Source organism: Camellia sinensis, chromosome 11 (assembly GCF_055761805.1).
Source record: "Camellia sinensis isolate YWXY chromosome 11, ASM5576180v1, whole genome shotgun sequence".
Lineage (NCBI taxonomy): Eukaryota > Viridiplantae > Streptophyta > Magnoliopsida > Ericales > Theaceae > Camellia > Camellia sinensis.
In genome coordinates this window covers 37,827,697-37,899,785 of record NC_138971.1, presented here as the reverse complement: position 1 = coordinate 37,899,785, position 72,089 = coordinate 37,827,697, and the positions used below count along the sequence as shown (strand labels likewise).

The following is a 72,089-nucleotide window of genomic DNA, read 5'->3' as shown; positions in this document are numbered from 1 at the left end:
TTGGGCTTGTGTGTGGCTAGGGTAGTTGTTCTTTTGCCCTTGGGGCGGTTGGCTTCGGGATGGGGGGTGCAGTCCTCCTTTGGTCTTTTTTATTTTTGATAAGTGCTGAATATTTCAGGTCTGTTCATCGTATTGTTGCCAGTTTCCGGTGTAAATATACTGAATGTTCCATGGTCTGTTCTGACTGGCGAATTTTGGTTGTATGAATGCCAGATGCTTTAGTGTCATTTCACTTTCCTCTATTTTGGGATGTTTGCTCTGATTGGCCACAGTATTTGGCATGAGACCCTTCAAGAGAGGTCCTTATCGAGGATGGCATTTAGGGGCAGTGCATTACCTTGTGGTGTTGAGCATAAATACAAGCTGGCTATTGTGGATTACTTTGATGGTGGTTTTTATTTTTTTGAACTTGTTTTGCCTGTGGGTGTGTTATTTTCGCCTAGCCTCTCATGTTGTGAGAGATTTATCTTATTATGCTAGTTGTACTGTTTTGTCCAAGCCTTTGACTTTGAGTGTCGCTTCTCTAAAACCATATTGACTCTCGGAGTTGTGTCTTGAGCATCATTGTAATAGGTGAGTGCACAGAGCAAAAAAAGGGCTGAGAAATGAAATGCACTACATAGTACAATTGGAAATACATTTTGCTAATACTACTCGTACTCTCGTCTTGGATAATGGAGGACAGAATAAAAATTGCTGGTGGCAAAGTGTGTTCTTCGTCTCTATTTTTACCATGTATTTTACTGGATTGAATTTGTCTGGAATTTACTAGTTATGAGAAGGTTTTTGGGTATTTGATAACTTGTTCGCTATCAAATTATTTTTGGTTCATTTCACTTTTATCTGCTAAATTATTGTCATTTTTTTTCCCATTTCATTCTTATACCATTAATTTCTTCAATTTAATCTCTGAGGTTTTTTATTTCAATTCATATGGTCCAATTGAGGACTGTCTATCCAAATCACTAACACTTATCTTCTCAAAAAAATGTAATTTTACAATTTGGACAATCTAAAACATATAACTAAACACTCATCTTCTTATTCATACTAATATTAGACACTTATTTTCTACAACTAAATAAACACTACTATTCTTCTCTTCCTTTCATTTTAAAATAGTTAATTTTATAATTTAAGTTGTTCAAATTTTGAAATAACTTTTCACCCATTAAATTAGATTTTAACCGTAACGAAACAAGTGTCTGCAATTAGGTTTACATTAGCTTATATTAGGAAATTTAAAAACTAAATAAATGAAAGTAATAATTTAAAAACGAAATATAAGTATTTTCTTTTGCATTTGTCATTACTTTTTTCAATAATTTTAGAGATCTACATTTTATACCCACAAATGCATCCACAATAATGTGGCAAAGGTAGTGGGTAGCATATAGTTAAGTGTATAACCAATAAAAAACTGACAGTTATCAAATCATATTATTGTGGATTGAATTGTGAAAGATTTTTGAGTCTTAAATATTTTTGTACTTTTTTTATTTTTTTTATTTTTTATGTTGCATTAGATGAAATAGAAAGGACAAAACACCAATAAATCCCAAATTTTAATTTGTTAAACCATTTGGTCCTACCTTTTATTTTGTTGATTAATAAGTCTTATTTGAATGTGAATTACGTATATACCCATTTATTTAACATGTAATTTTTTTTTTTTATGGAGGACAAATGTAAGTTTTTACTAATGTTGTAATTACAAAAATACCCAAAAAGCTTATTATAGGCCTTTTTTAGATTTCTCTCCTTTCCGAACATCATAAAACATCAACAACATCATCAAACATCAACAAACATCATCAACATTGTGAACATCATCAACATCAACTACATCTCAACATCACCAAACATCAGCAACATCTTCAACATCATCAACATCATCAAACATCACAACATCATCAACATTGTGAATATCATCAGCATCTTCAACATCATCAAACATCAACTACATCTTCAATGTCATCAAACATTAACAACATCATCAACATCATCAACCATAAACAACATCAACTACATCAACATCATCAAACATCTCCAATCCTCTGCATCAAAAACAATCTTAGATCTGTCCAGGAATCCAATCAATGGGCAACGTGTACCGCTTGGACTGCAAGCAAGCGACGGTGGTGGTGTTCGATCATTCTGTCAGAGACACAACATCAGCTACATCAGCATCATCAACATCATCAACGTCTCCAATCCTCTGCATCAAATCCCATCTTAGATCTGTCCAGGAATCTAATCAATGGGCAACGTGTACTACTCGGACTGCAAGCGAGTGACAGTGCTGGTGTTCGATCATTCTGCCAGAGACACAGTGTGCTCGGAGTGCGGTCTAATGTTGGAATCACACTCAATTGATGAGACCTCCGAGTGGAGGACCTTGGCCAATGACGGTGGTGGTGTTTGATCATTCTGCCGGAGACACAGTGTGCTCGGAGTGCGAATTTTCACCGACGGAGGCCTCTTCACCGTCTTTTCGAAGTCTAACAGTGTCACCTCCAATAGTTCTGGATGTGTTTCAGTGTTGAGGAAGAGGAGAGAGAGAGAGAGAGAGAGAGAGAGATTAGGGTTGTGATGACTGCCATTGTTGGCGAGATTGGGAGACCTGCAAAATGAAATCAATAAGGATAAAAATGTAAACTCCGTATATAATATACCAAAAACATATATCATATCAAAAATAAAAAGGACTAAATGGTTTAAGAAAAAACACTCAGGACTAACTAGAGCAACATTTACGAAAATGGGATTTATGAGTAATTTATCCAAATAGAAAATGTCGAAAGTTCAGAAGAAAGCACTGAATATGAGACAGAAGATCAAAATGGACGCACGAAAACAGAGCCAGAAGAAAGCACTGAAAAAGGGCAAAAGAAAAATGAAGAAGCAATTTTGTGCTAAATTGCATTTCTTTTTGTTCAACATATTGTGACAACCCTCACCTCTGATTAGTGTTAAACTGTGATTGAGCATGATAAGTAATTGATTAGAATGAAATCCTAATCTGTTTGCATGAGTGTGTTGTTTTAATTGCATTTCTATCTGTTTGTCATTAAATGATATGTTCATGTTTTAATTTCGAATTGCAAATTGAAGGTCTTATCGGCGACCGAATCAGTAATTGATTAATGTTACATACTAATTAGGATTTATAGGATTTTATGGTAGGTTTAATTAAAATTTGATTTGGAATAATTAAATTAGATTAAACAATGCTAGATTATTTGAGTATAGGTTATTACATCTTTGCCATTGGGTGGAGCACCTTTAGAGTTATTGTTTGGAGCTTAGTTTTATATCATTTCTTCATCCATCTTCTTGGCAAAACCGTGAGAGAGAGTGAGTTGGGAGAAGTTGAGTTCAACAAGAAAATTGGCTTGGAGAATTAGAAGAAATTAAGGAAATTTTGAAGAATTGTTGAATTGCTCAAGAACTTTGCTTAAGTAAAGCTTAATTAAGGAGTTTAGGTAAGAGCTCAACCCCTTGGTCTTGTCATTGAGCCATCTAGAACTTGTCTATACATGAAATAGATGAATTCATGGGTTAATTGAGCTAGAATTCAAGGAACTTTAATTAATTCATACATGCATGTCCATATCATAGAATTTTGAGGTTGTTTTCATGAAATCCTCACATGCATGTTCATATTTTAGTTGTGGTTCAAGAATTCACCATGTTTTAAAGTTCAAGCTTGCATTTGATTATGTTTTAGAGCATTAGAGTTCATAGGAACTCATGCATGTGATGTTCTTGCATTATTCTTCAAGTTTCATTCAAAATTGTGTTCAATTGTCACACCTTTGGGCTTGATTTCATAAAATGATCTTTGAAACATGTTGTATTATGGGTTTCTAAGTGTTTTCCAGAAAATTGGCCCAAAAGGATGAGTTTTGATATGTTTGATTCTTGGTTTGAGCTTTGGGAGCAAATCTTGAAATCCCAGATTTTGGCTTCTACACTCGAGCGAAGGATTCCATACTCGAGCGACCACCTTGTGTTCGGGCTCCACTCAAGCGACGGAATGCTGGCTCGAGCGTAGATTGCAAGCTCTCAGGTTCTTTGCGTGTGCAAATGTACGTTCGAGCGAGCATCAAGCGGGGATTTTCAACATCTACTACTTTTCATGTTTTTACAAACCGCTCGAGCGAGGGAGTCTACGCTCGAGTGACCCCTCTGTTTTGGTAAGCTCACTCGAGCGTAGAAAGCCACGCTCGAGCGAGACCTCTATTTTCAGTAAATTTTGAAAAGTGTTTTAAAGTGCAATTTTTGCATCCTCATTCCATCCTAGGCATTTCTAGGCCATGTTTAAGGCATCTTAATGAGGATAATGTTATAGAACCACACCGAGTCAAGTTAAGGGGCTAAGTTATTAATCCCAAGTGTGTAACTTAGTGTGTGTTCATTCTGCAACTGTGTAGGGTTGGCATCCGAGGACGCTGACTAGCCTGTCTTTAGCCCAGTACTCTGTGAGTAACAATGTTGTAAAGCTATGTTAAAGTATAATTATTTTCTGAATGATTAACTGTACTGCTTTCTAAAATAATATTGTTTAGTGAATGACTGTTTGTCCTATTTGTAAACTGTATTCGTGGCATCCCTAGCAACTTACTGTTACTGCTACTGTTACAGAGATCTCTGTCAATTCCAATGTTTGGAACTACTACTGTTTACTGTTATGATGGCCATCAACTGACTGTTCGGTCTATTAAGACCTACTGTACTGTTTTGCTATTGGACGTACCACGTATGATTGTTATGATTTCTAAATAACTGATATGGCATGAAATATGAGATATTGATCGAATAAATGATCTGCTGATGCAATTGACTGTTTTAAATACTGAAAGGGCATTCATTATTAGCCCCTTTACGCATTTGTTATTCACTGGGCTTTAGCTCACTGTTTATATTTATATGTAGGTGTCCAAGCACCGGACCGAAGCTAGGAGCTTCAAGTTAAGCTCTCGTTTTGTCGAGCCAACCATTGTGCCTCACTTCGAGGTTCCAAGTTCGTTCAAGCTAAGGCTGTTTTGGGGTGTTTCATATTCATCCTTTTGTCTCTATTTTGTATTGACTGAATAAGACTTGACTGTACAGTTATGGTGAAGGGATTTGGTCCTTAACCTGGTTGTTTGTGTGCATGATGTATGTATATATGTTTTGATTATGAATGTAGCTTGTTCATAAAAGCCTTTTTGCATTTAGATTGTCACAGCTCATTGGACATCTTTTTATTACTGTTTGGCTTCCGCCAGCCCCTTACTCTGTACTACTGTCATTACTGTTAAGCAGGCCTTTGGTAATCACGGATTACTGGCCGGTTGCGATGCTAAACCCATAGGGGCTGGTTTGGGTCGTGACAGAGTGGTATCAGAGCATGAGTTATACTGTACACACGTGTCCAAATGAGCTATAAGATGTCCTAGAAAAGTAATTAGGGCATTGCACGAGCATAAGAAAGTGTGTGTGGCTATGATATGAATATATGTGCTAATGTGCTAATATGTTTAAGTCAGCAACTTCCTATGTTTATTATTACCATATTGCCTATAGTGAAATAGAGAATGCAAGAAATGCCGATGAATCTGAATTATCTGAGGCAAGAATGGCAAGGTTAGAAAGAACGGTTGAACTGTTGAGTGAGGCCTTAAGGCAACAACAGAACCAACAGCCCCCACCTCCTCCAGTACAACCGGAACCGAATGTTTATGATGATGTTATTGCTTTAACACAGAAGTTCAACAAAATGAAGCCACCATCATTCCAAGGAGGCCTTGAACCATTAAAGGCCGAAGCATAGGTTTTAGAAACCGAAAAGTTATTTGAAGTATTTCCGTGTTCTGAAGCACACAAAGTGTTACTGGCTACCTTCACTTTACAAGAGAAGGCTAGACGGTGGTGGATACTCGTCCGTGACACCAACAATGCTACGACTTGGGCTCAGTTTAAAGAATTCTTTTTTGAAAAATATTTTCCCCAGTGTGTCCGAGACCACAAGGTAACTGAGTTTGAACAGTTGAAACAAGGTACCATGTCAGTAGCAGAATATGAATCTAAGTTCACCGAACTCGCCCGATATGCACCACACATGGTTGATACTAATTATAAAAAGGCCAAGAAGTTTAAGGGCGGGCTTAATGTCGAGATACTCGATCGGGTTAATGTTTTGAAACTACTCAAATATGTGGATGTCCTTGACCGAGCAATTATGGCCGAGGCAAATATCACTGCGTTGCAAAAGACAAAGTCACCAATGACCGAATGGTGGGGTAAGAGGCGAGGCTTCAATTTCAAAAAGGGCCGAAATAACTCGCTGAATAAGAAGCAGAATACTGGGTCAACAAACAGTTCTAGTTAGGGAAACAGTTCCATACCACCCTACTCTGAATACGGCAAAAGGCATAAGGGAGTTTGCTACAGAATTTCTGGTGCATGTTACAGGTGTGGCAAGGTGGGCCACATGGTTAAAGATTGTCTTTCCACATCTCAAGGCAATAGTAAGGCTGCAGCTAGTGCCGCAGCATCAACTGTTACACCAAAATCCAACCCCAAAGCCACCGGAAAGGAGCCTTTAAGGCAAGGCCGGGTGTTTGCACTTGTACCGGGAGACGTGCAGAACACCGAGACAGTTGTGTCAGGTATACTCTCAATCTGTACCCAAAATGCTTATAGTCTGATTGATTCGGGATCTACACATTCATTTGTCTCGTATGCTTTTTCACGAAAATTAAATAGACCACTGGAATCCATGAACTATTTGTTAGTTATATCTTCACCTGCTGGGGGATCCATGACTTGGGCTTATGTGTATCCTGCATGTGAGATTGTTATTGGGGATGTACTTTTGTATATTGATTTACTGCCTTTGAATATTGATCATTTCGATGTAATTTTAGGAATGGACTGGTTAACAAAATATCGTGCTACCATAGACTGTGTAACGAAACAAGTTGTTTTTCGTCCACCTGGATTGCCTGAATTTGTATTTAACGGAGTTGGTGTAGTACCTCCCCCATATCTGATTTCGTCTATGAAAGCTTTCAAATTAATTAAAAAGGAGTGTAAAGGATATTTATGTTGCATATTGACTGTACCTGCTGATATTGAAACTAATGTGGACAATATTCCTATAGTTAAAGAATTCCCAGATATCTTTCCAGATGACTTGCCAGGGGATTTGATTGATAGGGAGATTGAGTTCACTGTTGAAGTGTTACCGAGTACATAGCCAGTTTCCAAAGCTCCGTACAGAATGGCACATACTGAGTTGAAAGAACTGAAAATTCAGCTACAAGAATTGTTAGATAAGAAGTTCATCAGGCCCAGTACTTCACTGTGAGGCGCACCAGTTTTATTTGTGAAAAAAAAAGACGGCTCACTAAGACTCTGCATTGACTACCGTGAATTGAACAAGGTAACAGTGAAAAACAAGTACCCACTGCCTCGTATTGATGATTTATTTGACCAATTACAGGGTGCTCAGGTTTTCTCCAGAATTGACCTTAGATTCGGATACCACCAGTTGAAAGTCAAAACAGTGGACATTGAAAAGACTGCCTTCCGAACGAGGTACGGACATTACGAATTTCTTGTTATGTCTTTCAGAGTCACTAATGCGCCTGTTGCATTTATAGACCTTATGAACAGAGTTTTCAAACCATTCCTCGATGAATTTGTGGTTGTTTTTATAGATAACATTTTGATTTATTCCAAGAGTAACGAAAAACATGAACGTCATTTGAGAATTGCTTTACAAACCCTAAAAGAACATAAATTGTATGCAAAACTAACAAAGTGTGAATTTTGGCTTGATAATGTGATATTTTTGGGGCATGTGATTAGTAAGGATGACATTTCAGTTGACCCACAGAAGATTGAAGCAGTGGTGAATTGGCCCAGACCGACTAATGTTACTGAAGTTTGGAGTTTCTTGGGCTTAGCTGGGTATTACAGAAGGTTTGTGAAAGACTTCTCCAAAATTGCCCCTACCATTGACCCAATTGACTCAAAAGGGAATATCATTTGACTGGACCGATCAGAGAGAATCAGCTTTTCAAGAATTAAAGACTCGACTTGTAACTGCACCGATTCTTACCCTACCCTCAGGTACGGATGGATTTACTATTTTTAGTGATACTTCTTATAAAGGTTTGGGATGTATATTAATGCAGAATGGTAAAGTTATTGCGTATGCTTCCCGATAACTGAGACCACATGAAAAGAACTACCCTACTCACGATTTAGAACTTGCAGCAGTGGTATTTGCATTGAAAATTTGGCGCCACTACCTATATGGGGCAACATGTGAAGTGTACACAGATCACAAGAGTTTGAAATATTTCTTTACACAGAAAGAGTTGAACATGAGACAACGGAGATGGTTAGAACTGATAAAAGACTATGACTTGCAAATTTTGTACCATCCGGGAAAAGTTAACACTGTTGCTGATGCACTCAGTTGGAAATCAACTAGGAATTTGGCCTGTTTACTCATCGGACAGAAAGAACTACTATGTGATCTTGAGAAATTTGAAGTTAAGATTGTTTTGCGAGAACAAGGTGGGACAATGGCTGCTATTTCTGCCCAACTGGCACTTATTGAGGAAATTAAAGAGAAACAACACCTAGATGACTTGTTAAAAAAGATCAGTGATGAACGGGAATCCAAACCAAGGCTGGACTTTAAATTTGAAAGTAATGTATTGAAATTTCAGGGAAGGTTGTGTGTACCAAATGATTCTGAACTAAAAAGGCGAATTTTGCAGGAAGGCCACAATTCAAAACTTTCCATCCATCCATCCAGGAAACTTAAAAATGTACCAAGACTTGAAACTTAACTTCTGGTGGCCAGGAATAAAGAAAAAGATTGCTGACTTCGTGTCGAAATGTCTACATTGCCAACAAGTTAAAGCTGAACACCAATGACCCGCAGGCTTACTTCAGCCCTTACCGATACTGGAGTGGAAATGGGAACATATTATTATGGATTTCATTGTCGGATTACCTCGCTCCCGCAAAGGTATGGACTCAATTTGGGTTATTGTTGATCGATTAACTAAATCTGATCACTTCTTACCTGTCAAAATAATTTATAATGCGGACAAATTGGCCACAATTTATATTGACGAGATTTTCAGATTGCATAGAGTGCCTGTGTCTATTGTTTCTGATAGAGATTCGAAGTTTACATCGATATTCTGGAAAAGTCTGCAAACAGCATTGGGTACCGAATTGAGACTGAGTAGTGCGTACCATCCTCAAACAGATGGCCAATCAGAAAGAATCATCCAGACTCTGGAAGACTTACTGCGTATATGTGTTCTTGATTTCCAAGGAAATTGGAAAAGTCATTTACCTTTAGCTGAATTCGCCTACAATAACAGTTTTCACTCGAGCATTGGTATGGCGCCTTTTGAGGCTTTATATGGCAGAAAATGCCGATCTTCTATTTGCTGGGCAGAAGTTGGAGATGGGCCTTTGCTTGGGCTCGAAATTGTACATGAGACTATCGAAAAGGTGAAACTGATTCAACAAAGATTGAAAACCGCACAAAGCCGACAGAAAAGTTATGCAGATGTCCGAAGGCGAGACAGGGAATATGAAGTGGGTGATCATGTTTTTGTTAAGGTGACACTAATGAAAGGACAGACTCGTTTTGGGGCTAAGGGTAAACTAGCATCGAGGTATGTTGGGCCGTATAAAATCATTGAAAAGATTAATCCAGTGGCGTATCAAATAGCACTTCCTCTGGAAATGGAGCATATGCATAATGTCTTCCATATTTCAATGTTCAGGGATTATCTTCAGGATCCCTTCTATGTTATTGAGCCTACCCTTGTGGTACTGAGCGATGACTACACTTATAAAGAACGGCCTATTCAGATTGTAAAACGACGAATCAAGAAGTTGAGAAATAAAGAAATTCCGTTAGTAAAAGTGGATTGGCAAAACCATTGTGGCATTTATACCACTTGGGAAAAGGAAGACGATATGATGAAAAGAAATCCTGAGTTGTTCCTCCTGGACCCGGTGTTCTTCCAAAATGAAGGTAATCTGAGTTTGGAGGACTAAACTCTTTTAAGGAGGGAAGACTGTGGCAACCCTCACCTCTGATTAGTGTTAAACTGTGATTGAGCATGATAAGTAATTGATTAGAATGAAATCCTAATCTGTTTGCATGAGTGTGTTGCTTTAATTGCATTTCTATCTGTTTGTCATTAAATGATCTGTTCATGTTTTAATTTCGAATTACAAATTGAAGGCCTTTTCGACGACCGAATCAATAATTGATTAATGTTATATGCTAATTAGGATTTATAGGATTTTATGGTAGGTTTAATTAAAATTTGATTTGGAATGATTAAATTAGATTAAATAATGCTAGATTATTTGAGTATAGGTTATTACATCTTTGCTATTAGGTGGGGCACCTTTAGAGTTATTGTTTGGAGCTTAGTTTTACATCATTTCTTCATCCATCTTCTTGGCAAAACCGTGAGAGAGAGTGAGTTGGGAGAAGTTGAGTTCAACAAGAAAATTGGCTTGGAGAATTAGAAGAAATTAAGGAAATTTTGAAGAATTGTTGAATTGCTCAAGAACTTTGCTTAAGTAAAGCTTAATTAAGGAGTTTAGGTAAGAGCTCAACCCCTTGGTCTTGTCATTGAGCCATCTAGAACTTGTCTACACATGAAATAGGTGAATTCATGGGTTAATTGAGCTAGAATTCAAGGAACTTTAATTAATTCATACATGCATGTCCATATCATAGAATTTTGAGGTTGTTTTCATGAAATCCTCACATGCATGTTCATATTTTAGTTGTGGTTCAAGAATTCACCATGTTTTAAAGTTCAAGCTTGCATTTGATTATGTTTTAGAGCATTAGAGTTCATAGGAACTCATGCATGCGATGTTCTTGCATTATTCTTCAAGTTTCATTCAAAATTGTGTTCAATTGTCACACCTTTGGGCTTGATTTCATAAAATGATCTTTGAAACATGTTGTATTATAGGTTTCTAAGTGTTTTCCAGAAAATTGGCCCAAAAGGATGAGTTTTGATATGTTTGATTCTTGGTTTGAGCTTTGGGAGCAAATCTTGAAATCCCAGATTTTGGCTTCTACACTCGAGCGAAGGATTCCATACTCGAGCGACCACCTTGTGTTCAGGCTCCACTCGAGCGACGAAATGCTGGCTCGAGTGTAGATTGCAAGCTCTCAGGTTCTTTACGTGTGCAGACGCACGCTCGAGCGACAAGACCTACGCTCGAGCGAGGAACTGTGTCTCACGCTCAAGTGAGCATCGAGCGGGGATTTTCAACATCCAGTACTTTTCATGTTTTTACAGACTGCTTGAGCGAGGGAGTCTACGCTCGTGTGACCCCTCTGTTTTGGTAAGCTCGCTCGAGCGTAGAAAGCCATGCTCGAGCGAGATCCCTGTTTTTAGCAAATTTTGAAAAGTGTTTTAAAGTGCAATTTTTGCATCCTCATTCCATCCTAGGCATTCCTAGGCCATGTTTAAGGCATCTTAACGAGGATAATGTTATAGAACCACACCGAGTCAAGTTAATGGGCTAAGTTATTATTCCCAAGTGTGTAACTTAGTGTGTGTTTGTTCTGCAACTGTGTAGGGTTGGCACCTGAGGACGCTGACTAGCCTGTCTTTAGCCCAGTACTCTGTGAGTAACAATGTTGTAAAGCTATGTTAAATTATAATTATTTTCTGAATGATTAACTGTACTGTTTTCTGAACTAATATTGTTTACTGAATGAATGTTTGTCCTATTTGTAAACTGTATTCGTGGCATCCATAGTAACTTACTGTTACTGTACTGTTACTGCTACTATTACAGAGATCTCTGTTAGGTCCAATGTTTGGAACTACTACTATTTACTGTTATGATGGCCATCAACTGACTGTTCGGTCTATTAATACCTACTGTACTATTTTGCTATTGGACGTACCACGTATGATTGTTATGATTTCTAAATGACTGATATAGCATGAAATATGAGATATTGATCGAATAAATGATCTACTGATGTAATTGACTGTTTTAAATACTGAAAGGACATTTATTCTTAACTTCTTTATGCATTTGTTATTCACTGGAGTTTAGCTCACTGTTTATATTTATATGTAGGTGTCCAGACACCAGGCCGAAGCTAGGAGCATCAAGTTAAGCTCTCGTTTTGTCGAGCTGTCACGACCCAAACTCGTTCCTATGGGTTTAGCACCATAACCGGCCAGTAATCCGAGATTACCGAAGGCCTGCTTAACAATAATATAGTAATACAGAGTATATGGGCTGACGGAAGCCCAAAACAATAATTAAAAGATGTCCAATGAGTTGTGACAGTCTGTATGCAAAAAGACTTTTCATATATATACACATTCATAACAGAACAGTCTATACATACATGTCCAATATATACAATCATTCAAGACAGGGACTTAATCCCTATTAGAACAGTACAGTACAACACAATTCAGTCTATGCAGTAATTACAAAACAGATACAAAAGGGGAAAACTAAAACGCCCCAAAAGCCCTAGCTTGAGAGGCTCGGAACCTCGCAGTGAGGCACAGTGGTTGGCTTTGACAAAAAGGAGTCTAACCCACGCTCCTAGCTCTGGTCTGATGCCTGAACACCTACATATATATATGAGCAGTGAGCTAAAGCCCAATGAATAACATAATGCGTAAAGAGGTTAAGAATGAATCTCCTTTCAGTATTGAAAACAGTCAATTGATTCAGTGTATTAGTCATTCAGTCAAAACAGTCATATGTGGTACATTCATTAACAGAACAGTATAGTAAATAGTAGGTCTTGAAAGACCGAACAGTCAATGATGGCCATCATAACAGTAAACAGAAGTTCCAAAATAGGAACTGACAGAGATCTCTGTAACAGTAGCAGTAACAGTAACAGTAGTTGCTAAGGATGCCACAATATAATTCAGAATAGATGACAAACATTCATTCAGTTAACAGTAAACAGTTCAGAAAACAGTTCAGTTGATCATTCAGAAAATATTCATTTTCGAACATATCTTTACAACATTGTTACTCATAGAGTTCTGGGCTACAGATAAGCTAGTATGCGTTCTCGGATGCCAACTCTACACAGTTACAGAGTGAACACACATTAAGCTATATAGTTGGAAAAATAGTAACTTAATCCCTATCTTGACTCGGTGTGGTTCTACATCAATATCTTCATTAAGATGCCTTAAACTAGGCCTAGGAATGCCTAGGATGGAATGAGGATGCGAAGATGCACTTTAAAAACATTTTCAGGATTTTCAGAAAAACAGAGGTCCCGCTCGAGTGTGGGTTTACCTGCTCAAGCGTACAGGCAAACAAAATACTCTGCTCGAGCGCGAGTTACCCCGCTCGAGCGTACTGTAAAACATGCCAAAAGTACTGGATGTGTGAAAATCACGCTCGATTAGGCGCTCGATACCCGCTCGGGCATGTGACACAAGTCCTCGCTCGAGTGTCCAATACCCCGCTCGAGCGGACTGTAAAACAGTGTAAAGTGCTAGATGTACGAATATCACGCTCGAGCGCCAGTCACTCCGCTTGAGCGTAAGTCCAAAATCTAGAATTTCCAAATTTGAACCTCAAGCTCAAAAACAAGTTTCAATGTACCAAATTCAATCATTTTGGGCTAATTTTCTGAAAAACACTTCAAAACTCATAACATAACATGTTTCAAAGATCAATTTGAGAAATCAAAACCCAAAGGTAGTTCGATTAAATCCAATTTCAAACCAATTTTCATGAACATAACTCAAACATGACATGTATGAGTTTAAACCAATTCAAAACTTCAATTACTTGCTTAAATGAGCTAATTCTTCCAAAAACATGGTAAAATCATGAACTATAACAATAATATGAACATGCATGTACCAAATTGCATGTAATCAACCTCAAAATGCCACAATGTAGACATGCATGCATGATATATGCTACAATTCAACAATTTAAGCTAATTTTGACTCCAATTTTCAATATAACAAGAATCAAGCAAGAATTAACTTAAAGACAAGTTTAAGAAGGTGGATTCTCTACCTTAGACCTTGAATATCAAGTGTAGGAAGCTCAACTATGAAATCAACCTTCAATTTCCTTAATTCACCAAGCAATTCACAAGATGGAACTCAATTTCTCTCACTATCTTCTCTCTTGGTTGGTTTGAGGCTAAGGAAATGGCTGAGGAAATGTCTAATGCTAACATGAATGAATCAACAAAAGGGTCCTAGATTAATCCACTAGGATGGTAATTTGGTGATTAAGGCAAACTTTTATAATTTAACTTATTTTAATCTATTTAATCATACCAAATCACATTTCAAATAAATATGTCGTAAAGTCACAAAAATTATGATTAACACATATCACTAATCAATTTCAGATTCGGCCGCCGATAAGGCCTTTAATTTGCAGTTTTAAACATAAAACATGAACAGATAGTTTAACAGTCGAACAGATAAAGATGCACTTAAACAGATACAGACAATCAATCAGTTCTAGATTTCAGTCAGTCAGTTAGTCAATTAACATGTTTAGTCTCAGTTTAGCAGTAATCAGTGGTTAATCAGTAAACAGTGGTGAGGGTTGTCACACGAGCTAACCATTGTGCCTCACTTCGAGGTTCCAAGTTCGTTCAAGCTAAGACTATTTTGAGGTGTTTCAGATTTACCCTTTTGTCTCTGTTTTGTATTGACTGAATAAGACTTGACTGTACAGTTATGGTGAAGGGATTTGGTCCCTAACCTGGTTGTTTGTGTGCATGATGTATGTATATATGTTTTGATTATGAATGTGACTTGTTTATAAAAGTCTTTTTGCATTCAGATTGTCACAGCTCATTGGACATCTTTTTATTACTGTTTGGCTTCCACTAGCCCCACTACTGTCGTTACTGTTAAGCAGGCCTTTGGTAATCACGGATTACTGGCCGGTTGCGATGCTAAACCCATAGGAGCGGGTTTGGGTCGTGACACTTATATTGATGTAGAATGTATTAAATTTAAGTGTCTTTTGGCAAATATTGAAATTAAAAATTTGTTATGTTTTTTTGATGAGGGAGAATATCTCTATATCTCATCTCTACATACCTATTCATATCTCTCTTGTGGGCCTCAACTTGAGCACACCCATATGATTTGCATTGTCTATTTCATAGATCTCGCAGTAAAAGTTATTTACGCAAAAAATTGGTTTCATTAGATAAGTTTAAATATGGAAACAAAACGCATCTTTTAGTTATAAAATGGATGATTTAAATTTACAATCTATGGATTGTTTATTTTATAAAACAAAATGTGATTTGTTCTTGTGTTTATAGTTGTCCAATAAAATTGATTTTCAACATGGATAACAATTATTGCGAGATTTATGATACATGTGCTTGGATTGAGGTCCACAAAAAGAACATGGAGAGATGAGGTATGGAGGAGAACTTATCCTTGTGGATAAAGTTGTGGTGTTATGTTTTCCTCATTACTTTTAAAAAAAAATACTACATTTACAAAAACTTTATATGAAATAATATGACAATGTTATTTTTTTAATTATGAATCATAGTGATGGGGTTTTTTACATTCAATGAATAAATGGATATAAATGAATCACACAATTTGTATGAAATTTTTACATAAATTCTATTTGTATAACATTATTTTTATTTCCAATTATCTCACTTTATTGTTGGCTGACTGTCAGAATTCGAAAAAGTAATTCTTCGAGTTATTATTTTAGTCATCATTGGATAACGTTGTCAATTTCTTATTTTTGTAGTTTACATATAACAAGAAATATGTTTTATTGTTTTTATCATAAATTAAAAAAAAAAAAAAAAGAGAAAGTTTTAGTGCCGTTTGGTAAGTTTTTTTACTTTTTTTTACTAGAAAATGGTAAATATGCTTATGCTTATTTTTGATAAGAAATGAAAGCAAAACACATTTGATACAACACACATAATTTCAATTTTGAAAGCAAGTGCAAAGTGATGGTCAAAAGTGATTGCCGACAATTCAAAATGGTAGTTGTTGTCCACTAAAAGTGTTTTTTTGACAAGAGGTGATTGCAAGACACCAAAGGTGGTTTTTGACCATGGGAGGTTGTTCAAGATGGTCACCGGAGGTGGATGCTAATTACCAAAAGTAGTTTCTAGAAAGAGGTAGTTGCCTGCCATTGAAGGTAGTTTCCGACAGGAAGTGGTTGCACTAATGAGAGATCATTGGCAATGGCTAGATGTGGTTATTGGTTGCAGGAGTTAGTAGCCAATGGTCGACAGTGATGGCCAAAGGTAATTGTGTAGTCGAAGTGGTTTTCCAACAAGAAGTATAGGCTGAAGATGGGAAGTGGTTGGTGGTAGTCGGAGGTAGTTTCTAGTCTCAAGAGGTGATGCCGAAGATGGTTGCTAAATGAGGTCAGTGGCGACGGTAATAGTGATGAGTGGTGGGTGGTGTCTAGGATAAGAGAAAAAGGAAAGGATGAACATTTTACTCCCTAATCTAATAATTCAAATGATAAAGACTTCCTCTAATCACCACCCTCAGAACCCCCACAGACACGTGGCGGGTTGTAACAACCCTCATACTGTTTACTGATTAATGACTGAATGATTACCGTTAATCATTGATTACTGCGAAATGGAACTGATAACTGACTGAAATTGAAACTGAATTGACTGAGTATATGTTAGTTAATTGCATTCTATCTGTTTAATTGTCTGATTATCTGTTCATGTTTATATGTTTAAACTGCTAATTGAAGGCCTTACCGACGGCCGAATCCGAAACCGATTAGTGTTCTATGATCCTTAGAATTAAGGTGATTTTATAGTATAATTATCTGAAAATTGATTGGGTATGATTAAATTAGATTAAAATAAGCCAATTAAAGAGTTTGCCATATTTACCATTTTGCCACTATCTCATATACACACACTTGAGCCTTTTACACTCCACGTATGTGATCAAACCAAACATTTCTTCTCCTCTTCTTGCCTCAACCGACCCAAGCTAGAGAGTGGGAGAGAGTTGAGTTGTTCTTGAGAGATTTGCTTGATCTTGCTTGTAATTGAAGTGTATTTGCATATTTGAGCTCCCTTCTTGAACTACAAGACTAAAGGTAGCTCCATTGTCTTCTTGTCCATGTTTTGAGTTGATTGTTGCATGGTCCATGTTAGATTGTAGAGCTAAGTCATGATTTGGGTCATTAATGGTGAATTGAAGCTTAAGTGTTGCATGCATGTACATATATTGAAGTTTTGAGGTTGTGGTTCATCATACCTCACATGCATGTCCATATTTTGGTCATACTCCATGAGTTCATCTTGTTTTTGAAGGCTTGAGCTCTCTTGAAACAGCATTAAAGCTTTGAAAATGATTTAAGATCATGCATGTCATGTTTGAAGATTGTTCCTGGAAAATGATTTGAAATTGGTTTGAAATTGGGTTTGAATTAAACACCCTTGGGCTTTGATTTCTCGAATTGAGCTTTGAATCATGTTACTCCATGTGTTTATAAGAGTTTTCCAGAAAATGAGCCCAAGAGGATCGGTTTTGATGCATTTAAACTTGAGTTTGAGCTTGGAGGTGCAATCTGGGTTTTCCAGATTTCGCACTTCCGCTCGAGCGGGGAAATTTACGCTCGAGCGTGGAATCCGAGCAACCAGCATCTCTCTGCACTGTTTTGCATTCCGCTCGAGCGGAGTATTGGGCGCTCGAGCGGAGTCATGTCTCAAGCTCGAGCGGGCGTCGAGCGGAGATTTCACCCATCCAGTACTTTTACAGTACGCTCGAGCGGGAAAGTTTGCGCTCGAGCGTGTACCTTTGTTTGCCTGTACGCTCGAGCGGGGAAACCTGAGCTCGAGCGGGACTCTGTTTTTCTGAAAATCCTGAACATGCTTTTAAATGTACATCTGTGCATCCTCATCCCATTCTAGGCATTCTTAGGCCTAGTTTAAGGCATCTTGTTGAGGATATAGATGTAGAACACACCGAGGAATTAGGGATTAAGTTATAATATTTCCCAACTGTATAGCTTAGTGTGTGTTCAACCTGTGAACTGTGTAGGGTTGGCAACTGGGGAGACACGCTCTAGCATACTGTAGCCCAAAACTCTGTGAGTAACAATTGTGTAAAGATATGTTCAACTGATATCTTTTGAATACTGAACTGAACTGTCTACTGAACTGGTATTATCTACTGAATGAATATATGTCCTTTATTTCTGAACTGTACTGTGGCATCCTTAGTACTTACTGTTTACTGTTACTGTTACTGCGACAGAATTCTCTGTCGGTTCCCTCGTGGAACCACTACTGTTTACTGACTGATGGCCATCATTACTGTTTGGTCTTTTAAGACCTACTGCTACTGTTATGCTAATGGATGTACCACATATGACTGTTTACTGTACTGAACAACTGAAATACTGATTGAATTGAACTGTTTTCATTACTGTAAGGACATTCATTCTAAACCCCTTTACGCATTATGTTATTCACTGGGCTTTAGCTCACTGCTCATATATATATGTAGGTGTACAGGCACCAGATCGGAGCTAGGAGCGTCAGGGTAACTCCAGTTTTGTCAAGCCAGCCTTTGTGCCTCCCTGCGAGGTTCCGAGTTGCCATGCTATGGCTTGGGGGTGTTTTGTTTGTTTTCCCCCGTCTGTCTCCATACTGTTTGGACTACTGTACTGTATAGACTGACTGTTTATCGTACTGCTATCAAGGGATTAGGTCCCCGTACTGTGTGACTGTAAATTTTGTATAGACCGTACTGTTTTGTACAGACGGAATGTTTCTGTACTGTCATGTAGGGTTGAGTCCCTAGTTTGAATGGATGTCAATATTGTACATACTGTTCTGTACTGTTTATGTATGAATGCATGAAAAATCTTTTTGGCATACTGACTGTCACAGCTCATTGGACATTGTTTAATTACTGTATTGGCTTCCGCCAGGCCCTGTACTCTGTTTTACTGTATTACTGTTAAGCAGGCCTTCGGTAATCTCGGATTACTGGCCGGTTACGGTACTAAACCCATAGGGCCGGGTTTGGGTCGTGACAGAGTGGTATCAGAGCGATACTTATCACGAGTTATACCGCACACACGTGTCCAAATGAGCTATAGGGTGTCCTAGAAAAGTTATTAGGGCATCTCATGAACTTGAAAAGTGTGTGGTTATGTTATGACTGAAGATCTGCTAATGTGTTAAACTGGTAAACAAATGACTGCTTATGTTTAAAACTGTTATAACTGCTTATAGTGAAATGGACAATGCAAATGAACCTGAGTCCTCATCTACTGAGGCAAGAATGGAAAGAATGGAAAGAATGATCGAACTGATAACTGCTAGACTTGAACAACAACAGAACCAACCGCCCCCACCTCCTCCTCCTCCGGTTCAGCCGGAACCTAATGTGAATGTGAATGATGGGGATATAATTGCTCTCACCCATAAATTCAGCAAGATGAAACCGCCATCCTTTCAGGGAGGCCTCGAATCGTTAAAGGCTGAAGCTTGGGTGCTTGAAACAGAAAAACTATTTGAAGTGTTTCCGTGCTCAGAAGCAAATAAAGTATTGTTAGCTACCTTCACCCTACAAGAAGAGGCTAGAAGGTGGTGGATGTTGATCCGCGACGCAAATACTGTTATGACATGGGCTCAGTTCAAGGAGTCCTTTTTTGAAAAGTATTTCCCTCAGTGTGTTAGGGATAGGAAAGTGACTGAATTTGAACAGTTGAAGCAGGGCACAATGTCCGTTGCAGAATATGAAACCAAATTTACTGAACTTGCCCGTTATGCACCGCATATGGTGGATACTGAGTATAAGAAGGCCAGAAAATTTGAAGGTGGCCTTTATGTGGCAATACTTGACCGGATAAATGTTTTGAAGTTACCGACTTTTGTGGGTGTTCTCGACCGGGCATTGATGGCCGAGTCGAACATTGCAGCGGTGAAACAATCTGAAACACCAACAACTGAATGGCATGGAAAAAGGCAGGGTTTCAAATTCAAGAAAGGCAAGCACAACCCAGCCAACAAGAAACAGAATACGGGGACAACAACTAGCCCCAGTCAAGGGAGTGGATTCATACCACCCTGTCCTGAGTGTGGCAAGAAGCACAAGGGGGTCTGCTACAGAATATCTGGAGCCTGTTACAGGTGTGGCAAGGTGGGCCACATGGTTAAAGACTGCCCCTCTACTCCTCAAGGCAATAGCAAAGCTGCAGCCAGCGGCGCAGCATCAAATGCTCCACCAAAGCCTAACCCTAAAGCTGCCGGGAAAGAGCCTGTGAGGCAAGGCCGAGTGTTCGCACTAGTACCGGGAGATGTGCAGAATACCGAGACCGTTGTGTCAGGTATTCTCTCTATCTGTACTCAAAATGCATATGTACTGATTGATTCGGGGTCTACACATTCTTATGTATCGCATGCTTTCTCACGGAAATTGAATAGACCCTTAGAACCTATGAACTATCTGCTAGCCGTATCATCACCCGTAGGAGGGTCCATGACATGTGCTTATATGTACCCTGCATGTGAAATCATTGTTGGGGATATGCATCTGTTTATTGATTTACTGCCATTGAACATTGATCATTTTGACGTAATATTGGGGATGGATTGGTTACAAAAATATCATGCCACTATTGACTGTGTGACCAAGCAAGTTGTTTTCCGTCCACCTGGTTTGCCTGAATTTGTGTTTAATGGGAGTGGAGTAGTACCTCCTCCGTATTTGATTTCATCTGTGAAGGCTGTTAAACTGATTAGAAAGGGCTGTAAAGGATATCTGTGTTCTGTACTGACTGTGCCTACTGATGATAGTATTAAAACTGATGTGAATTGTATTCCTATAGTCAGAGAATTTCCAGATGTTTTTCCAGAGAATTTGCCAGGGGATTTGATTGACAGGGAGATTGAATTCACCGTGGATGTGATTCCCGGAACACAGCCAGTTTCGAAAGCTCCTTACCGAATGGCTCCAACTGAACTGAAGGAGTTGAAAGTGTAACTGCAAGAACTGTTAGATAAAAAGTTCATCAGACCCAGTACCTCACCATGGGGTGCACCAGTTTTGTTTGTAAAGAAGAAAGATGGCTCACTGAGACTGTGCATTGACTACCGTGAACTGAATAAGGTAACTGTAAAGAACAAATACCCATTACCGCGTATTGATGACCTGTTTGATCAGTTACAGGGTGCTAAAGTATTTTCCAAGATTGATCTCAGATCCGGATACCATCAGTTGAAGGTTAAACCGGAAGACATTGATAAAACTGCTTTTAGAACAAGGTATGGATACTACGAATTTTTGGTTATGCCTTTTGGAGTCACGAATGCCCCTGCTGCCTTTATGGACCTTATGAACAGAATTTTTAAACCATACCTTGATGACTTTATCGTTGTATTTATCGATGACATATTGATTTACTCCAAAAGTGTAGAACAACATGAACATCATCTGAGACTTGCCCTGCAAACCTTAAGAGAACAGAAACTGTATGCTAAACTGTCTAAATGTGAATTTTGGCTTGACCATGTTATGTTTTTGGGGCATGTTGTTAGCAAAGATGGAATTTCTGTTGATCCGCAGAAAATTGAAGCTGTAGTGAACTGGCCTAGACCAACAAATGTGACTGAAGTCCGAAGCTTTTTGGGATTGGTTGGATATTACAAAAGATTTGTCAAAGATTTCTCCAAAATTGCCCTACCACTGACACAGTTAACACAAAAGGGGACATCATTTGACTGGACTGACCAAAGGGAATCTGCATTCCAGGAGTTGAAAACTCGATTAGTGACTGCACCAGTTCTTACCTTACCTTCAGGTACGGATGGTTATACTGTATTTAGTGATGCTTCTCATAAGGGTCTGGGGTGTGTTTTAATGCAGAATGGGAGAGTTATTGCGTATGCTTCCCGACAACTGAGACCACATGAAAAGAACTACCCGACCCATGACCTGGAACTTGCTGCAGTGGTGTTTGCACTGAAAATCTGGCGTCACTATCTGTACGGGGTGACATGTGAAGTATACACCGACCACAAGAGTTTAAAGTATTTCTTCACACAGAAAGAACTGAATATGAGACAGCGAAGATGGCTAGAACTGATTAAAGACTATGACCTACAAATTTTGTATCATCCGGGAAAAGCCAATACCGTTGCCGATGCAATTAGCCGGAAATCGATTGGAAACTTAGCCTGTTTGCTTACCGGACAGAAAGAGTTGCTTTGTGACCTTGAAAAATCTGAAATTGAAATTGTTTTACGAGAACAAGGTGGAACCTTAGCTGCTATTTCTGCTCAACCGGCACTGATTGAAGAGATTAAAGAGAAACAGCAACTGGATGACTTCTTGAAGAAGATCATCGAAAGAAGAGAATCTAAACCGAGACCGGGATTCAAATTTGAGAACAATGTACTGAAATTTCATGAAAGACTGTGTGTACCAGATGATACTGAATTGAAAAGAAGAGTTCTGCAAGAAGGCCACAATTCGAAATTGTCTATCCACCCGGGGAATACGAAAATGTACCAAGATCTGAAACAGAATTTCTGGTGGCCGGGAATGAAGAAAGAAATTGCTGATTTTGTATCCAAATGTCTTCATTGCCAACAGGTCAAAGCTGAACATCAACGACCTGCCGGACTATTGCAACCCCTACCCATACCAGAGTGGAAATGGGAGCATATCACGATGGATTTTATCGTTGGATTACCTCGCTCCAGAAAAGGTATGGATTCCATTTGGGTTATTGTTGATAGACTAACCAAATCTGCTCACTTCTTACCTGTCAAGACGATTTATAATGCGGACAAATTGGCTGTCATCTATATTGATGAAATTGTTAGGCTGCATGGAGTGCCTGTGTCTATTGTTTCTGACAGGGATTCGAAGTTTACATCGAGGTTTTGGCAAAGCCTACAGACGGCACTGGGTACTGAACTGAGACTGAGTAGTGCCTATCATCCTCAGACAGATGGACAGTCAGAAAGGACCATCCAAACTCTGGAGGATTTACTGAGAATGTGTGTCCTTGATTTTCAGGGAGACTGGGAAAGCCATCTGCCATTAGTTGAATTCGCCTACAACAATAGCTACCATTCGAGTATTGGTATGGCGCCTTTCGAGGCATTGTATGGCAGGAAATGTAGATCTCCGATTTGCTGGGCAGAAGTTGGAGATGGGCCGTTGCTTGGGCCCGAGATTGTGTATGAAACAACTGAAAAAGTGAAACTGATACAGCAAAGACTGAAAACTGCACAGAGTAGACAGAAAAGTTATGCAGATGTCAGAAGACGGGACAGAGAGTATGAAGTGGGTGATCACGTTTTTGTGAAAGTGACACCAATGAAAGGCCAGACTCGTTTTGGAGTCAAAGGCAAGTTAGCACCGAGATACATCGGACCATATGAGATCATTGAGAAAATCAATCCGGTGGCGTATCAAGTTGCGCTCCCTCCTGAAATGGAGCATATGCATAACGTCTTCCACATCTCTATGTTGAGAGACTACCTTCGGGATCCTTTCCATGTAATAGAGCCTACTCGTGTAGTGTTGAGCGATGACTACACTTACGAGGAACGGCCTATACAGATTGTTAACAGACGGATCAAGAAACTGAGGAACAAAGAGATCCCGCTAGTGAAAGTTGACTGGCAGAACCATGGTGGTGTGTATGCCACTTGGGAAAGGGAAGATGACATGGCCAAACGATATCCTGAACTGTTTCCACTGAATCCTGCTTTCTTCCAGAATGAAGGTAACTCGAGTTTAGAGGACTAAACTCTTTATAAGGAGGGGAGACTGTAACAACCCTCATACTGTTTACTGATTAATGACTGAATGATTACCATTAATCATTGATTACTGCGAAATGGAACTGATAACTGACTGAAATTGAAACTGAATTGACTGAGTATATGTTAGTTAATTGCATTCTATCTGTTTAATTGTCTGATTATCTGTTCATGTTTATATGTTTAAACTGCTAATTGAAGGCCTTACCGACGGCCGAATCCGAAACCGATTAGTGTTCTATGATCCTTAGAATTAAGGTGATTTTATAGTATAATTATCTGAAAATTGATTGGGTATGATTAAATTAGATTAAAATAAGCCAATTAAAGAGTTTGCCATATTTACCATTTTGCCACTATCTCATATACACACACTTGAGCCTTTTACACTCCACGTATGTGACCAAACCAAACATTTCTTCTCCTCTTCTTGCCTCAACCGACCCAAGCTAGAGAGTGGGAGAGAGTTGAGTTGTTCTTGAGAGATTTGCTTGATCTTGCTTGGAATTGAAGTGTATTTGCATATTTGAGCTCCCTTCTTGAACTACAAGACTAAAGGTAGCTCCATTGTCTTCTTGTCCATGTTTTGAGTTGATTGTTGCATGGTCCATGTTAGATTGTAGAGCTAAGTCATGATTTGGGTCATTAATGGTGAATTGAAGCTTAAGTGTTGCATGCATGTACATATATTGAAGTTTTGAGGTTGTGGTTCATCATACCTCACATGCATGTCCATCTTTTGGTCATACTCCATGAGTTCATCTTGTTTTTGAAGGCTTGAGCTCTCTTGAAACAGCATTAAAGCTTTGAAAATGATTTAAGATCATGCATGTCATGTTTGAAGATTGTTCCTGGAAAATGATTTGAAATTGGTTTGAAATTGGGTTTGAATTAAACACCCTTGGGCTTTGATTTCTCGAATTGAGCTTTGAATCATGTTACTCTATGTGTTTATAAGAGTTTTCCAGAAAATGAGCCCAAGAGGATCGGTTTTGATGCATTTAAACTTGAGTTTGAGCTTGGAGGTGCAATCTGGGTTTTCCAGATTTCGCACTTCCGCTCGAGCGGGGAAATTTACGCTCGAGCGTGGAATCCGAGCAACCAGCATCTCTCTGCACTGTTTTGCATTCCGCTCGAGCGGAGTATTGGGCGCTCGAGCGGAGTCATGTCTCAAGCTCGAGCGGGCGTCGAGCGGAGATTTCACCCATCCAGTACTTTTACAGTACGCTCGAGCGGGAAAGTTTGCGCTCGAGCGTGTACCTTTGTTTGCCTGTACGCTCGAGCGGGGAAACCTGAGCTCGAGCGGGACTCTGTTTTTCTGAAAATCCTGAACATGCTTTTAAATGTACATCTGTGCATCCTCATCCCATTCTAGGCATTCTTAGGCCTAGTTTAAGGCATCTTGTTGAGGATATAGATGTAGAACACATCGAGGAATTAGGGATTAAGTTATAATATTTCCCAACTGTATAGCTTAGTGTGTGTTCAACCTGTGAACTGTGTAGGGTTGGCAACTGGGGAGACACGCTCTAGCATACTGTAGCCCAAAACTCTGTGAGTAACAATTGTGTAAAGATATGTTCAACTGATATCTTTTGAATACTGAACTGAACTGTCTACTGAACTGGTATTATCTACTGAATGAATATATGTCCTTTATTTCTGAACTGTACTGTGGCATCCTTAGTACTTACTGTTTACTGTTACTGTTACTGCGACAGAATTCTCTGTCGGTTCCCTCGTGGAACCACTACTGTTTACTGACTGATGGCCATCATTACTGTTTGGTCTTTTAAGACCTACTGCTACTGTTATGCTAATGGATGTACCACATATGACTGTTTACTGTACTGAACAACTGAAATACTGATTGAATTGAACTGTTTTCATTACTGTAAGGACATTCATTCTAAACCCCTTTACGCATTATGTTATTCACTGGGCTTTAGCTCACTGCTCATATATATATGTAGGTGTACAGGCACCAGATCGGAGCTAGGAGCGTCAGGGTAACTCCAGTTTTGTCAAGCCAGCCTTTGTGCCTCCCTGCGAGGTTCCGAGTTGCCATGCTATGGCTTGGGGGTGTTTTGTTTGTTTTCCCCCGTCTGTCTCCATACTGTTTGGACTACTGTACTGTATAGACTGACTGTTTATCGTACTGCTATCAAGGGATTAGGTCCCCGTACTGTGTGACTGTAAATTTTGTATAGACCGTACTGTTTTGTACAGACGGAATGTTTCTGTACTGTCATGTAGGGTTGAGTCCCTAGTTTGAATGGATGTCAATATTGTACATACTGTTCTGTACTGTTTATGTATGAATGCATGAAAAATCTTTTTGGCATACTGACTGTCACAGCTCATTGGACATTGTTTAATTACTGTATTGGCTTCCGCCAGGCCCTGTACTCTGTTTTACTGTATTACTGTTAAGCAGGCCTTCGGTAATCTCGGATTACTGGCCGGTTACGGTACTAAACCCATAGGGCCGGGTTTGGGTCGTGACACGGGTGGTGATTGGAGGAGCAGGAAAAAAAGAAAAAAGAAAAAGAAAATGTAACCAATGAGAGAGAGAGGGGGTCAAAGGGGGTGGGGGAAAAAGAGGGTGTGAAACATTTTTGTGAATTCAAATAGAAGGACAATAAGAATTTTAGGGAATCAAAATTTTGGGCACTCATGTACTTATAGTTAGTGATAGGAATAATTTTGTTCATAAAAAAATCTATGTATTTATTATTATTTTTTTATCTTTCCACTTATATCGCAATTTCAAAAGATTTATCATTAAATTCTAATTAATATTACTAATTTTTACTGATTTGTTAAATATATTTTAATTTAAGAAAGTCTGACAGCATTTTTCCAAATTCTCTAATTCTATTTTAATGTATGCTTAAATGTTTCATGATAGTTTGAATTTCACAATTTTAAAATTCTTTAAGAATTAAAATAGAAGGACAATAAAAAGGGTTAATTTCACCTTATACCCTTGAATTATTGTCAAATTATATATTTAGCACTTAAACTATTAATTGAGTCTATTAAGTTCTTAAAGTATATAAATCGAAATTTACATAATTCTTGAACTATCAATTGAATCTATTAAGTTATCAATTTAAAACACAATAAAATAATTTGGGTAAATTACACTGACATCCTCTGAAGTTTATATTTATTACAGTTCCTCCCTCACCTTTTGAAAATTACATTTCCCTCCCTGAGTTTTACAGTTTCATTACAAATTCCCCTCTAAGCAATTTAATTTTTTAAAATACCAATTTGGCCCTCACTGGGTCAATTACATTGACACCCATCACATTTTAGAAATTACAATCCCCTCCCTAAAGTTTAAAGTAGCATTGTCAATTGCCCCCTCGGTTAATATTAGTTGGAAAAAAAATTCATTGAAAAGAAAAATTAATTGAAAAAAAATTGTTAGTAAAATTTTTAAATTTCTGTTTAAAAACCAACGTAAACTCATTTTTTGAATTTACGTTTTTTTCTCAAATTTACAAACTGCGACAACAATTTATAAACAAAAAAAAATTATCAAACAAGTTTTTATGACAGTTTTTAAAATTTTTGTAAATATAAATTAAAAACTGAAAATGAAATAGTTACCAAATAGGCCTCAGATGGTAAAAATATCGTAAAATTAACAAATAATTAAATAAGTTACCAACGTAAGAAATGACTTATCAAAAGATTCTTAGGCTATGTATGGTTTGATTTTTAGAATTTTTTTAAAAAAATAAAAAATTAATTTGGTTAAGAAATAAAAAATAAAAAATAATTATCATTTTTATATAATTTTTTTTTAATTAATTTTTTTTCAAATATTTTTTTTTTCCAAATATTTTTTTTCCAATTAATTTTTTTTTTCAAAGAATTTTTTTTCCAACTAATACTAACCGATGGGGCAATTGGTAATGCTACTTTAAACCTTAGGGAGGGGATTGTAATTTTTAAAATTTGAGGGATGCCAATGTAATTTACCCAGTGAAGAAAAAATTGGTATTTAAAAAAATTAAATTGCTGAGGAGGGAATCTGTAATGAGATTTTAAATCTTAGGGAGGGAGATGTAATTTCCAAAAGGTGAGGGGAGAAACTGTAATAAACATAAACCTCAGGGAGTGTCAGTGTAATTTACCCAAATAATTTTTAAAGACAAACTTAAATAATATCTTAATTAGGTAATCTGATACTCATTAGAATATAATAAAATAATTTTTAAAGACAACTTCAATAAAATCTTAATTAGGTAAGGCTTTTTACTGATATATAATAATTATAAACTTATGTATTTGTTTTATAATTATTTTAGAAACTAAATATGTTTAAATTAAATATTTTAGGGACATGATAAATTTAATTGATAGTTGAAGAATTAAGTAGATTTTACTTTGTATATTTTAGGATTTAGTAGACTTCATTGATAGTTTAAAAACTAAGGGGATACTTGACAAGTTAGAATTTTAGCCAAAAAAATAAAAAAATACTAAAAAAATAAAATAAAAAGCCATATTAAAAAGTCAAAATTTTCCTTCTATATATTCTCTAAAGTATGTTTGTTTGTTTTTTTTTCAATTTTTTTTTTATATATATAAAAAGTCAAACAATCATTTTTATACACTTTAATTTTTTTCACATCATATTTTAATTAATAAATTAAAAGTCACAAAATATCACTTTTCAAATTAAAACTAAATAGAAAATTTGATAATAATTAAAGAGTAGAAAGTGAAATTAACCCAATAAAAATTTTAGAAAAAAATATTTTGGAGAAATTACAAAAAAATCTCCAAGGTTTGACCATTGTGTCAAAACAAACCCAGAGTTTTTAATTTTATCAATTCAAATCTTAATCTTTTAATTTAAATTTTATCTAAATCATTTGTCTATTTTCATTAGTAAAATTGATGAAAACTTTGTATTTTAATTACTCCTATTAAACTCAACGAAAAATGACACTTTAGACATTTTATGTACGTTTATATTGAGTTTAATGATTAAAATATAATTTTTTTATTCCATTTAACTTAACAAAAATAAATTGACAATTTAAATTAAAAAAATTAAAACTTTAAAGTTTAAATTAATAAAATTAAAATTTAAAACTTATTTTGTTATAAATATGAAATCTTAATTTTATAATTTGCCCGAATGTTTTTGGCACTTATCACACTAGCACCAAGTAGAAGAGTGATAAGCTCCAACACACCACCACTCTAGTCCCCTTTCAGATTCTGAAAATTGGAGCACAAATTCTTATTTAAAAGGAGGAGCAACTTACCAAATATATATATAATATATGATATGAAATGGATATAGTGACCTTCGGAGTTATAATCGGCATAATCGTTCTCTTCTTCGGCGCTGTTTGCTTCATCACCATTGAAGGCACTTGCAAGCGCCGTCCTTCCTAGTCCCAATCCAAACAGCCCCTTCAAAAACTCATTTAAGTCTTCAATAACCCCCCAAAATGGCGATTCTCAGTACCCAGATCTGCTCAATGTTGGTTCTTGTGGTTTTGGGAATTGGGTTTTGCTCAAATCTGGGTTTTGGGCACGAGGGTCATAGTTCTGGATCCAGTGAATCTGCGGTCCGTGATGATCATGCTCATCACCACTGTGATCACGGACACGGTCACCATCACCATCATGATCATCATCCTGAGGAGAGGATGGTTGAATCGAAGAAGCTACTACCAGAGGAATTGGCTGAGGAGGAGGATCTGAAGCTGTACGGATTTGGGTCCCACCAGAGTCACCATCACCACCATGATCATCATCATCATCACGAGCATGGTGCTTCGGAGCTTTCTGGTGCCGGTAATTGTTGACATTTTCATTTCAACTATGTGTTTCTGTTGAAAAAAAGTGTTTTTGTTTTGTTTTGTTCTGTTTTGTTTTGGGTTGATTGAGAATTTTGCCTGCTGTCAATGCATTGATGTTAGGAGAATTTATTATATATGTATATACATCTATTGTAGGAAATTGCTTGATATATAGCATTCAGTAGCTTCCTGTTTTTTGGAACTATTTGATTTAGAAAAAGTTAATAGGACATCAAGCAATTATATGGCAAAAATGGGTGCATATTTTATTATTTTTTTTTTATATAGATTTGATTTATAGTTTAGTTGTGTGGGTCTTAACATTGGTGTATCCATATGGGGACTGGAAAATAGCCGAGAGAGACTTGATCTTCAAACACTAGAGGGTTCATATATACTAGACTGATTGGAAAACATTGGAAAATTATTTCTTTTAGTTTGACATGTTACTAAATAAGAACTAAATTGGGAATTATGTGGTTGATGGAGACAAGTGGCAATAACCTTTTAAGGTGTACAAGGGGTGTGGAAGAGATGCTTTCAAGAACTATGCTTTGATTTGGCATGCATTGGATGATGCACAATCTAAATGAGACCTTGGATAATGATGTTTAGTGTTAGGGTCTTGTTCTTACTTTTACATTTTATATGTTGTTGGTCCATTTTTTAGTTTAGGAGTATTTTGCTAGTTTTTAAATTTGCTGGACATGCATGGTAGGGGTTGCCTATGGGTCGTGGTATGTGTCAAGTTATCTATTTAGGGTTTTTATTTGTAGGCATTATTTGATTTTAGATAAGTTTTTGGAGTCAAAACTAAGTTTCCGTATTAGAAACTCTAGTGTTATTAAAGGTGATAGGTGCACTAAAGCGCCGAGGTTTCTTAGGGCCTAGGTGCAAGGTGCAAGGCGAGGCACGGGTTTCATCGAAATGAGGTTCACGTTGACAATAAAAAATAGATAATTTAATGTAAGAAAATAATTCAAGGTTCAACATGAGTAAAATGTAATATTGAATTTTTAAAACACAAATACCAACAAATACTAATATTTTATCATAGACAAACAATTCAAGGTTGCACATAAATACAATTATTTAACTCATAAATTATAAACATTTGAAAATGCCAACAAAATGGAAGTGTCTTATAAGATAAGAATGGAGAAGGAGGAGATTGAGGAGATGAAGAAGATGAATAACAATAACTGTTAGTTTGGTCAAAGAGAAAGCTCTATTGAACCAATGCCTTTGTATAGTTAGATCTCAAAAAGTGTTGGGTTATAATGTATGTTTAAGGGTTTAATCTCTTGTAGTAGCATGTAAACAAAAAAATAATGAGATTAAGTGAAATTAAAGGTAGTAATTGTAATAAACAAACATTTTCAAAGAAGCTCACAAGTTGTGCGCCTTGAGCTTAAGCCCAAAGTGCATGCTTCATGCGCCTTTATGGGGCCTATTTTACATTGCCTGGCTTGAGATGTTTTGAAGCGCACTGACTGCATCTTGATGAGCCTTGGGCCTAGGCGCACCTTTAATAACATTAACCCTATTCCTATTAATTTGGGATTGCTTATGTATACAAAAATTATGTAATTGCTTCTAATAGAGAACATTTTTGGAGAGGCTTTTTCTAGCAAAATATACTTGTTTGAAATCCTGTGATGCAATCCGACAATAAGAATTATGCTAAAGGGTTTTAGAAGTGGTTTCTAGAATTAGTTTCTGCCTTTCTTTTTACTCGTTTAATATTATATATATATATATATATATATTTTCTAAACATTAAAGCAATGACATGTTTGACCAGTTATGTTTTTATGAAATTTAATCAATTTCATTTTTTTGTTGCATTTTATAGGTCTTTGGATTTATGCGATGGGATGCTCACTGTTGGTGAGCATGGCTTCCCTAATTTGCTTGATAATTTTGCCTATAATATTTAGTAAGTTGTTTAGCTGTATACATTGACGTATTTTCTGGACTTCAGCAGTTGTTCTTGCTGAATTCATTCTTGTTTTCTATTGAAGATGCATGTCTCCATATACTAATTTTAACTTTTCTGGTTTGTTTCAGTACAAGGAAAACCATCAAAGGCAGTTGTGGACTCATTGGCTTTATTTGGGGTCTGATTCTTCCTGCCTTCTATTTTATTTTATTTATTTGTAATTTTTTATAAATTTTTTTTTCATGTTCTTTGAGTTGATGGCTCTGAATTGCTGTTTTCTTCTATGTTTTTGGCTGTTACATTTGTTGAGTACATGGATTTTTTGTTTTTCTATTTTGTTCAAGAAGCTATTTGAATTGCTTGATTTTTTTGTCACTTCAATAATTATGATGATGGTTTACTTTCTAATTTGTGACTACTACTTGGATTACTGAATGTGCTAATGCTTCAATTAGTTGTACTACCACGTAAGCTTTGGATATCCAGTATTCAATGTTGCAACAAAATTTGTCCATAGCTAATCTAGAAAAGGTTGGATGACTTCCACACTTTGATTGTTAGTTTTTAATTTCATCTATTTAAAATTTGTTGTTATTATAGTCTTGTTTCTGTTACTATTATTATTTTTTGTTTATTTTATTGGGGAGAATTGTAGGATGTTACTTTCACTGGATAAGATATTTAATATTTTCACAAGCTAAGTTTTTGGATTTGTGCTGTATGGTGTATATATTAGTGATGCAATATATAGAGGTGTCGCTATGTACTTGAGATGATCGTTTTGAGGCACTGCTTTTACTTGAATTACTGCACCCAACTGTTTCTGAAGTGGACCCTGCTTATATTGGCACATATTTGGGAAATATACATTAGAATTGGCTGATACTTGGATAAAGATGCAGGGTAGATGGTTGTCCTGACTGCAAGGAAGAACCCTATCTAGAATATGAACCTTGGAAGGAAGATACCTATCAAACTGATCACAAGAATACCAGTCACAGTGCCTAGTAGCCAAAGAAGAATCTCCCCTAGTGATTTGATAAAAGTAATATGAATCGCATTCCAATGGATATAACACCGTAGTTGCATCAAGCAACAATATCAGTGTCCTTATGATTTACATCTTTGTGTTTGTTTCAAGGAACCTTGTGGAAAGATTGAAATGCATTATTGATTAGTTCAGATGTTGGTATCCCAGTGGAGGTGGTTGCAAGTTGAGTTAGTTCCTAAAGAAGTGAATTTTGTTTTTGTTTTTATTGTTTTTGGCCTTTATATCCTTTCTCTTGGCACATTCGTAATCTATCTCGGAATTTTCATCTTTATTTGACCTTATACCTGTCAAATTCTTGAATTATTCCCCTTTCAATAAGAAAAAATAGAAAAAAGAAATCTAAACTTTCTTGGAAGGCTGACTTCTGTAGAATTATTGAATGTATGAGCTGATTTTAATTGCTGTTGGGATTGATGCCTTCTACTTGTCAAGAAAGTTTGGTTGGCGACAAGGGGGCAATGCAATGGCAATTCAAACACCCCCCCCCCCATCTCGATGTAATTTTTATTTAGTTACTAGTTGGTTGTTGAGCAAATGGAGGAGTAAAGATTGCATTGCCTTTCGTTGGATGAAATGACACATCTGTAGGATTTTGTTTCTTCAGTTTCTTTGTTATGAGGCTGCTTACCTCTATGATTTTTTTTGCTATTTGCAGGCTGGAGCCATGTTAGGTGATGCTTTTCTTCACCAATTGCCACATGCTTTTGGTACGCAATGGGTCTGATGTCATTCTTTGGTACTTTAATGATGCTTAGTTTTTTTATTATATATATATTATTTATGTTTTATGTGTAGTTCTGATTCTTGAATTTCTATCTATCGTCATTACCACTAAACAGCTTTGGCTGTTATTATATCAGAAGAAAATTTAAAAACATATGGTTACTATTGGGATAAGACTGATTTCATTGATGAAGGAACCATGCTTTCCTCCTTTTAGGAGTGGTGCTCTTGTTTTAACCCCTTGCCCAGTGTCAATTTCTGAGAGAGATGATTGACTTGGTGTTAGGGATGAACCTATTATACCTGGTGAGAATTTTAAGGCCATTAATCCTTGTTTTTCTGAGTCTGATGCTATGGCAGTATGTCATAAATTAAATGTTTGAGATGGTAAAATGTCTTATCATGGAAGCGAGGGGTTTAGCCTTCCAGGGGTAGGAATCTTAATGAAAATGTGAAATGGTTGATTGAGTTAAAGAGGAATGCATCTTCTCCTCTTCATGAGGTTGGGGGTGGGGTGTTCTGTTAAGTCAAGTACTAGACATAATGGGTTTGTCTTTGGTAAAGTGAAGTAGGTGAGAGGATGGATTACAAGGGGAATATATCAGAACGGGGGAGAAATAGCAGAATTAAGGGTAATTGTAGGAAGGGGATTAGGAATTGAGGAATTTGGTTTATGGAATTAATATGATGGTCCAGCAAGTGAGATCGTGGATATAAGTGGTTCTAAAATGAATATTATAAGTTGAAATGTGAGTGGACAACTATCCAAGAACAGAAGAAGTGTGGTAAAGGAGGTTTTGCTTAGGAATAACGTAGACATTGTAATTCTTCAAGAAACAAAAATAGAAAAATTCAGTGGGAAGTTGATTAAGAGCATTTTGGGGGTTACGTATAGGAATTGGGCTTCCTTACCTTCTTGTGGAAGATCTGCTTGGGGAGAGGTGTTGATAATTTGGGAAGAGAGTGATTAGTGAGTGTGAAGTAGTTGTTGGGGAGTTTTCAGTGGCCAGTCGGTTTAGGATACAGGAATAATGATAATAGTGAGTAGTGGGCAGGTTCAAAATTGGGAGGTGGGCAGTTAGACTTATTGACTTTTCTTTATGGGGTGCAAGTTGGAGGTAAGGAGGAGGATGTTTTGGTCTGGGAAGGGCCAGGTTTTTTCTTAGTTTCTTTGTTCTATCGGGATTTGTGTGGTGGTGTCGTGGGGGAGTTCCTTTGGTGTCGGATATGGGTCACAGGTGTTCCATCTAAGGTGGCTTTTTTTTGTGTGGACAGCGGCTTTCGATAGGATTCTAACTATTAATAATTTGGTATGTTTTGGTCATTTGGTGTTGTATGTGCTGTGGTGATGCGGAGTTAGTGAATCATCTGCTTGTTCAGTGTCTGGTGGCTTACCGTTTGTGGGCTTTTATTTTTACTACTTTTGGGGTGCAGTGGATGCAACCGAAGGGGGTATTAGAGGTCCTATGGAGTTGGGCGGGGGTTGGGTAAGGAAGAGGCGTCGGAAGGCCTTGGGCTATGGCTCCTTTGTGTTTAATGTGGTTGTTTTGGTTGGAACGGAATCGTCGTATTTTTCAGGAGGTTGCTTGGTTGGTGCCATGGTTAGAGAGGAGGTTTCTCCGAGTGTTGTGTGGTTGGGTGTCTGGGCGGGTGGATTTAGACTTGTTTACCTTTTTAGATTTCATAGATGATGTGATTGGTTGAGGTGTTTTGGGTCCAGTTCTTGTTTAGATTTTGTTGATGTGATTGTTTGTGGTGTCTCTTTTGTTTGGGAGTTCTGTCTTGTATTTTTTAGCATCTCCTTGATGCTTTAGTTTATCAATGAAGTTTTATTTATCAAAAAAAAAAAAGTGAGTGGTGGCTTGCGGGAGTTGTTTGGTTTGTTTGGGGGTTGATATCCAAATTGGTGTGTTGGTAGTGACTTTAATGTAATCAAAGTAGTTTCCAGAACGCTGAAGGGGGATGGACTCACTAGGAGCATGAAGGACTTTGATGCATTTATGAGAGAGTAGGAATAGGTCTATCCCCCATTGTCAAATGCTAGATTCACCTGTAGGCTAATTTTGTGTTTAATAGTCTGGATAGATTTTTGTATTCTTTAGGTTGGGAAGAGAGATTCCCTAGTGTCAGACAAGAGGTGCTTCTGAGAGCAATGTTTGATCATTATCCAGGGGTCTTAGAAAGCCGTCCTATCAATTGGGGTCCCACTCCTTTTAGGTTTGAGAATATGTTAAATTATCACTTGTTTAAGAAATGTTACCAGGAATGGTGGGAAAGTTGTAGACCTCACGGGGTGGGGGAGTTTCAAATTCATGAAGAAACTAAAGTTTATTAAATAGTACTTGAAAATTTGGAACAAAAGTTTTTGGAGACTTGAAAGAGACTACAAAATAAAATTTTGGTTAGGATCAATAAGTTGGACAGTCTTGAGATAAGTGGTGGTCTTTTTGAATCTCTTTTTGAAAGTGAGTTTGAGGAGGTGGTCTTTAGAGAAGAAATTTCTGTGGCTAAAAAATCTAAAGCTTAATGAAAATTATTTTGCAAGGTTGCAAATGGAGGTCAAATCATTAATCATGTTTTCCTTTTTATTCAAGATTGTATTCTTTTGAGGGAGGGGTGAGTAGGATGAGATTAGAATGGTTGGGATCGTCCCCTATTGGTTCGGAGAAGGTTACTTGGTTGAAAAGGCTTTTTGATGTTTGGAAATAGGAAGGTGGTTTTTAAAGTGTAAAAGGGATGGGTCCCTAGGGCTTAATGTTTTTTTTTTTATTTTATTTTTACGACCACTTTTTACGTTTGTTGGGATATTGTTAATTTTGATTTGTTGAAAGTTTTTAATGATTTTTTTGAGAAAGGAGTTATTGATGCTTGTGCAAATGCTCCATTTATATGTTTGATTCCGAATAAAGAGAATTCTTTAAGAATAGGTGATTTTCAACCTATTTGTTTATTTACTTATTTGTATAGAATTTTCGAAAGTTTTATCTATGTCATTGAGATTGGTTTTGGGGGACTTCATTTCTCTTCTCAAGGTGCCTTTGTTGAGGGGTGTTAAATATTAAATGTTGTAATGTATCAAATTTTATTGCTCGAATCCATTACGATATCCCTTTAATTAAGTCCAATAATGAGCAAGAATAAAATAAATGAAATAATCAAGGTTCTCTCTTTCGTATGAATACACAATGATGACAAGTCCAATACAATTAAATTATAACAGTGCCCTTAGGCTCACATCGAAAATAATGTGAATGAAATAGGAGGGAATAACCCTCTTTACAATGAATTGGCACTCCGCCTAAGGTAATAGGTTCTGTGGCTAACAATCACAAATCTTTTGAACTTCACACCTAAAAATAATCAACGACGTGAGATGAACATGAATGTCCAGTAGGAATCTCAATGATTCTAAACAATAACAATATATGGATAGCTATGATCATGAACACTACAAGTCATTATTATATATGTAATGTGACTTTTTATACCCAAACAAACATACATATCTTTTCTCAAAAGAAACATTCTTTATAATTTCTAGGAAAAAAAAAAGAACTCATTTTATTTATTTTTATTTTTTATCTTGGTAGTTTGCCATTTTCAATTCTAAACAATTTCCAAACCTAATCACATCTCTTGTACTCCCAATAATTTCATCATATTATTTATTTCCAAAACCAACCCACTATTTGTTCGTTGTATTTTTGTGATACTCACTTGCATCAAACAATACTCACATTGTTTCGAATTCAATATCCACTTCATAACACAACTCCAACTATAATATCGATATTTATTTTCATCAACAATTATCTCTACAGATATACACGCATTAGCAATAAAAATCTCATGATAAAATAAACAACTTGGGGTCTCATCAAGCCCTACATCACCACCGTTATGTCATCAAGCCCCATGTCTGCTTGCTTTACCGGTTGCTAGCTGGAATGAAGGCATTACATCTATATAGCACAACCTGCTTTACTGGGTGCTAACCAGAAGGAACACATTACCTCTATATAGCATATCAACCCGCTTTACCGGTTGCTAGCCAGAAGGATAGTGTTACCTCTATATAGCACAATCACATTTCACAACACATACATCTCAATTTCTTTCCATTCATTCTCATCTGATTAATTAATTACACAGTTAACCAACAACGCATAAGGTTTCAGTTCAACCTATTTCAATCAATTCTACAAGAAGCAATACCATCCTCCCCCGATGGCCAGAGACAACTTCTATGCAATAAAGGCTCAACTCTCACATTAAAACAAAATAATTCTCGTAGCAATTTCTTACTTGATTTCATCATTTCCAATCACCAATAGTTTCATCATAAATCAAATTGAAGACCATTACGTATTTCTCTTCCTCTTCCAATTTCATGATACAAGTTTCACAACTATTACTTAGAAAATCATTTATCTTTCCTTTGTCTATTTTTATTCCACTTTTCAATAATTTTGATTACATTATTCAATTTCTCGACAAGCTCGATATATTGCCACTACATGACAACCCCTCCATTTCAATTTCACAATAATGAATTTACAATAATCGACACGACTCAAATAGACATAGGATCCATCAATTTACCTCATTTTCGAAGTTGTTACGTAGACAACTAAGATTAGGACTTTCTACTTAAATCACCACAATTCATATTCTAATTGCATAATAGTTTCAATAATTATGTAATTACCAACTCTTCTCTATCATCATGAATATTCAATTAAAAATGAGGGCTTTATGTTCAGTCATCATAAACATGTATTATTATCTTCCAATTTCATAACCAACAATAAAACATTAGATTAACTCTTAAAATCCAAAACCCTAACTCAAAACCCACATGCATTTCGAAAATCTCTACACAACTATGTCTTAATGCAATAGGAAAATACCACATGTCTATCTATACCAAAGTATTGAAGAAAAGCAAAGAATCTCTACCTTTAGAAGAGAAGAGAAAAAACCCAAAATCGACCTTGACGGAATTTGATGCTCGTCATTGGTCCAAAGGACTAGTGCCAATATGTTGTTTGATTTTAATAGATCAAAGAAAATATGAGGGTTGGTGGGTTTGTGTAGAGAGAACGTCGAGAAAATAAGAAAATAAATTTGAAAGAGAGAGAGAGAGAAGTGAGTTCAAATCAGTGTTATTAAAAGCACGCCTAGGCGAGCGCCTAGGCCCAAGTCCCATCCAGTCCCAAGTCCCATCCAGGCCCAAGGTTGCGCCTTGTAGTGTTCTAGGCTAGGCGACTTTGATAAGGCACATCTAGGCCCAAGGTTTGCGCCTTGTAGTGTTCCAACCCAAGCAACTTCGAGAAGGCGCGTGATTGGTCTAAGGCACAATAAGGCCCAAGGTTTGCGTCTTGAGTTCTTTTTTTATTGTTGCTTTAATTGGTTTTGTTTAAAATTTGACCATTGGTTTAATGTGGTGCAGCTACAGAAGATTCCTACTCTTATTACAGATGCCAATACATTGGACATTCAATCCCAAATCAATGATAGAAGAAAAATTAGCCCTAATTTCTAATCTCCGAAGAACACTAAATGTTCAACATTTCATTTTGTTTATGTTGAACCCTAAACTATTTACTTATATTAAATTATATATATTTTTCCATACTAGGTGCGCCTCACTTCATTGAAGCCTGCGCCTTGCCTTGTGCCTTAAGCCTAGTCCGCAAGAGGCCTTGGTGCGCCTATTGCCTTTAATAACATAGGTTCAAATGAGGGAAAAATGGGTTTTGACTGAAAAATAGCTGCAAACGCAGATTTCGAGGTTGTCAAACGCGCTTGGCTGCACATGCAAAGCCTCCTTATGCACGTGCGAGATATCCCCACAGCACGTGCGGTTTCACACATCACAAAATCTCCTTCAATCCCCTTCTCTGCACATGCAACCCCCTACTCCGCACGTGCGGTCTCATACCCTACATGTGCGGCCTCATACCCTGCATGTGCGGTCCACCTGATCTAGCCCAAACCTCAAGGTGATTCCATGTCTCCATTTTCCGCCCTTACGCCCGAGACTCGAAAATTTTAACTTGCTACGCCACAGGACACCCAAAACTTTGGAAAAAAAAACAAATGAATCTGAAATGAGAGTTCAAGTCGGGTTAGAGACCCGGGACATCACAGTTGTTTTGGTAGCTACAAACATGGAGAGGGTTATTTTAAGGCTGATTTTGAAGAAGTATATGATCATGTGGAGTGTTTTCTTTTCTTTTTTTTTGGTCATGAAAAAGAAATGATTTGGTGAGAGATGGAGAAAGTGGATGTTCATGTGTAATTTTTTTAGTAATATTGAATAGTAAAGCATGTGATACTTTTTAACACTACTAGGGGTCTTAGGCATGATGATTCTTTATCTCTATTTTTATTTACTGTAGAGGGTTTTGGGGAGGTTGGTTGTTTGGTCTTAGGAGGTGGGTTTAATGGAGAAGTTTGTGATAGGTTGGTTTAGGATTTCAGTTTTTCGCCTACAATTTGCAGAAGATACTATATTTTTCTTTTTGTAGAATTTCACTGACAGTTTGTAGCATGTTTTAATCGTTTCTGGTCATAATATGTTGTTGTACAATTATGTTATATTTTGCAGGTGGTGAACACTCCCATTCACACGATCATGATGTGGATCATGCTCATTTTGGACGTGAGCATTCACATTCTCCTAAACATGCACATACCTTAAAAGATCTTTCTGTTGGTTTGTCCGTTTTGGGTAAGTTGAGAAACATGCAACGTGCATACACTATTTGTTAATCTCAGTCAGATGCTTTCTTGTTTTACAATATATATTTATGCATTGTGCACATGCAACAATGATCTGTTTTATATATTCCTGTAATTTTGCCTCTAATAATGTATAGAAAAAAAATTACTTTCTCGTCTCTCAAATTTGAAAATTAATAATTCTGAATAATAAATAATTATTAATGGTTATCAAAGTAATTAACAAATCATAAATGCACATTTATTGATAATCCAAATGTGTCACTGTATTACATTGGACCGCATGAATGGTTCAAAAGCCTTGAACACACTATTGATGGTTAAAAGAGTATCACCTTAAGAATATGAAAAGGCTGACAGAGTACATACACAGTGAAATTGAGAAAAAGTGGCCCTAGTTGATATATGGGACTCAAGAAAAGTGATGTTAAGCATGTGTTTATTTTATCATTAAGGGTAACCCCAATGGGTTGGGCTAGTAGTAAGGCCTTGGGTCTTGGCGGTGTGCTCCCTTCAAGGTTCAAGGATTGAAACCTTTTAGGTGTTAACAATTCTTTAGGGCCATCAGATTGGGGAAAAATCCTTGAATTAATCGTGGTGCACTTGTGGGAAACTCCTTGCCGAGGGACTGTGCACCCCTAGAGAGTAGTTGGACTTTGATTCGGACACCCTGTGCCAATCAAAAAAAAAAAAAAAAAATTCATTAAGGGTAGTTTAGTCATTGTTAGCCTTTAGGGTTTTACTTAGTTTTCTTATATACATTTCTCCTGTAATCTTTCACTAATTAATTCAATAATACCATGGTTTAGGTTAAGCCTAGTTTTCATGGTATCAGAGCCAGGTTTCGATCCTAGGACACATGTTAGCTTGTTGTTCAACTAAAATTATGGATCTTAATCAAATATGCAAAGTACGTTTCATCTAGCCAACCCCAAGTAGTTGGTGAAGATTTGTGTAGTTGAATTGATTTTATCAGTTTGTAAGTTTCTTTAACCTTAAGGTAGTAATATACTTAGAAGGTGGCTGTGCATAAACCACTTGTTGAAGTGGTTGTGCATGAACCACTTGATGTTAAGGTGATTGCTTGTAAGCATCTTCTCAACTACTCGTCACTAAAATGGCTGTATTTGGCACTTGTTTGTCATTGAATGATTGCATGTAAGCCACTTGTCACTTGCTTGTGATTAAGAGGCTGTGTAGCCACTTTTCACGTACTTGTCATTGAGCTTGTTGCCTGTAAGCCACTTTTAAACTAATTTCCAGTAGTAGCCTTCTCTATTTTTAGGTGCTTCACTATAATGTAACCCATAAGCTAGTTAGTTTATATCAATTGAATTTTAAAGTTTTCATATTTCGGGAACCTAACAATGATCGCCAAAGATAGTGTTTTTACTCTATTTTTCTCAATGGCTCAATCTAATAAATTTTCACATAAAAAATTAATCTCTCCGTCCCAAAATATTAGTCTTTTTCGGGGAATCTAACTTTTTTTGGTAGTACAATTATTATATTTCAAAATATTTTATTTTCCAAAACTACCCTTTGATAGTACAATTATTACACTTCAAAAATATTAATGTTAATGAATTTAAAAGAAGGGTAAAATAGGAAATTCATGTTATTTTAATTCTTGATTTTTGAAAAGGGATTAATATTTTGGGACAACGAAAAATGGAATAAAGACTAATATTTTGGGACGGAGGGAGTATCAAATAAGTGAATGAAGGTTATTCAAATTCAAGAGGGCATTGAGACAGCAATTTAATGAATTATTGCATTTCAATTTCAAAATAAGGCTTCATTAAGTGTAATATTTTTCATTCACTTTCCTAACGATTTATGTTTTTTAGTATTGTTTCTTAATATGATTTTCCTCAAGCACTTTGCAGATTGGATTTGCTACAACCTGAACTTTTATAGTGATATTTTTCTTGTCGCAGCTGGAATTGTACTCTTTCTTCTTGTAGAGAAAATTGTGAGGTATGTTGAAAAGAATTCTAAAGGAGCCAATGTGTGGAACCATACTCACCACCACCATCATCATAAGAACAGTAAAAAGTTAAAGGATGACAATGACGATGATGACAAGATTCAGCAGCAGTCTCTCAATGAAAAGAATGAATGTGTATCAGAAATTTCATCTCAAGGGAAGGTTTTAGATGGAGGGTCTGAAAAGCAAAATCAGCCTGAATCTCTTCGGAAGGTAAGATGAGTTACAATATTGTGATTTTTCCTGGCCGTTATGATCAACTTTGAACTAGGTTGGTTTCTGGGCGTTTCTTCATATGTGCACCTAGAATTATAGTCAAGCAGCAGCTGGGCTAGACTAGAATTGTTTTTTTTTTTTTTTTTTTAAAGAGTTGTATCTAGCCACAAATGTATACAAACACATGCGACATATATCAATCTCTGATCTGTATCTGTGACATGCAAAAGGGATTGTTTCTTCTTCATTCAGAATAATATTTGCACAGTTCCTAATATCCTTGCGATAGAATGTTCTAATAGCGTGAAATGAAATGTGGTTTTCTGCTTTTCTTATTTTTAATTTTAGTTTTCTGTTTGTTAAAGATCAAAAATAATGATTCAGACCTCGATAAGTTACAAAGTTTTGTGGCAAAAAAAGTTGAGAACATAACACATTGAAAAACAAATGTAAATATCTAGTTGGATTGTTGTGCTAGTGCACAACAATTTCATATCAAATATGTTTTGTTGACTGAAATGTTATAACATTTGATGAAGTATCTTATTTCATGGATACATAATCCATTATCCAATCTTACCTTTTGGTTTGAGGAACCTGAATGGGAACACGGTGTCACATGATTCGGATGTGTTGGGTAGTTCAAATCACGAGGGTGGTTCTATTTTGATCAGGATATAACAATGTATTAATATTATTAAAATGCAAACATTTTTCATTAGACTCATAGATTTATTACCCTTTCAAGTATTTGGGAATGGTTAGCATTCCTTATATTTGAACAAAACTTTATCATGTAAATTGGCAGGGCATTCAAGACGCCCACTAGCTTACTTGGTAAGAAAAGTGGTAATAATATCAAATGCTTGGATTCAAGATTCCAATAAAGCTAGGACTGTCTTCATTATTATTAAAATTATTACTGTGACTTGATTGTTATTGAAACTTACCTTTGATCCTCACTTTTGCAGAGAAAAACTGGCAGTGGTGCTGGAGAAGATAATATTTCAGATGCTCCAAATGGCTCCACTGACCATATAGAATCCGTGGTCGAAAAAGAACCTTCTCATTCTCCATCAAATCTTGTGTTTGGTTACCTTAACCTCTTCTCTGATGGTGTAGTATGTTTTTATTTTTATTTTTATTTTTAATTATTATTATTATTAAATTAAAATTTCAATGGTAATGTTGTTTCTTTATGATTGGTGTTACTGTCCGTGAAGATAGATTTAATGGACACAAACATGCAAGGGTTTTACAATTCTATAGGGAAAATTTTTACACTTTAATTGATATATTTTACTGAAAACTGAAGCATTCAAATGTAACGTGTAACATTTCAGCACAATTTTACTGATGGGATGGCTTTGGGAAGTGCTTTCCTTCTTTATGGATCAGTTGGTGGGTGGTCAAGAACTCTGTTTCTGCTTGCACATGAGCTTCCTCAAGAGGTTCGCTTTCTTCCTATTGTTCCTTCATTTTGAAAGGAGATTTTAATAAAGAGTAATGACTATATAATTTTATGTCATAATATTGATATCAATTTCATATTTTTTTGATCAACAATATCAATTTCATATAATAAGCTATTTTGGCAAGTTGATTCAAAAGATTCAGAAGGGATCTTCATGCGGTACAAGGTTGTATTTGCTTATTATAAGTGCATATATATTGGTTAATTTTGTGTTGTCACTTAATTGTTTTCCCTACTAAAATTCTTTTCACGGTTGACCGGGCTTTAGAAGGATGCAAGCATGCAAGGTGCCTTGTTTTGTTTCCTATAAGAAAATGTGAGCTGATGGTTTATTTTACTCCATAACTAACTGCATATATTCTACTAGGCTTGATACTTAACCCCTCTGCATTGCAGCATCTGCTAAAATTCTATACCACGGGTAAAAGTGCAAAATGAATTGGATCTATTAGATGAACGCCATTTCTAGTTCTTTTCTTATGGTAAATATAAATGACACTGTTTCTAGGGCTAATCGTGCCAGTAGTCCCTATATATTATCCCTTGTGTCATTTTGGTCATTGTAATTTCAGTTAACTCGATTTTGCCTCTTAATTTTAAATTGTATCAATTAAGTCCAATCGAAAACGGTCATTACAATTTTTGACGGAACCAATTTTCAGGGGCATAATGGTCAATTCAGCTGTTTATCTCTCTACCCTCCACAATTATTGTTTCTTTCTCCCCAACAACCCAGTGCAAACCATCACCACCTTCCATCATCAACGTCGGCTATTAGCAGTGGCTATCAACACCACCACCTTCGTTCATCACTGCTAGCAATCACCAGCATCCACCATCTTCCACCCTCCCAAACCACCACTTCTGCCACCCAAAACCTCTTCCACTCAACCCACTTCACTGTCATTGCCACCAACTACCATCAACCAGCCACAGTCAACCATTGCTAAAACGCCCTTTTTGCCATCCAAACCTTCCTCTACCAGCCCGAAACCCAACCCATCAACATCATCCAACTATCATCAGCAAGGAAAAAAAAAAAAAAAAATCATTTAGCAATCTCACCTTCCTCCACTGCCATCTCCATTAGCCATCAACAACCCTCCCAACCACTAGCAAACCCCCCCTTCACTACCCCATTACTGTGAAATACCTCATCTGCCAAATCACTCCCTCTCAACCACCAGCAAGGCCTCCTTTTTGCAAAACACCCCTTTTGTCAAATTAATTTTACCCTCCACCATAAATCAACAAAAAAGAAAAGAGTGAAGATAGATAGGATGGTGGGGGAAGAGAAGAGAGAGGAATGAGAGGCAAGAGATCGATTGAGATTGCCTTTGATATCGTCATTGAAGATCTTCGCCTCTGCCAGGAGAGATTGCCACCTCTTCGTTGCGGCGTGCTCCTCTTTTGTTGCATCCATCCTCAACCCCCTGTTCTCCATTGCTTGAAGCCCTTCTCCTTCCCTAATCCCACCAGCTGCCTCCTTTGTCTCTCTCTCTCTCTATATATATTATTATTAGTTTTGAATTAGTTAACTAAGTGTAATGGGTGCCTCTAAATGCACCCCATTATATCCCTAAATGAAATTACCAAAAAGCCCTAAACCTTACCACCATCTTCTACCTTGGCTAGTTGGCACCAGTAGCAGCTCCAACAGCCACATCACCCTCTCCAACTCTCACCTTACAGCCCCTCCCCAGCCTACTCTGGCGATCCCCCATCCCTTTTCTCTCACCCAGACTCCCCCCCCAACTATCCTCACCCAGATGTTGCTGGCGCTGTCGCCAGCCACACTCACCCTAGAACCCTCCCTCAGCTTTGCTCTCTTTCCCCTCATTTGAAATCGTAGCTCATGATTCAAACAACTAATGTCAATCAAATTGTGATGGTTGGGATGTATACCATTGAATAATTGGTGGTGGTTAGGATGCAAATCCTGGTTCAATGATTAGGGGAGATCGCAAGGGGCTGTAGTGGTTATGACGGGTGGTGGGGAGGGAAATTGAGAGGGGAGGTAGGGAAGGGATAAATCGTTGGATCTGGGAGGAGGGAGGAGGAGGAGATCGCGAGTGGGGAGTTGGGAGAAAGGAGATCACGATTGGGGAGGTGGGGTTTAGGGTTGCAATTTGACGGGGAAGGAAGGGGAGGTAGCGTCAGGCTGCAAGGAGGGAAGGGAAGGCAGCTGCGTGCTGCTGGAAGGGTGCTGTCAGAATAGATGGGGCGGTGGTGGTGGTGGCGCTGGAGATGGGATAAAGTTGGTGTTAATTGGGATGCTCAAAGAAAAAGAACAAAATTGAATTCAGAGATTAGGGTGCTTAGAGAAATGGGATGGCCAACAACAAATTTGGGGTGCATTTAGAGGCACCCAAGTGTAATTCACTAAGCTGGATGGGTTTTGGGTGAATAGACTATTTTACCCTTGAAACATGACGTGTGCCATTCACGGGCGACACAAAACTTGAAAGAAAGGAGAAATATCGAGTGAATTGAAATTACAGGACCAAAATGACACAAGGGATAAAGTATATAGACTAATGGTGTAATTTTTCCTTGTTTTTATGTGCACATGACAGGTGCAAAATGAACTGGACTTGGTACATTTTGTGTGGAGTTTGTGATCTTTACCTAGGACATTCATAGTGTGATTAGCATGATAATAGAGACCTCGTATTCGTCAACATGTTAACATAATTTATCTAAATAGCAAATATTTGATCTAAAATTTTGTTTACATATTTTTGTTGTGTGTCATTAAAGATTTGCCATGTTGCTGTAGTTATGCTTTGTCCTTATCAATGCCACATTAGAATTTAATCATATTTTGGGCAACACTTAGGCCTCGTTTGGGAACATGTTTTTTTAGTAACTTTTTAGCTTTTTGCCTAAAATATGATGTATAAAAAACTAGTATGTTTGGGATGATTTTCTAGTTTTTTACGAAAAATTGTGCAAAATGTAGAGATAAAATAGAATCTTTGACTTTTTGATATAGATTGTTGGCTTTTTGGTTTTTTATTTGGCTTTTTGGTATAGGTTGTTGGCTTTTTGATTTTTTAGTGACTTTTTGACTTTGAGGCTAAAAAGTAATGTTGCCAAACGAGGCCTAAATCTTATATTGTATTTCATCCTTCAATTTTTTTCTTTTTTAATTAAAAATGTAATTTCTTTTGGAGCTATATCTTTTATTAAACCCTCTTGTGCAGATAGGTGATTTTGGAATATTGGTAAGATCCGGTTTCAGTGTCTCGAAAGCTCTTTTTTTCAATTTCCTCTCAGCACTGGTGGCACTAGCAGGAACAGCATTGGTTAGTGTTGTCTCAGTATGGCAAGTTGAATCCTCCCCCCTTTTTTTTAGTTGTCCCAAAATAATTGAAGAATTAATAAACACGTTTTATGGTTATTGCCACACAGGCTTTAGTCATGGGCCAAGATCCAGGACAATCATCTTTGATTGAGGTAAAGAATCTTCAAGAAATGATCTGAGTAAGTTCAATTTGGTACTGACGGTATCATATGCATTAGTAGTAATCCAAACACGTTTTTTGTTGTTTTTGTTTTTAGGGATTCACAGCAGGCGGGTTTGTGTACATTGCAGTTGCCGGAGTGCTGGCAGAAATGAACAACGGCAGCAGCTCAGCAATAAAAAGTACAGCATTCCAGCTAACCTCACTGATATTTGGAATGGCAGTTGCACTTTGTATATCCCTTGTTGAATGAATTTAAAGCAGCTTCAAATCTGTGTGTTTAAATTTGTAGTTTCAAAGATCAATAATGTAATTTAAGTTGTCAATCACTATTGTCAGGATCGGTATCAATTTTTGTTATTTTTCTAAATTTTGTACTGTGTCATGTACTTTTAGTAATAGAAAGATAGAAGTTAAAATATTAATTTGCTCATGGCACCAACCTATGCCATACACTTAACTTTGGAGTAAACTTGGGCCCATATAAATAACGTACAACACATCTGTTTTTGACAAAAAGGATGGGTACAGAATATAGTTTTATGCCTCTATGGTTTCAGTCAAAATGTCTTTTTACGTTTTCTTATGTTTGATTGTGAGTTTAAAACTAATGTGCTTGGTGGTGGTGGTGAGATGGTGGTACTGTAGAAGCATTGGTAAGATTTTCTCTACAAAGCTTTTGTTTTTTTGTTTCTCAAGTTGAAAGTGTTTTCAGCTTAAATAAGCTCAATGGAAAATATTTTTCATGTTAAATAATGTTTTCCATCTAAAAAAGTTTAACCGAAAACGAAATGTTCACATTGAGTACATTGTTCTATATAGAAAGTTAGTATATTTTTTTTTCTGTTTGTATATTCATTACACATTTCTTCAATGGCCATTTTCCTCGTCCCCAAAATCTGTCTAAACTGGTAGGATATCAAAGACAACATATCCACATAAATATCAGAATTTTTGCAAGAACTTTGATTGCCGGAATCGCTTTCCATGGCCTCAACAAACTGTTTTCGTCCTTGGCTCCAACTATAGCCTCATATCCTCAACCAACATTATACTCACTTTTTGCTGAGAACTGCCAAGTCCAACGTCCGTTGAATTCGTAATTGAGATAGATATGCTCACAATGATATCAGGTAGTATATTGCACAGCATTTTCGTAATTGAGATAGGAATGCCCACAATGATATCGGGTAGTTTATAGCACGACATTGCAAAGTGTGGGTAAAAAGTGTACACAACTGACTCAAGTAACACCTTCATTGCCAAAGATAAGCAATTCTCTTTCTATCCTGCATGCCTATGTTTAACCCCATCTGCGACAAATTTGAAGAGCTCCATCTTGGACCCACCCATATGCGAAGACAACCCCAAGTACCTTTGAACATAGTCGACAAACCCTCGATACAAATCAAAAAGAGAAACGGTGATAGCAAATTCCCTTGTCTCAACCCCCTAGATGGAACAATGAACCCAAGTTTGCCCTCGTTAATCAGCAAGGATGAAATACAATAGAGACAAATTACATAATCAATCGGATCCACTGCGTTGCAAATCCCGACTTGCTCATAATAGCCACCAGATGGCCATTCAACTCTATCATAGGCCTAGCTCTTGTCAAGCTTAACAGCCATAGAACAATTTTTACCATACCTCTGTTTTTTCAGATAGTGCATGATCTCTTGGGATAATAGAACAATTTCAACCATACCTCTCAGTTTTCTATTTGTATGTCATTACTATTTGTGGATCATGATCACGATGATGAAAATTATGTTTTTAAATGAAGGGACCACACTATGCTACATCATTCTATACAAAAAAATTTCTACAATTTTCCTGTCTACATATCACTATTGAAACTATTAATGCATGGTAAATAAGTGATGCATCATGTATGCAAAGTATATAAAAAATGAAGGATATATTGTCAACTCAAAGTGGCTGGCCATACCAAACACCTAAATCTGCTTAAACCATGCAAATTTGGAGACACAAACTCTACTCCTATTTTATATTTTGACAGTAAACAAGTTATGGAATAGTACTCCAACAATTTCCTCACAAATATAAGTTATATATTACAGATAAGCACTCACAAAAAGTTATATTACATACAAGCACACTTAACTAACAATTTCTAGTACAATCAAACAATCAATCTCTAATTGGTATATTTTCTCTGATAGCACCTTTGAAAACACAATTTCTGTTTGATTCAGAATAGAGGAGGGAAGCCATGGCAAGACAATCTTCATCCTGAAACATATATCAAACTGGTTTTACATTTTCAGCCAAAGGTAAACAAGCTACCAGCATAAATTAATAGCCAATTTTTAGAGGTTAATATTTTGCATTATAAAACTACATTGGGATTTCTCAACATTCTTTAGCTTTTGTGTAACTCACTACTAATAATTTTAAAAAATATATTTTTCACAAATGTATCATAATCGTACTCGTATTCTATTTTTTTAGGTTTTGTTGTATTGTCGTATCTGTATCGTATTATATATGTATCTCATATCCGTATCCATGCTTCCTAATCTAGGAGGAGGGCACCTCTATATAAAAGCAGGCACCCCCATGTGGGAGAGGTACGTGAATTTATGTGTTATGTGGGAGAGGTGTGCGAATTTATGTGTTAATTTGAGTTATCGTTATTCTGTCGAAATATCTTGAGATATTAGTTTACTGACTTTATCATCGGAGTGCCCGAGCAACCAGGTTAGTCATTCTTCTAATTGTGCAGACATGGATCTAGGCAGAGTGTTCTACGGCTGTGTTTCCAGAATTCCAGGAGAAATATCAGAGTATTGGTTGTGTGGTCAAATTTTAGCATACACTCCATACACTTTATTTTTTGATAATTTTTTTATTTACTTTTTCAAGATCCTTAACTTTAGGGGAAAACCACATGCAGGTGGTAGAAGGGGAAAAAAATTACAAACACACGGGGGTGCAAGTGTGTCTGTGGTAGGATGCAAATGAAAAGCTGTAGAGCCTCCATGTATTGGTAATTTCTTTCCCCTTCTCTCACCTGCATGTAGTTTCCCCTAATTTTATTTCCATACTTGACCACATGGATATTGTTATCTAATACTTACATATCGCATATACCAAAAATGTTTACAAAAATTAAAAAATAAATAAAAATGAAAATAAAATATGAAAAAAAATAAAATGCTATATGCAATATGCTCAATTAAATAAAAAAAAAAAAAATGAAAATGAAGTGAAAGAAACCATTTTTATGTAATTGTAAATTAAAAATTTTAGTTATATTGTACGAGAAAATCTAATATAAAAGTATATATATTTATCTTGTGTGCTAAACATAATTTTTATAATTCATTCAATTTTTTTTTTGATTTAAAATGTTACTGATACACATAATGACATACATATCTATTAGTTAATACTTACAATAAAATATTAATAATAACAATTAAAACACGTCTTTAGTGCAATTCAAATGAAAACAACTCATTCACATTATTTTAACTATTTTTTTCTTTTAAAATTTAAAATTATTAGTTTAATTTTCAAGATAAATTTTTTACTATTTATTTAAGACGGTACAGTTTTATGCTAGGTTATATATACACAAGATAGATTTCTTTTATTTGATGTAGGGTTGAATCCAAAATGAGAAATATGACAGAGAAAAGAAAAGATTAAACATAAATATAAAAAAGAACATACCTTTACAAGTTGTATCATTACAATTTTGACTCAAAGGGCCAACGTAGATTTCCTAATCAGCACTTTGAGCCAATTATTTCCAATGCTCTCTTGCTCTTCTTTAATTTTCCTGACAGATTCCACAACAGTGGAACGACAATAGTTTACCTCAATCATCTGCAGAGTGAGTATATCCCCCAAACTAGATGGTATTTCCTCGAGAGATATACACCCGGCCAGCAACACGTGTTGAAGGCTTGGAAAGTGACTAGAGCAGGTGATCCATTGCTTAACACTGTAGTCCTTCAGTTTCAAGAATTTGAGTCGAGGAAACCCACAATCAGTTGTTGCCCATTGCCGTCCCCTACCAGCACTATTTTCTAATTTGAGAAGCTCAAGGTTGGGTAACAACATCCCAAGGATTGAAATTTCCTCCCACTCTATATTTGTATATTTCAAGGTTAGCCTTTTTACATTTGTAGGAAACTTGACCTCTCGGAAATTGGTTGGGTACAAGAACTTATTCAGTAGCTTCAAAGTCTCAAGGTGTCTTAAAAATTCTAGATTAAGAAACATCAAATTCCCTGAATCTGACAACAGATGTCCACAAAGTCCCAGCTTTGTAAGAAAAGGAGTTCTTGCCAATAAATCCTGAACATGTCCACAGGGGTTTATGTTTGCGATGGTTCGTAGGTTTCCTAATATAGAGGGGTGGTTGTGATTTGTTACTGCTTCTTCAGAACATAAAGACCCATCATATTTTGCTCGTCCTTTAGCATAAAGATGCCTCAATTTTGTAATGTTCCAAACATTACATGGCAGAATAACCTCACTCCATTTTGTAGAAATAATAATAAGTGTTTCTAGGTTTGAGAGATTGGATATTGATGGTGGTAATTCACAGGAATATTTCAAATTAATTGCCAAATACCTCAAATTAAAAAGCTGTGTTAATTCTCTTGGAAAGAAGGCATTGTTATAGCATATTTCCAACACTCTAAGAAGTTTGAAGGTACAACAAATAAACGAGTACATATCACCAAACGAATTGTCGTCATAACCAATTATTTTCTCAAACTCATGTCTGAAACACAGTAATGACTGAAGAACTGTTGGGGCATAAGACAGTAAAAGAATATGATCAAATCTTGGTCTGAAGTAAGAAAGGATGCACAGGTGACGTTGGTTATTTGTTTCGTAATTACTTGAAGAAGAAGGAGAAGCGTCTTTATAATTGCGAGTCCACTGTAGGAAATTAATTTCCCTGGCTTTCTTCAAGCATAAATCACGCAACAAATCATGCATACGACATGCTTTAATTCGACCATCAAACCTTTTTTGAGCAACAATTACTAGACTTCTTTGAATTAGATCCATTAAGTAATCCTCTGCTACTTCCTCCAAGCTTCTCTGCCCAATTTTTTGTATAAACCCCTCAGCTACCCACAAAGAAATTAACTTCTGCACCGGGATTTCTTGGTCTTCTGGAAATGCTCCCAAATAGAGAAAGCATGGTTTCAAGTGGCGAGGCAAGTGATTGTAACTCAGTGCTAGTGTGTCCAAGTACTGGTTTGGATCACTAACAATGTATGAGCTTACACTTTGGGCAACTTGTATCCACGACTCTTGTGTCTTGATGTTCTTTGCAAGAAGTCCTGCTATTATAACAATTGCAAGTGGAAGCCCTTCACATTTTTTCATTATTTGCTTCCCAATTTTAATCAGTTCTGGAGGGCAACTTTCATTGTGAAACACCTTCCGTTGTAATAACTCCCAACTCTCTTCTTCAGTGAGAAAACGCAGACAATGAGGATGGCAATGAGGTGAGGCATGCATAGACAACTCTTTGAGCCGACTAGTGAACATTACTCTACTTCCATTGTTGTCATTGGGGAAATACATTTTAAGATCAACCCAGGCACCAATATCCCATAAATCATCAATGACAATGAGATATCTCTTGCCTTTTAATTGCTTGTACAACTTTTCGCCTAGCTTCTCATTGGTCATGTTTTTAATTTCATTGGTAAAGACGACATTAACATAACGTAAAATGTCCAACAACATATCTGTTTTTGTGGGTAATTGAGAAGCATAGGTCCATGCACGAATATGAAAGTAGTGTGTGATGTAAGGATCATTGTACAGTTTTGTGGCTAAAGTAGTCTTACCGAGTCCAGGCATCCCAACAATTGATATAATTTGTAGCTGCTTCTTCCCTCCAGCAAGTAGCTCTTTTATAGTCAACGCCTCATCATCAAAGCCCACTGTAATTTCTTCATCTACCATGGTTCTGTTCTCCATTGACATTGACACTGACGAATGGACTCCATCATTGAAAGACTTACAATCTTGTAGGAGTTGGATCTGATTTATCTGGTCATAAAACTGCACCACTTTTGCCTCGATCGTCTTAATCTCTTCCATGATATTTGTGCCAACTAAAATATCAAAAAAACTGTCACCGTTGTTGTTGCTGTCCCTCTGCCCTGGAACGTCAACATCAAAAGAACGGATGAGTTGCCTCGTCTTGCAGATCACAAGATAAATTTGCATCGGCAGGTTTTTAGGTTCATAGTTCAGCTCATGCTGCTGCTGCTGCTGCCTCTCTTCCAAATCCTTGAGAATGGTTGCTAGGAATCTTAGCCGATTGTAGAAAGAGTCGAGATGATCAATCTGATCTGCGGTCAAATTGCAGGCGTTACTGATCATTAGATGATTCAGTTTCTCCAAGACAGAATAATTTTCACCCATCTCCCTCTCGAATCTCTCTCTGTGTTTCTCTAAGACAGAATACTCTTCACCCATCTCCCTCTCGAATCTCTCTCTGTGTTTCTCTAAGACAGAATACTCTTCACCCATCTCCCTCTCGAATCTCACTCTCCGTTCCTTCAAGACAAAACGCCCTCTCAGTATCTTCAAGACAGAATAATTTTCACCCATCTCCCTCTTGAATCTCGCTGTCTGTTGCATGATAGATCCCCTCTCGAATCTCGTTGTGTCTTCCCCCAAGACAGAATAATTTTCACCCATCTCCCTCTCGAATTTCTTTCTCAGTTTCTTTCTCAGTTCCAAATAATTGTCACCCATAGCCCGATTTCGCTCTCTCTCTTCCCATCTCTCTATCTTTCTTGTTTTCTCTCTCTCTCTTTCTCTTTCTTTTTTTCTTTCTCTTTCCATTGCCCGATTTCGGTGCTCTGCTCTCTCTCTCAAGTTGTGTTCTGAAGACGGAGTTCAATCAGAAAAGACTTTGTGGGTGTTTTGCAGGAAAAAACTGGTGATTGAGCACAGAATCTTGAAATGGGTTGGCGGTGGTGTCGATCCAAAATAAAAAAAATAAAAAAAAAATTGTAAAGAAAGATCTTTCAGAGTGAAGAAGCGGAAGGAGCAAGCGGCTTCTGGAGTTTGGATCCAAAAGGAAACATTATTGAAAGCCGAATTGCAATGACAAAAGTATTAGTGTAAAGATACAGCAAAAGGAAATTTCATTTGGCTCCTTAAATTTTTTTGCTTATATTTTAATTTAACTTTCAGATGCCGATCATTTAAATTTTTTAAATTTTGATTAATTTAACTCTTGCGATTATATTGCGTCTACAATTAAATAAAATATATTGACGTGACATTAAAATTTATTTAAAATTTTATTTTATCCTTAAAAATATATCTTAAAAATTAATTTGTCTTCCAAATATAAAAAAATAATAATAATAAATAAATTTAAATATTTAATAAATATTTTTTTATCTCAATAATAAAAAATTAAATTTTAAATAATATATACTTTGTAAAAACAAAATATAAAATATAAAATTCTTATTTAGAATTATCTTGAGGTTATGAAGTATGGATAATTCGACAAACATGTTGTGTCTGTACCGAATACTTACCAATTTATGGTATTTTTACATACGTACTGAGTACACAAAACACGTACTCAAATTTTTCCTTTTTAATTTTTAGCGTACCCAGACATATCTAGTATATATCCAAGCTGTGTCATATCTCAATTCAAATAATATTTTCTTCTACTACAAAGATAAAAATCATTTTACTAGACTTCTTTTTCATTTTTAGTTTTGTGTTTAGTATGGTTTTAAAATTAAGTTATAATTTGTAAATATAATGATATTTAATTTTGATTTATCTTGTACCTATACTTTTGACATTAAATGTCAATTGTATGTTGGATTTAACAAATTAAACCATTTAATCAATTTTTGTGTTATTCCAAATTAAAAACAAATATTTTTTTCCAAACGTATTAAGCCGTACGCGTATCTTACTTTTTTTTAGATTTTACCTTGTCGACGTACTCGTATTGTACCAATACCAATGCTCATACCCATACTTGTGATTCATAAGTCTCAAATTATCTTGAGTCGATCCTAGAGAAACTTATTGATTCAAAAATTTCTTGGCTACTCTATGTGTGTAAGCATAAGTATAATTAATTTATTACGTAAATTAATTTTAATAGAATTGATCAACTAATAGTAATTTCAAAATTGAGTGAGAAAAAAATTTCAAAATTCAGTCAATACCTTGTACGGATATGACATGTTTGCCATAGTACTCATGCTTCTTAGTTTCAAGATAATTCTAAATGAGAATTTTTATTATTATTTTGCAAAGTATATACTGTTTGAAATTTAATTTTTTATTATTGAGATAAAAAATTATTTATCAAATATTTAAATTTAATTTTTTTATATTGGGGGCAAATTGATTCTTAAGGTATAATTTGGTGGTAAAATAAAATTTCAAATGAATTTCGGTGTCACGTCAACACATTTCATCAATTATAAACGGAATGTAACACTAAGAGCTAAATTGATCAAAATTTTAAAAATTTGGATGTAAAATTAATATTAATCGAAATTTAAGATCAAATTAAAAAACAAGTAAAAGTTTGAGGGTCTAAAACAAAAGCAAATAACTTTACTTGTATAAAAGTGAATCATCGCCTTCTAGTCTGTGTGCTCTAAATAAATAAAGGAAAATGATATAGAGACACGTTAGTTACTCATTTTCTAAATTTAATGATGTGTAATTGATATAATTAATTGATAATTAGAGAATATATGAAAAAAGTGTTACTTTTAATATTTTAATTGATTACCACATTACTAAATTTACAATTTGAGCCTAATTTTTCATTTTGAATTGCAATACTCATAAATAAATATAATTATAAAGATCAATAATAAAATCTAATTTAAGTTCTCAATTCACCGACTATTTATTGGGTGTTGGTGTAAATTTTTATTCTTTTCGTAAATTTTTAAACCATATCATGTGAAGAAAGAGAATTAGGAAATTACAAATATATATACACTTATTTTTATTAAGTAAAATCGTTGAAAAAAATATATTTTACTCATGTAGATGTATAGAAAATATCTAAAATATATATTTTATTAAGTTTAATAACTAAAATATATTATTCTGATATAATTTAGATTAAAAAAAATAAAAAATAGAAAAAAAGTTAAAAATTTATTTTGTTATAAAGTTCAAACATTAATTATTTTATTTTTTTTAATTTTTCTAAAAGTGAATTTAATTTTTTTTTAGATGGGCAAAAGAGAATTTAAACTATTCCTATAAATTTGTTTAAGGCACCAACCTGCATCATATGCCTAACTTTGACTGGGTCACATGAATGACTCTTTTTTTTTTTTTGTTGCAATTCAATTGGAGTGTTATTCAGTTTGTTTAGTTCGAGTTTTCAGAAAATAATTTTTGAAAAATTTTATATTTATATTTTTTGTATTTTAATATTTTTAGTGAATTTTTTTAATATTTTAAATAATTTTTTTAATTTTTAGACACACTTAATATAAACACACTTAAAAAGTAAAATATTTGTGAATTTTTTTTTAAAAAAATACACTAAATACCAAAAAATACAAAAAAAATAAAAATAAAAAATTTAGTACATTTTCGTATTTTTTGTGTATTTATTAATTTTTTAAAATATTTTACTATTTAGATACATCTAAGTAAAGTGCATCTAAAAAAATTAAAAAATAACTTAAAATTTAAAAAATATTCAATAAAAACAAATAAACACGAAAAATAAAAAACTTAATTTTTAAAAAATTAAATTCAAAAAATTAAAACAAAGACTGATTTACAATTTTTGGTTTTTGTTTTTTACGCACCATCAATGAATTGTGAAAGTTTTTTTATTTGATATAATTATTGTTTACATCACATCACCCACCATAGTAAATTAAAAGCGTTTTGATCTTATCCATTTCACATATATAATAATAATAACTTATTATGAATTTAATGGCCATGAAATAAAAATAAAAATTTTAAATTATTTTAAATAAAAAAAAATCTCTCTCTAAAAAAAAAAAAAATAAAAAAAAATCATTACACTCATCATTAAATAATATATAAAAGAATTTCTCTATTATAAATATACAATGAAAAAGATCACAATTTCTAAATTAATAACCAATGCCTCTAATTGCGCTTATAATTTTTGGTGCAATTTGTATAATATTCATTTCGGCTCAAATTATTGGTGTGGCATACAAAACGAGAATTTTCTCATGTCAAATTTTTAAAATATTTTTTACCAATTAAAAAATCTTTTTAATTATTTTTACTTTATGAAAAAATTAAAATTTTAATATGAAAGTATATTATTTTTAAATTTTCATTTTTCATGTCCGAGGTAGTATTTTACAACATGTATTTTTGGCTGGTGGTGCTAATAAACCCCATTTTTTTTTTTAAGAACTCCTGCCGTTAGGTATTTTTTAAGGACGCTTGGATCAAAAAACAATTTTTTAATTTTGTTTGGTGGGAAGTGATGGTGGAAATTGATGGTTTGAGAGAGTTAGAGTTAGGGTTTGGGGAAAAAGATATTTTGATAACTTAATTTTAAGACAAAAAGGTAATAAAAAAATTATTAAATGTGTAGAAAGAAATGAAATAGTGTCTGGAAATAGAATGACGCAGCGGAATAAGTCATACGAGACTAGATATCGTTCTAGTACACGAGAATTCTTGAATTCACAAGAACACCCTTGAATCCACAAGGAAGATAGAAGAAAAGCTCTTAAAAATATTATTGAATGAATAAAAATTACATATGCTTGTAGGCTTATTTATAATAGACTACGCCTAATACTTGCAGGAAAAGTGATTCCAAAATAAACTAGGAAATTTAAATCAACACAAATTAAGAAACCTAAGAGAACTAGAAAACCTAGGAGACTAAAAATTCTAAACTATTTAAAATCCTAGTAAAAAACCTAATTCTAAATAATAAAATTAAGAAATATAAAAATTATAGAATTTTGTTCTACATCTTTTTTCTTGCCTTTTGTCGGTCCAATTGTTCCAAGAAGTCTTCAGCTACTTGTTCTACATCAGTCCCTTCTTCTTGGAGAGAACTCGACCTCGAGTTCGATTCTGGATAGAGGGGTTCTTCAGCATGATACTCATATAAATTAGCTACATTAAAAGTCTTGGAGATCTTCATGTCGTCTGGTAGCTCAATCACATAAGCATTGTCATTTATTTTCTTTAACACCCTATATGGACCATATTTGCGAGGATTCAATTTGTTGTATGTGCCAACTAGAAATCTGTCTTTACGCAAAAACACCATTACTGAATCTCCTTCCTTGAACAGTTTGGAGCGCCGATGGTTGTCTGCAGCTGCCTTATATTTGGTATTTGTTTCCTCTAGCTTCTGTCGTACTTCTTCTTGTATTGTTTGGGCTTGTTTGGCCATGGTTTCGACGGCAGTACTCACTCTTGGACCCCGAGGCAAACGGAGCAAATCAACTGCATGTTTTGGAGGCGTGACATACACCAGAGAGAATGGTGACTTCCCTACGGCACTGTGAACTGCGCTATTATATGCAAATTCTGCTTGAGGCAAAGTAAGATCTCATTGCTTTGGTTTGTCTCCACAAATGTTGCGAACCAAATTGCCCAAAGTCCTATTAGTCACCTCCGTTTGACCATCTGTTTGAGGATGCGCGGTTGAACTACGATTCAAGGCTGTGTTAAATATCTTCCACAAAGTCACCCAGAAGTGGCAAAGGAACTTGACATCACAATCTGAGGTAATGGATTGAGGGACTCCATGCAAACGAACTATTTCTCGAAAGAATAATCGAGCCACATGAAAGGCGTCTGAAGTCTTTCGACAAGGAATAAAATGCGCCATCTTTGAAAACCTGTCAACCACTACGAACACAGAATCAACTCCATGTTGGGTATGAGGGAGTCCTAGCACAAAATCCATCGACAAGTCTTCCCATATGCTGTTAGGAACAGGTAGAGGCATATAGAGGCCAGTATTCTGAGACTGCCCTTTGAATACTTGACAAATGTAGCACTTCCCCACAAAATTGCCAACATCTCGCTTCAACTGAGGCCATAAATATCATTCTTCCATACTTGCGATAGTCTTGTCCCTGCCCAAATGTCCACTTAAGCCAATACCATGGAGATCTCGAATTAGTTTCTCTCGCAAAGAGCTGCGGGGAATTCATAAGCGATTTTCGAGAAAAAATAAAATACAAGATCTGAGTTTGGGGATCGAAAACCCTAACCATAGCTGAGTTCACTTTCGCCGAGATTGATTACTTTGAAGATTTCAGTTGACTTTCACCAAGATCGGAAACCCTAACCACAACTCTCTCTCGCCGAAGACAGCGGAGGAGGAGGGAGATCGGCGGTGATAGGAGAAGAGAGAGGAGAACAGTAGAGGAGGAGGGAGAAGAGGACAGCGGAGAGAGGGAGATCGGCAGTAATGCGAGGCTTTTAGAGAGAGAGAGAGAGATGAGAGGCAATGTGTGGGTCTGTGTGTGTGTGTGTGAGAGTTGTGTGAGTGCGAGTTGGTTTGTGTGTGAGTGTTCAAACCCTACACACACACATACATGTTATATATAAGTAGGGACAAAATAGTAATTTCACGTCGGGGGCAATCGGGTCAGGGGTCGGGATCGGGATCGGGATCGGGATCGGGATCGGGGTCGGGCCGGGTCTAGGGCTGAAACGCGTATCCCCGTCCTCGGCCCGAATATCATCGGGGATTTAATGTTTAATACTATCCCCAGCCAGTCGGGGGTATTTTTCGGGGAATAACCGCTCAATTCGAGGTCGGGGGATCGGGTCCTCATCGGGCCGGGTTTCGATTGCCATCTCTACTCTCTCTCTCTTTTCTTCCATTATTGCTCAATCTTTGAGCTTCAAATGAGAGTCCGTAGAGTGAGATTTTGTAAAAAATTTGTAAATGAAAGTTGAAGAGCTCATCGTGATCTTCGCAATGGTGGTCTCGGATTCATGATCGGGTGATGTTGCATTTCAGATTAGCTTTTCTTCACATTTGATGTAAGAACTTTCTTCATATTATTACATTAAACTATGTTACTAATATTTTGAGAAATCATATCATTATAGAAAGCTTTGTATATATGTATTTCTCATATTTTATGTTTGGTTAATTTTTGGAAGAAAAATTATGTGAAATGTTAAAAATATTGGTATTTTGAACTTGATTTGGGAGAAATCATCTTGTGTTGGTAATTTTGTAAAAAAATCTGAAAATAAAATTAAAAGTTGTATGGGTTGTATCCACATCATATTATGATTAAAAAATTTATTTTGAGAAATATAAAGTTGAAATATTTTTTTTTTCATCTTTGATTTGGAATTTATTTTTGAGAAAAATAAATTAATGTTGATGAATATTGAGTAAATACTTAAGTTGAAATTATAGAGTTGTTTTGGGATTAAAAACTATAAAAGTGTTATATTCATGATATTTTATGAAAGATGATATGTTGATGATTTAGTTGTGTTCATTTTTGTGAAAATAAAAATGTGAAATGTGGACTTTCAAACTCATAACCTTGAAAAGTTTACTCTTGGGCATATTTCATTTTTTTTTTTTTTTTTTTGTGTGTAAATATTATGTTGGTTAGGTAATTTTAGAAAAAGTTGTGAAATTGTTATTGGTAGAGAATTTGGAAAAAATATTAACTTTTTAAGTAGCTTGGCATGAAAAATGGTTATGTTGAAATATGGTTATATTTGAGGGCTGAGGCATGTGAGGTTAAGTTTGGTGTTATTAATTTGGAAGATGGTGAATATAATGAACTTACTAATTTGAAAAATTAAATTAGTTTGGTTAATATTTTAAATCCTTCATAATCAAAGGAGTGTTATTGGGTTTAAATTCCTAACTTTAATATTATGAGATTAAAAGTGACTAAGTTGACCAAGTATGAGATTTGGAGAAATAAGCGAGATTAAGTTGATGTGGTATGGTATTGGGTTCTTAGTTTTACTAATTGAGTAATGTTATAATAATAATTTTATACTTCAAAATTTTTATGAGATATTTGAATTGTTTAGCAGTTTTTGACAAGAAAATAATAGAATGTGATTTTAACTCGTTTAGAGCAAATGGATGAATTGGATTAAAACAAAAATGAGTTATCAAAACATTTTGTTATTTATTATTATTTTTCCTTAGTTTAATTTGATGGGGTTGATGTTGATAATTGGAAAGTGAACACTCGTGTCATATTTTATATTTATAGTTAAGAGAAAATTTTGATATAATTGATCAAGTGATGAAATATTCACTTATGTTTATTGAGAATTACGATTGAACTTGAAGATCTCGAGATTTCACTTGTATGAGAAAAATGGAAATTTGATTATATTTAATGTTTGGAAAGGGGATAAGTTTTGGAAAGAGTATAATTACATTTTATTGATTAAGTTTTCGAAAGAGTATAATTACATTTTATTGATAAAGTATGTGAGTTAGAAATAGATGAAACCTTGAACCCGCTTTGGTGTTATAGGTTATTGCTATTGATGAACCTATGGTTTAAGAATTTTGGTTTTGGTAACCGGTAGAGAATTACCATGTTGGTATTTAAATGAGGAGATCCTTGGAAATGTGAGAAAATGTTTGATTTTGGAAGTTTGTTTTATATAAAGAACATTGTTGAATTGTCTTGAAAAGACTAAGTTGGAAGTTGTTGATTTACATGTGGTACATACATGAATATTGAAATTATTATATTATCTCTTGGAATTGTATCATGATATTACATTGATAAAGGTATGGAGTTTGATCACATTGGAACATTGTGTGGTAGAATTGAAATTGGAACTATCTTAATGCATTGTTGCATATTGCATTGCCATTCCATTTCATTGTTATCATGGATTTTGAATTGCAATTGAAAACTATTGTTTTGAGAAAAGAATTGTTTTTGCAAAACAAGATCATTTGGATTTGTTTTGGTTAAATACGTTGATAAGTCCGGATAGGAGGTGTAGTTTAATGTTGGTTTAAGTTAGCCTGAGTGTCCATGGTGAAAGATTGAAAACACGCGCCGAGGAGGTACCACTGCCCTTCCAGTGAGAGATCGATAAAGTGGGGATTTGGTAGTGCTCAATATGCCTACTTGCAGACACTAGCCTAGGGATTACCTGAGTCGTATTTACTACCTTCGAATTTTATTGAAATTGTTGGATTAATGTGTTTTTAAATTGGTATTGTGCATAAGATTTTCAAAAGATAAGAAAAATATTTTGAGCATGACATGGCATATGCATTCATCTCATAAGACTGTATAAAATGTATTTGATGCTTTGTTAGATGTCATTATGAATTGTTTAATTATTTGATTCAATTGATAATGAGATAATTGAGTGTATTGAAAATGATGTCATATTGCTATTAAAGCATGTTTATTTATTTAAGTTAACTGGTTGTGGTTAATCAAATAAATTAGATTTAAAAGATTATGTAATAGAATCATATGGTTTGACATGATATGATTTCATGTATATGTATGAGTACCTTTGTACCCGCATCTCTTCTAATGTTTTAATATGAGATTGTTTGGTGAGCTAGTGGTTGCTCACCCCCTGCCTATGCATGTGTACAAGGAATGCTATTCATTTTTGAAGATTAAACAATGGGTTTTACCATTTCATAAGTGTAATGTAGCGATGGATGGTACTACTTCATTTGTTTGTTTAGCTAAGTGTTATTTTTTTGTAAAGGGTAGTGTCTTCTCTTTTATTGGAAGCCTCAGGGCATTTCTTTTATTTGTATGTAAATGTCATTGTTGTATAACGAGAGAGAACATGTATATTTAGTTATTCATCATTTCATCTAAGGATGAATTGTCATTTGTAAATAGGACTTAATTAATGAATATTAGTAATATTATCCAAGTAATAAAATACGGGGCGTGACATATAACTTGGGGGCTTTTCCCAAACTAAGCCTCTATTCTAATTTATTTCCCAAACTAAGCCTAGTTTGGCCAAATTTCCCAAACTAAGCTGAAGCGTGTTTACAAAGCACGCTTTCAGCATGTTTATGGCCCAGGTAGTGGAATTATGAAAGCGTGGTTAGAAAACACGTCTTTTCTTAAGAAAGCGTGTTTACAAAACACACTTTCAGCATGTTTCCGGCCTAGGCAGTGGAATTATGAAAGTGTGGTTAGAAAACATGCCTTTACTTAAGAAAGCGCTGTTACTATTAGCATTTTCAGGTAATGATCGCGCGATTTGGAAACGTGCTTTTAACAGAAACCCGATATGAAATGGCCCACCCCCCTCATTATTTTTAAAATAAGACCAATATTAAATATATAATAATAATTTATAATAATAAATAATAATTACTCTGTTTGGTTAGGTTATATTTTTTAAATTATTTTTTTTAAAAAAATTATGTAAAGGCCGAATATTGGGAGTCGCAAAGATGCCGAATATTCGAACTCTGGGTCGAAATATATAGCATTCGGCGCCATCTCACACGCTCGAACCCTATCCTATTCGGCCCAATAGTTGGTCAAGCAAGGGGCCGAGTGAAAAGTGGTTTGTTACAGTTGAAGCCGAGTAGCGAATTGAAAGTGGACCCGATCCCGAGGCCCAAGAAAGAAAAGATATAAATAGAAGAATATCAGCCGGGAAGAGGTATGTGAGAACTATTACACTTTACTTAAAATACAAGCAATTCAGAGAGTAGAGACTGACTTACCCGTCGGAGTGCTAATTCCGGCACCCTTGATCGGAGTGTTGATTCTTTTTCAGGTGGCTAGCTGAGGATCACGAGCGTCTCCCGGGATCAGAAAAGTATTTCCAAACTACTTCTCCACAATTGGCGCCGTCTGTGGGAATACTCAAACACATCCATGGCGGGCGTAACGGAAGACCCTCCGATAGTCACTGATGAAACTACACAAAGAGACGACCTCACTCCAACAAACATACTTGGACCGGAGACAGTCCCTGCAAGACGCGCTTTGAACTTCGCCTCACCCTCGACTCCAGAGCATGAAGCAATGCAAGCGATCATGGCACAAGCAAAGCAAAACGAACAAAGGTTGGAGAACATGATCACAGAGAACGAATGTCTCCGTCAGGATTTGGCCTTGGAGGTGGCGAAGTCCAAACAAGTTGTATGCCAAGGCCCGGAACGACCTGTGAGGACAGGTGGTCGACGATCTTGAGCCCGACAACAAGACAGTGATAGCAACTCCGACTCATTATCCCCAGAGCCCAAGAAGAAAGGGCGATTTGAAACTTCCAGTTCCTCTGAAGAGAGTCCACGTATAAGGCATAAGCGCAGAAGAAACAGCTCAGATGAAGAAGACTAGCATGATCCCTTTGTACGACGGATCGCCAGGGCGGTTCTGCCCAAAAAGTTCAAAGCTCCGTCGTTCACTCTCTATGATGGAAAATCAGACTCCACCGATCACATCCGTCACTACAAGCATGCCATGACATTGCATGCAGACGACGAGACCCTTATGTGCTGAATATTTCCTAGCAGTTTGGGACCATTGGCTATCAGGTGGTATTATAAACTGGAGCCGGCTTCGATCAAAAGCTTTCATCAATTACAGAAATCTTTCAGGGCCAGATTCATCACCAATAAGGTCCAGCCAAAACAAGCTGACTCTTTCTGGGCAATGCAGATCCAGCCAGGAGAAACACTAAGAGCGTACTCGGTGCGTTATTGGGAGTGCTTTAATCTCGTTGATGATGCTTGCAACGACTCCATGGCCATCACCGCCTTCAAAATGGGTTTGCATCCTAACAGTGCTCTCCGCAGTTCTTTGACTAGAAGAGCCCCCAAGACGGTCTGGTCGTTGATGAAAAAAGTTGAAGAATACTGCAAAGTGGAAGATGACGCTTTATGGGTTAAAGCCGGGAACACGGCCAACAAGATAGCTCCTTCTGAAATTGCTTGACCAATAAATTCTGTACCACCTCAGAGCCCCGAATCGCGGCATCGGGCCAAACGAGACAAGAGACGGGATTCCCGCTGATCCGGCGACCAATGTTCCCACCGAGAGAATAAACAACTGCAAGTTGACAGCAGGTGCATGAGGCGCGCTGACAAGAAATACACGGAGTTGATAGAGCCGATCAATGCAGTTATGTCCAAAATCCAACACCTTCCGTTCGTCAAATAGCCGTCGAAAATAGTGGGACCTCCTGACACGAGAAGACGGGATAGACGGTGTGAGTACCACAAGGACCATGGCCATGATACTAAGAGTTGTTATGCACTGAAGGATCACTTGGAGGAATTGGTACAAGATGGCCGGCTACAACAGTACGTCCAAAAGGGCAACCCGACCAAAGCAATAGCCTTAAGACAGGATTCACCTCCACTCGGCATGATCCACATGATATATAGCCTGCCAATGTCATCGGCGGTGCATACGATTCAGTCGAACTCCGACCCTCAAAACCAACTCACTCCGGCTAAACCGCCCCATGAAGCCGCGGGCATTACTTTTGATGATTCAGATTTGGCTGGAGTAACACTGCCCCACATTGATCCCTTGGTAATTGAGTCACGTGTAAACCGGTTCACAGTTGAGCGCGTACTCATTGATCCGGGGAGCACATCAGAGGTCATGTACTATAAGACATTTACCAAACTTGGCTTCTCTGAATCGGATCTCTCTTTGGCCCCGTATCCACTATTCAGCTTCAACGCCAATCCAGAGTACCTGTTAGGGAAGATCACGCTACCCGTTCAAGTAGGCTCTCGAACAGTGGATGTGGAATTCTTGGTCGTCAAGTTGCCGTCGCCGTATAATCTCATCATGGAGTGATCTTGGTTGCATACTATGCAGGCTGTGCCGAGCACCTATCATCAGCTTCTACGCTTCCTGACAGAACGCGGTATTAAGCAAATCTGTGGCTCCCAGAAATCGGCACAGACATGTTATGTCCTTGCTAAAAAAAAGCCAAAGGAGCTGCAGGTGAATTCTATTGAGGTGCCAGATCGAGAGAGCCTTGACGATGTTGGGCGGCTCCCAAATGAAAAGGCCACGGACGGCTTAGACCGACTTGAAATCGATGGAAGCCCAGACAAATTCTTCATGGTCGGCGCATCCCTGAATCAGGCCGACGGACAACAACTAATCTCTTTCCTGCTCAGTAACCGAGATGTCTTTACGTGGACTCCATATGAGATGCCGGGTATAGATCCGTCCATTTCACAACATCGTTTGAATGCTGATCCTAAGTGCAAGCCGGTCATTCAGAAAAGTCAGCAGTCAGCCGCAGAGCACACTGCCACCTTTGTTGTGGAGGTTGACAAGCTGCTTGATGCCGGGGCAATTAGGGAAGTGACCTACCCTACATGTCTCTCTAATACAGTGGTGGTGAAGAAGAAAAATGAGACTTGGCGAGAGTGCGTCGATTTCACGGACCTAAACAAAGCCTGTCCCAAGGATTGTTTTCCCCTACCTAGAATTGACCAACTTGTAGATGCGACGGCACGCCATCAACGTATGAGCTTCCTCGATGCTTACAGAGGCTACCATCAAATCGCCATGCATCCAGAGGACCAGGACAAAACTGCTTTCCTCACCCCAAGAGGAATCTACTATTACAAGGTTATGCCTTTTGGGCTGAAAAATGCAGGGGCAACCTACCAAAGACTGGTCACCGCCATGTTCAAGGAGCAACTCGACCACACTATGGAAGTGTACATCGACAATATGGTGGTCAAGTCCAAGGAAGAGCAGAATCATATAGCCGATCTGGAAGAAACATTCGGCATTCTACGCAAATATGAAATGAAGCTGAACGCTTCGAAATGTGCGTTTGGGATCGGCTCTAGCAAATTCTTGGGATACATTGTCAACCACCGGGGAATCGAAGCCAACCCAAGGCAAATCACAGCAATCCTAGAACTCGGCTCCCCTCGATCGATCAAGGAAGTTTAGAAGTTAATGGGGATGGCCGCCGCACTCAACAGGTTCATCAATCGGTCCACAGATCGCTGTCGAAAATTCTTTTATACACTACCGTAGGGCAAGGCTTTTGAATGGTCCGCCAAATGCGAAGCCGCTTTCAACGGCCTTAAGACCTACCTCCGCTCAGTACCACTCTTGACAACACCTGTGGCTAGTGACCCGCTCATTTTGTATCTGGTAGTTTCCGACAGGGCCGTCAGCACCGTACTGATAAAAGAAGAGGTAGGGGAGCAGCGGCCAGTGTATTATGTGAGCAAGGCAATGGTTGACGCCGAAACATGCTACCTTCCGCTAGAAAAACTCATCCTAGCCCTAGTCATGGCGGCAAGAAAAGTGATGCATTACTTCCAGGGACATAGCATTGGGGCTCTAACAGATTATCCCCTCCGATCAGTACTACGAAGTAAAGAAGCATCAGGACGTGTTTCGAAGTGGGCCCTTGAACTCGGCCAGTACGACATTCAGTTTCTACCTAGAACTTTAATCAAGGGACAGGTGCTTGCCGACTTTGTTGCCAAATTCACTGGGGGGGTCTTGCCAATTTCAAGTCTGACGAGATTCGACTGAAGCCGAACTAGAGAATTTATGTTGGGGACATTTGGCAGTTGTACTGTGATGGATCATCCAATCAGCGGGGCAGCGGAGCTGGAGTTATAATCATGGCTCCCGACAGTGCAATAATTGAGTAGGCCATCAAGCTTGGCTTCGAAGCGTCAAATAACGAAGCCGAATATAAAGCCCTTCTAGCTGGTTTGCGGAATGCACATCTTCTGGGTGCTCGGTGTTTGCTTGTATTTTGGATTCAAAACTGGTGATCAATCAGCTAAAAGGGGAGTACGCGGCAACAAACGACCGTATGGCGGTTTACATGAAAACGACCAACTCCTTACTGGCAAAATTTGACCATCATGAATTGAACCAGATAACACGTAATCAGAACACAAACGCAGATGCCCTTGCTTGCCTAGCCTCCGCCATTAATTCAAAGATTAAATGGACCATCGAAGTGGGTTCATCCCGGAGCCAAGCATTGGCCCTTCGGAGGAAGTCCAGGTTAATGTTATAGAATCTGGACCGAGTTGGATGGATCCCATCGCTGCATTCCTGTCTTCCAAACAGCTTCCAGAGGACAAGAAAGAAGCGCACAAGCTGTAAAACAAAGCCCTGCGTTACTACTTGGATCCGCAAGGAAAGCTTTACAAAAAGTCCCTTTCTGGCCCATACTTAGATTGTGTGTATCCGGATAGAGTTAAAGAGCTTCTGGCTAAAATACATCAAAATAGTTGCGGCGCACATTCTGGTGGGCATTTTTTGGCCCATCGAGCTATAACACAGGGATATTATTGGCCAACAATGAGATCTGATGCCGAATGCTATGTGAAAAAATGTGAACGGTGCTAGAAGTTTTCCTCGTTAACCCATCTGCCTGCTGAAGTGTTGAGCTCTATCACCAGTCCCTGGCCATTTGCCCAGTGGGGGCTTGATATCTTAGGACCATTGCTGAGGGCCCCAGGCAACAAGCGATACTTGATCGTCTCCACGGACTATTTCACAAAATGGGTCGAAGCGGAGGCATTAATGCACATTCGGGATATTGATGTCAAGCGCTTTGTGTGGAGAAATATCATAACGCGATTCGGCATTCCAAGAGCTCTTATCTCAGACAATGGCACCCAGTTTAATTGTGGCGTCTACCGGGAGCTATGCAGCAAGTATGGTATCTGGCCCTACTTTTCCACGCTGGCTTACCCCCAGAGCAATGGTCAAGCAGAAGACTCTAACAAATCCATCTTGGACGACATCAAAAAGAGGTTGGAGAAAGCTAAAGGCAAATGGGTCGAAGAATTACCGAGTGTATTGTGGACACATCGAACTACGCTGAGGCGATCCACTGGAGAAACGCCGTTTGCTTTATGTTTTGGAACCCAGGCGATCATACCCCTGGAGATCGGCCACCCAACCCTGAAATCGCAAGTTTTTGATATGGGCCGAAATGACATGATGCTGGCTTTGGATTTGATCTTGATTGAGGAACGAAGAGACCACGCCCTTGCCTTCATAGCACGATACCAGCAACAGCTTGCCAAGTCGTACAATCAATGTGTTCAGCTGCCCCGCTATACACCAGGAGAGTTGGTCCTGAAGAAAGTACTTCCGGCGGCCAGGAAACCGGCTGATGGAAAATTGGGCCCCAACTGAGACGGCCCCTATTAGGTCGATTTGATAGCAGGGGTAGGGGCGTATCGGCTTAGAGACATGTTTGGAAGGAGCCTCCCACAGCCTTGGAATTCAACACACTTACGAAAATTCTATCATTAAACCCGACTTGTGGGGAATGATACTGGTTCTAAATGGTTTAACGTGTACGTGCACCGCTTTTGTAATGCAAAAGATCCTTGTTTACTCACTGCCAAATCCAGTTCAAAATTGTTCCAATTAAAGTCTCCGGATGCGGAGCCTCATCGGCACAGGACGCCTTTGGGCTGACAAAGCCTCCGGATTCGGAGCGCCCTTTGTGGATATCACAATTGGCCAAAAAAAGCCTCCGGATTCAGAGCCTCATCGGCGCAGGACGCCTTTGGGTCGATAAAGCCTCCGGATTCGGAGTGCCCTTCATGGATATCACGATTAGCCAAATAAGTCTCCAGATTCGGAGCCTCATCGGCGCAGGACGCCTTTGGGCCAACAAAGGCTCCGGATTCATAGCGCCCTTCGTGGATATCACGATTGGCCAAATAAAGCCTTCGGATTCGGGGCCTCATCGGCGCAGGACGCCTTTGGGCCGATAAAGCCTCCAAATTCGGAGCGCCCTTCGTGGATATCACGATTGGCCAAATAAGTCTTCAGATTCGGAGCCTCATCGGTGCAAGACGCCTTTGGGCCGATAAAGCCTTCGGATTTGGAGTGCCTTCGTGGATATCACGATTGGCCAAATAGTCTCGGGATTCGGAGCCTCATCGGCGCAGGACGCCTTTGGGCTGATAAAGTCTCCGGATTCGGAGCCCCCTTCGTGGATATCACGATTGGCCAAATAAAGCCTCCGGATTCGAAGCCTCATCGACGCAGGACGCCTTTGGGCCGATAAAGCCTCTGGATTCGGAGCGCCCTTCGTGGATATCAAGATTGGCCAAATAAGTCTCCAGATTCGGAGCCTCATCGACGCAGGACGCCTTTGGGCCGATAAAGCCTCCGGATTCGGAGCGCCCTTCGTGGATATCATGAGTGGCCAAATAAAGCCTCCGGATTCGGAGCCTTATCGGTGCACGACGCCTTCGAACCGATAAAGCCTCTCGATTCAGAGCCTCATCGGCGCATGGCGCTTTTTGGGCCGAAAAAGCATACTGATTCAACCAGGGGCGTGCGTACTACGTATGTGCTGAATAGATATTTAATGAAGAACGCTTAGATATTTCGGCCAGCAGAAACTGTTTACGTATCAAAGTATATTAACATTCGAGATGAAATGCTTGATTGTGATTAACTCAGACCGATCAATGTCTATTCAATCATCTAAAATACGTTTATTCAAACATTTATACAATAAAACACATGCAAACACGTGTGTGCCGAACAAAAATTACAACAAAACACATTGAAAATAAAATCTTTTTATTCAATCAACCAATAATTACATAATTTCAGACGCAATCTGCGTTTGAGCAGTACAATGAATATTTTTATACGGCGTCTCCCTCATCATCACTCTTCTCAACTTCAAAGGCAGAAAAGGGAAAATGATCACGTTAGTACAGCGGCAACGCCGAATCAACACCCTTTGCTTAGAGATCCTCCGGGCCTTGAAGTGCCACGATCCAACCGTGCCTAAAGCCCTCGTTCTCGCATCGACAGACCTCCTCTACAAGTTTCTCTTTTGTCTTGTCGATCCCAACCTTCCAGCCCGCATGGAAGCCTTGCTCATAACCCATGGTCCTCGCATTTTCTACGGCAAACATGCTTGCCGTATCTCGATCGGCGATGGCGTGACTCAATAGCTGTTGGGTCACTTTCTCCTTCACGATCGGGTTAGATTGACCCGCCGCACGCGGCTCGGCGGCTTTAGCCTTCCTAAGCTCCTTAAGCTCACGCTCGACTTTCTCCGCTCGAGACCCCAAACTGCGGATCCGTTCGTCCTTCTTCTCTATCTCCCGCCGCGCGACGCGCAGGCGCATGTCGACTTCGTAGGCGGTGTATAGCCCCTTCACCGCCCCATGGATACCTTCTCGAAATACTTCGAAAGCTTGTCGTCCAACCATCGATTGTTGGACTTCCGGTGGAAAGATCTGTCGAGCAAACTCGACCGCTACACTCGGATCATTAACGATGGAATCTGCCTCAGTCATCGGTTTATTCCCCACGAACACCGCAAAACTCAATGGTCGTGGCGTCGCGTCTGGCTCATTCCTTGGTCGTGGTCGTAGGGAGCTTCCCTGTTGCTGCTTCTCTTTTTGGGGTGATCTGCTTCGACGGCTTAGGGGCTGACGTTTTTCCCTTTCCCTGGACGTCCTTTCTCCCGTGCGCGTAGGTTCGCTGCTGTGATTCATTGCAGAGTCTAGTTCAGCCAGCGTTCGTCCTTCTCCTCTACTATTGAAGAACAGTCTGTTTGACATTCACACTTGCCCCAAACTAGTTTTAATCGAGTCTGAATAAAAATAAGTGGAGTCACTGGCGCGAAATCACCCCATTTATTTGTTTGTATGCAGCGCCCCCGAGGTGACGTCATTAAAGCCAAACGCCGATCGACGGATGCCGCAGCCATTCCACGAACTGGGCTTATTCGGCTAATGAAGCTCGTGCGCT

At 37.3% G+C, this 72,089-nt stretch overlaps 3 protein-coding genes across 6 annotated transcripts in view; 2 read left to right on the top strand and 1 right to left on the bottom strand.

The window, feature by feature from the left end:
* Positions 1–648, top strand: part of LOC114296735 (putative late blight resistance protein homolog R1A-10) — a 10,137-nt gene extending 9,489 nt beyond the window's left edge. The window contains exon 5 of the mRNA XM_082894959.1: positions 119–648. The gene's annotated coding sequence lies outside the window, so the exon portion shown is untranslated. The remainder of the gene's footprint in view (positions 1–118) is intronic.
* Positions 649–28,428: 27,780 nt separating this feature from the next.
* Positions 28,429–47,732, top strand: IAR1 (ZIP metal ion transporter family). Of its 4 annotated transcripts, none has more exons than XM_082893748.1 (11): positions 28,429–29,692; positions 31,553–31,636; positions 31,768–31,817; positions 33,346–33,397; positions 40,027–40,149; positions 42,101–42,363; positions 43,338–43,487; positions 43,710–43,817; positions 47,047–47,148; positions 47,255–47,299; positions 47,405–47,732. In XM_082893748.1, the coding sequence occupies exons 1-11, from the start codon at positions 29,344–29,346 to the stop codon at positions 47,558–47,560; spliced, it is 1,482 nt and encodes a 493-aa protein (XP_082749874.1). In that variant the 5' UTR covers positions 28,429–29,343; the 3' UTR covers positions 47,561–47,732. The 4 variants fall into 4 exon arrangements, with proteins under 4 accessions (XP_082749874.1, XP_082749876.1, XP_082749875.1 ...); XM_082893750.1 differs by having other exon boundaries at positions 29,012–29,692; positions 47,047–47,168; XM_082893749.1 differs by lacking the exon at positions 40,027–40,149 and having other exon boundaries at positions 29,012–29,692.
* A 1,557-nt stretch (positions 47,733–49,289) lies between these two features.
* LOC114274564 (putative late blight resistance protein homolog R1A-3) lies at positions 49,290–54,485 on the bottom strand. Its single transcript, XM_028216519.2, has 2 exons — positions 51,010–54,485; positions 49,290–49,563 (listed from the first exon to the last, which is right to left on the bottom strand). The coding sequence occupies exon 1, from the start codon at positions 54,166–54,168 to the stop codon at positions 51,040–51,042; it is 3,129 nt and encodes a 1,042-aa protein (XP_028072320.2). The 5' UTR covers positions 54,169–54,485; the 3' UTR covers positions 49,290–49,563; positions 51,010–51,039.
* Positions 54,486–72,089: the final 17,604 nt, after the last annotated feature.

Excerpts from the sequence above, each read along its gene's own strand:
- IAR1 (XM_082893748.1), top strand. The coding sequence starts at position 29,344 with ATGGCGATTCTCAGTACCCAGATCTGCTCAATGTTGGTTCTTGTGGTT. Across the intron at positions 29,693-31,552 it reads TTCGGAGCTTTCTGGTGCCG|GTCTTTGGATTTATGCGATG; the intron begins GTAATTGTTGAC and ends TGCATTTTATAG. Across the intron at positions 43,818-47,046 it reads CACATGAGCTTCCTCAAGAG|ATAGGTGATTTTGGAATATT; the intron begins GTTCGCTTTCTT and ends CCTCTTGTGCAG.
- LOC114274564 (XM_028216519.2), bottom strand. The coding sequence starts at position 54,168 with ATGGAAAGAGAAAGAAAAAAAGAAAGAGAAAGAGAGAGAGAGAAAACA.